The following is a 72,089-nucleotide window of genomic DNA, read 5'->3' on the forward strand; positions in this document are numbered from 1 at the left end:
GGAGGAGTGCCGGACCCCCAAAACTCACCGAAAGATGGCATATGTGATTTAAGATAGCAGCTTATAGGTCACGTGATCCACGCTCATAGAATAAAACGTGGAACGCATATTAACCCGGCGGTCACGTGACAGGCAGCACCATTGTCGCGGGAGTTACCGCGACAGTATGAAGATCATGACCACGTGATACCCCACCAGAAGCCGATCGGCTCTGACATATCTCAGACCTTGTTTTCAAAATGAGGCTTGACCCGCACGCTGTAGAATGCTCCGATCACATGACTATACTATGTGACTACTTCCGTCCCACTCTGATCACTTCCACCCCATGTGATCCTTTTGCCTCAAATGATTGCATACACTTCCTCATGTTTACGTAACCAGGGAAACTAACTTACCCTGGTAATTTATGTCACAGTATTTTGACCAATGGGATTATAGTGACCTCTAACCTCCGAAAATAAAAATGTAAAATACAATTGTTTTTATTATTTTTATTACATATTATTGCTCTTATATTATGTATCTTGCCTCCGTGTTCATTCCTCCTCCGTTTTGTGTGTAATTTCATTTGATACCATGATCAAACAAGCACAGGTGCACTCAGTTACTCATTGAGAGTAAGGTATATAAACCCTGACTACATGTACATCAGCATCCCTTTGATAAAGCTGTACCTTGCTACAGCGAAACGCGTCAGGCATAAGGCATTTTGGCAACATTCTTGCTACTCTTATAACCACTTGGTTCCAGACCAGCCGCCACCGGAGCTCACTATCTTCAAAAATATCCACAATTTCATGGAACTCTATAAAATTCCATCTGAAGACATCTGCATTTACTGCTTTCCTCAATAAGGATTAAAAATCTTCGGTACTTATGTAATATCTGGGCTCCCGTTTTTCTTATGAGACCGCGTCCCCTCGCGGGGCTCGCTGCGCTCCCACGCTTCGGGCACGGTGGCTCGCTGCGCTTGCCACACTATATAAAATCAACTCCATGCGTAGTTGGATAGTAGGGGTATGAAAAAATGGGGTGCATTTAACATGTGAGCCCAGATAATACATAAGTACCAAATCTTCACTTGGACATCCAACTGTGGTAATTATACATCATATCTTGAGCTTTAACAGACTTATTACCGTATCTGGAATTTCTTCAAAAGAACATTGGCGGTACACTAGGAATGGACCCTCACATTTGGTAGCCAATCAATAGGTGCCAGTGCTTTATTGTTTCTCTTATTGTGCTTGTATTTTATATGTCTTATAAAATTGTATTTTTAATTTTATATTGTCTAGCGCTACTATTTTTTCAGCACTTTTTCCTTTGTTGAAGGGACTCTCATCCCTTTTCTTAGTAGCAGCTCCACAAACACATCCCATTACAAGCTCTTAATAGGTTGTTATTACTACCGTTTCCTTCTAATTGTCCTGTTTATGTCCAAAAATGCTGCTTAATGATACCCGTTTTAGACATAAAAAAAAATCCTGGGATTTTTCACGTGCACATGAATAATCCCGGGACTAGCGTATGTCTGAAAGGTTATTCCTGGGATTATAGTTGACTAAATTACTGGGTCCTGTGCACCTGCAATTGACCTGGGATTTTTAAAAACCTGGGATTGTACTGGGTTTAAAATCCCAGGTGGTATGTCTGAAAGGGGTATTACTAAACTGTTTTGCATTTGCTGATGATGAAGTGATTGATATTTGTCTGTCAAGTTTACAGGCAGCCAAACACGCAGACCATGACACATCACACGGATCAGTCAGATTTGTGCAATGCTTCTATGTGAAACCATAAAGAAAGTGGTAAAGCTGCATAGGGTCCCCCTTCTAAGCATAGAAAACCCAGGGCTTTTTGATCAAGTGCTCGTTAATAATACAGAAAAGAAAATTATGTAATGCTTCCCTGTATTTAACGATCCAGCATTGGGCTCTTGGACGAGTCCTGGTTCCAAAATTATGGGGGAAAAAAGATGTAGGGGTCCCCCGTATTTATAAAAAAAAGCACAGGGATCTTCCTGGAAGATGGGACACACGGAGTTGGAGAAATCTAAAGCATTATAATGGTGAGTGAAGACCAGATTAGGGGTGATTCTGTTTGGCTCGGTAAACTGTGATGATCGTAGCTTACCGAGCACCAGAGATACCACTCGTATAAGCGTCAGCCCCCGCCAATGATGACTGCCCTCTTTAACATGCGAGGGGATGTGTAACGAAAAAACATCCCATCGCATGTCTATGCAGCAACAGACATCATTAGATGTTGCAGACCATTGAATGATTTCTCCTGGCTTTGCAAAGAAAACGGAGTCTGAACGGAATTTTATTTGCGGCCACAGGGAGGAAGAGGGGGTGGGTGGCTTTCATCCTGTGACATCGGCCGCCAGCTCTTGGCAGGCATGAGTCCATCCGCTCACCCATTTGAATGCCCAGCATTTCATGGGCACGCCCAGTCTCCACCGCCATCCGCACCAGGGCTGCCCCGTTCCCTGAGAACAGTTTGGCGACTATGCACATGCCCATAATATAACATGCGCGGAGCCCCAAACATCGGAACGGTGCCAAATTGGCCTCATTCTGAGTAAATTAGAATCAGGGCCTAAGTGATCTCTCATTCACATGGGATGATGAGGAGTTCCACTGTGAGAGACCAAGTAAAAGATGTGAGGATAGAGGAGTTTAGAGACAGTGGATGTAGAAATTGCCTAAGATAATTGAAGGAATGTCAATAGAGAGGAAGTGAGGAAGCCAGAATGCAAAGTTGTCAAGGAGATTACAGGGAATGCCAGGGGAGTGGTAAATGACAGCTGCTCAAAGGTGAAAATGTTGAAAGAGGCTTATAGCATGGACCTCAAAAGGGATGGTTCTTGGGATAAGAGTTGGTAGGGGTAGCTAGAGGGTAAATGGACCCCAACACCACCACCATGGCATCCACGGGAGTTATCCATAATTCAGTTATTTACTTTATTATACTATATTAACAAATAATTAGTTTTTTTAATCATTTTTACAAGTAAAATCTACAGTGAATTAGAAAATGGATACATGAAAAATATATTGTATATTGGTGCAGGAAAATGTACAGTAAATGGGAAAGTTTTCCTTGTACGGGGAATGTCACATACCACAGGACATACGGAGATAGCTTTTCTAATCAGGCTATACAGTAGCTATTACTCTGGATGCAAGAAGTTGCTAGAGAACCCTTCTCCAGAGATGTCCTCACACACCTAGCCTCCAAACGCCATGCCGTGTGTGACACCAAGATGTGAGAGTAATGGAAAGTAATTTGACGCAGAGACTAATCTTTTAAAGTTGCATCTCATTTACACAACTGACTCCGTGAAACACCGGGAATACTGGGCTGTGCCCTTCACCGCACCGGGCTTTATTCAAAATATATACAAAGGGCCTTATTTTGGTTGCCTCGTTCCCCCGTGAGTTCACATGGGGGAGAGATGTTTTCCATTTGCGCATGCGCATTTCTGCATAACATAGAGGGGGGGGGGGGACATGGGGTTTAAGGAGAAAAATGTGGTTAGATCTGGGGGCCGACCACAGAGAGGTGTATGCCTGGCACACCATGGGCATGGGGAGCATATTCAGGGCCTTCTTCTGGACAGATTTGGATGAGAACTTTAGATGCAGCCAACTCCTGGGTCTGTGGGAAGAGCTGTCAAGATTAACAAGAGAAGGATAAAGCTCAAGTATTTCTAATGGCACAACCAAACCCGAGCATTGCCAGGTAGATCAGTTAGTTGAAAATAATAAAAATGCAAACACTTTCACCAGTGTTCTTGAAAGTTGGTAACACTGCCGACCCTGTAATAACATAGGTATATACTCATATCAGATATTACATAAATATGTATTATATTTAATATGTTACTTACCCTAAACATATGGCTAGTCTCCTGAATTGTTCTTTATGAACTGAAATCCAGCTATGGCCTGTGAATATTCCACCTATAATGATATTTCCATCTTTTGAATATTTGCTTTGAAATATATATGTATTGCTCAGAGACAGCTGACATCCAGGTGCCGGCTTCTGTGCCGCACATGTGCAGGGTGTGATGCTGAGGACACACAACCAAGTCATGTGGGTGAAGAAACTTTTTAGACCTGACCATCAGTATAGATGGAACAGGCAACATCTGCACTGACTTGTACAGGAAGGAAACAGCTACCAACAGTGTCCTCCATGCCACCAGCGCACACTTACCCAGTACAATCAGAGCCATCCCCAAAGGCGAGATGATTAGGACCAAACGGAACTGCTCCAATTCTACCATCTTTGAAAAAAGAGAGCAGGAATTGTCCGAAAGATTACGCGAAAGAGGGTACAGCCAGACCCTCATTAAAAAATCTCGAAATGCGGTGAAACAAATCCCAAGAGAGACGCTGCTATCCCCCCAAATACGTACGACCAATAAAGAAGAACCAGTACGGTTCAATGGTACTTTCAATAAGAACTGGAGAGATGTCAACAATATTTTACAACGACACTGGCATGTCTTACAAATGGATGAGGACTTGAAAAACATACTTCCAACGAAAGTACAGACCAGCTGGCGGCGAGCCAGAAACATAAAAGACCAACTGGTACATAGCCATCTGGCAGAACCTACCAAATCTATCACCAAAAAGCAAGGGTCTGAGAGGTGTGGTCGGTGCAAAGCTTGCATCTACATGGTACCTACAAAAACCTTTGTAGACAAATTTGGCAAAATTTGGAAAATCCAAAATCTCATTACCTGTACTACTATCGGGGTGATATATCAATTACAGTGCCCATGTGGCAAGATATATGTGGGGAAAACAAAAAGGCCCCTCAAAGTGCGGGTGCTGGAACACATAGGGTCTATAAGAAACGCCAAGAAAGACTCAGACAATTTTAAAAAACTGACCCCAGTGGCCAGACATTTTATGAGGATTCACAACAACGACCCAACAGGCCTCAAGGTATTCGGAATGAGACATATCCAACTCGGAATTAGAGGAGGAGATGTAGACAGAGAACTGTTAAAGATTGAGACAAAAATGATATTTCTAATGGACTGTTTACAACCCAAGGGTCTAAATGAATATAACAGTTACTTACCTTTCCTGTAAAAAAATAAATAAAAAAGAAAGAAAAAAACCTTAAACCCCGGATGCTCTAAAGCAATATTATGAACCGATATGCATACTTACCTCACTCTGTGGGAACATAATGAACCGTCTACCCCAATTCAACTAGGCCTGATATAACCTACAGTAGCATCACAGGCTAAATAGAAAAACAACTAACCATCTATCTATGTGTACACAAAAAATACACAAGAACTTTCCTTAAAACTACAACTTGACTCTTTTTCTGATCCAACCAACGCATATTACTGTAACTGGAATCTATCTGAATCAGAGAAGACGTAAAGAGGACAAACTTACTCTGTTTCAATAAAATCAGCCCCAATATTTCATGAGATATCCAGACATGACCCCAACTCCGGTCCCAACCTATTCAACTGCACAGTAATTCATTCATCCTTTATCACCCATCTACACTGTAGACCATAATGTATCAGATTATCACTGATACCCTATTATTCACCCTACACTCACAAGACGTTTTAATGTCCACCATCACTACTATCCCAGCATAATTATATGAATACCTGTACACGAGATAACTGTCCCTACCCCTTCCTCACTTAATTTATGCACATCTTTTTTCAAGGTTTTTGTGTTTGCAAATTTATTCACTGTAGTGTTCACCACATCCCACACACCATCACTCATCAAACTGACACAGTATGAAATCGAGATATTTTTTATTTTTTATCAATGTTCAACAAACATAAATATCCAACGAATGGAGCACAATCTCACCCTCTCCTCGTTTTTCTCCCCCCTATTGATTGTATGTTAACACCAACCAAAGATATACATAGGAATGTATCAAATTAAAGGGTCTGATAAGCACTACTAATTCAGACTAATCACAACATCCAAGTATGAGACAGATTTCAAAATCATATATTTGTCAACATAGGAATACTAACTATTAGGTAATAAATGCAGCATTAATAATAATCGCATTAGGCTTCCATAATAAAATATACCCTGTATACAGAGTACGGGGCCCCGTTAGGTAATGTGCATATCGTGATAACGTTGCCAAGATAAACAATATAGAACCATCACAGGCACCTATAGAATAGAAACATGTGAGCCCCCCATATTGAAATATTAACACAATAAAGGGCGGGCTCATAAGCATATTCTTTATTACAGTATACTAACTTTGTTAATACAAAGGTATACTGATTACAGATTCCGGGGCTGTATCTCTTCTCAACTCACTTCCGGGTTTGGCGCAAGCAGCCGCATGAATGGGCAGTGTAAATCACATGACCCACCACGTGGTGCGGCGTCCGCATCACGTGATGAATGGAATAACGTCACTAAGACGCAATAGAGCTAATGAGACAGCTCAGGGCGGAAGTATAGACGCCCTGTGATAGGCGGAAGTGTACCACATGATCAGAGCGGATCCAGCTATTGGCTGGGCGTTCCTAATAAGTATTCTGGCCCAAAATCACTCTGGTGGTCAGCTTGAAGAAGCCAATATAGCGAAACACGTGTCCTGTCTGTTGTAGCGCTAGGGAAATGACTGTTTGGTGTTAGTGCAGGAAATTTATTGTCCTCATGTTTTACAATTAGACCATCTGTTCAGTGTCTCCTGACATAGGAAGATTAGTGGCAAGATTACCTCTCCAGACAGAGGGTTCCAAAATAAGCAGGCACTGCTTAAAATACCCCCTATACTATTAAGTATAAGGGTATCATTGTGGTGCTTCAAAATTCAGTTGAAGCAGCACCAGTATTAAAACTGTCCAGCAGATGGCACTGCTGCATTATGTGCCTAGAATCTGAGACATATATATCTATGTGGTGCATGAAAAATCAATTACAGCAGCACCAATACTAATAAATCTCCAGCAGGTGGCACTGCTGCTTTATGTCTTCAGACTACTAATTATAAACACAATATACCCTTTGCTTTAAATATCTGGGCACAAAGCCAAATTATAGTGAAATAGATACAAATTGACCATTTGATCAATGTGGAATATCTAAAAACTATACCTATTCACTACTTTCAAACAATCTTCCTAAACAAATTAAGAAACCACTACACCACAGGGAGCCAATTCAGGCATATATATGTATTCTGTTTAATGAGTGTATGAAAGTGGTAACTATATTGGTTGATTAAAAGGAGTACACTGTAACACCTTGGCGGGGAATAGACCCCAGTATACAACTAAGCACTACAACCTACAGTCATCCCTACCCACATTTTAAATTCTGAAATCACATTTCTTTCTTTCATTGTCACTAAATGTATGTACGTAAATGTAATTTTTAACCTCTTATTTCGCTAACAAGTGGCCATCTCCTTATCCAACCCATGTTAATAAAGATAAGAGGAGCTTCCACTTTTTAAACAGTAGAAAAGGAATATTTCCCAAAAATTCTTCCTATTGCCTTTGAAGGAGTGCATCCAAAACAAATTATTTTTTCTTGTTGTTGTTGCCCCGACCCTATAATAACACAGGTATATACTCATATCAGATATTACATAAATATGTATTATATTTAATATGTTACTTACCCTAAACATACGGCTAGTCTCCTGAATTGTTCTTTATGAACTGAAACCCAGCTATTGCCTGTGAATATTCCACCTATAATGATATTTCCATCTTTTGAATATTTGCTTTGAAATACATATTTATTGCTCAGAGACAGCTGACATCCAGGTGCCGGCTTGTGTGCCGCACATGTGCAGGGTGTGATGCTGAGGACACACAACCAAGTCATGTGGGTGAAGAAAAGGAAATATAATATCGAATGGTAGAAATTAATTTTGCATTTTGTCGTCTTCATTGAATCTCCCCACTGAAAGCTGCATAAATTGTATTAAAAAATTAACACACAGGAAAGTCACAGTGAGACACTAAAAGGTTTATTTACATCCAATTTGTGTAATAAAACATTGAGCCAGTTTATCAGCACTGCACGTGTACCAGCACTGGACCAACCTACAGCCCCATACACACGGGGTGACTTCAGGCCCATGCTGAGCCATATAAATTATCACGGATCGCTCAGCACATATTGCTGACACATATGCTATGCACCAGTGACGCGTGCTGAGTGATCTGTGCGGAGCAGTGTTCTTTGGTGATCTAACTAGATTTATTCTGCATGCAGTGTCAATCTAATCAGATGATAGCGACACGTGAGACCTTGCATCGCTGTTTCTTTGGGGCATACAAATGATGGGGTATACAAATGGAACAACTGCTGCTTAGCAGGAATATCCACTTCAGGGAGACAGGCAGGGTTAAGGGGGTGCGGGGAGCTACGGAGATGCGTCGGGGGGACAACAGGAGGTGGCACAGGCTTAGACGGAAAGGGACGCACAAGTGTCACATTCGCGTGCCCCCTTCCATCTAATGGCAGTCCTTGCAGATGGCGATAGAATAGCCAGGATCAACAACAAAGAGAGGCGCTTCATCGGTATGTGTCCAATCTATCGGACCAAGGACATTACGTATGCCATCTGTGTGATGGAATGCTACCCTGACATCATGCCACTGCAAATCCTGGCTAGAGAAACATATAGAGGCAGCAGCATGTGGCTTTAATGTTGCCAGTGTGGGGGGGGGGGGGGGGGTTCTGAGTACACAGAAACCCCTCCAGGAGTCTAAGGGCCTAAGTCTAAGAGCCTGAAAGCTGAGGGTCCCCTCTTTCCAAAGGTACAATAATTTTAAAAATCGGCCCTTGGGAACCAGAGATATCTGACATCAAAGCAGTGGTCCCCGCCCAAGCCTGTTAATTGTTCTTCCCAGTCAGATATTTCAGGTTCTGTCTGACTTAAAGTTTTTCTGAGGGTATTTTCCAAAACCTGGGACTCTCCCCCTTTTCCCAGAACCAGATATATCAGCCTTCTAGCAGCTGGTTACTGCTCCAGCTCCACACACCTGGTATTTAGCCCCTTCCCGACGGGGCGTTTTTTGTTATTTTTTTTTTTTCCTCCTCGCGTTCAAATAAGCGTAACTTTTTTAATTTTCCGGCTATATAGACACATGAGGGCTTTTTTTTTTTCGGGACAAGTTGTACTTTTTAATGGTACCATTTACTATACCGTATAATAATATTCTGGGGAATCAGGAAATAATTCAATGTGGGGTAAAAAGGAAAAAAAAACGCAATTCCACAATTTTGCGCTGGTTACGGTTATTTTGGAGTTCATAGTTCGTTTAAAATGATGGGTTATCTTTATTCTATGGGTCGTTACGATTCCGGTGATACCAAACTTATATAGTTTTTGTTACGTTTTACCACTAAAAAAAAAATAGAAAATTTTACGGTTTTTCTAATTTGCGTCGCGTCGCCATGTTCTGCGGCTTATAACTTTTTTATTTTTCCACCTACGGACCTGGGTGAGGGCTCATTTTTTGCGGGCTGAAGTGTACTTTTTAATTAATACCATTATGGGATATGTGCGACTTTCTGATCTATTTTAGTAAAATTTTTTTGGTAGGCGATGCGACCAAAAAAACGTAGTTTTGGCGTTGGGATTTTTTTTCCGTTTACGCCTTTAACCGTGCGGGATAACTAATGTTATATTTTAATAGATCGGACTTTTAGGAACGCGGCGATACCAAATATGTTTTTTTTTTTATTTTTTATTTATTTTTATTTGTGAAATGGGGAAAGTGGGGTGATTTGAACTTTTAATATTTTTTTTTTTTTTTAACTTTTTTTTTTACTTTTTCTACAAGGCCCCCTAGTGTACTTGACCACTAGGGGGCGCGATCGCCTGTACTAGGTTCAGCCATAGAGCTCTATGGCTGAACATAGTGATTTTCAGCACTTCCTATTACATCCTGCCTCAGGCAGGATGTAATAGGAATGCTGACATGGCCAGCACAGGGGTCTACATTAGACCCCTGGCTGCCATGGCAACCAATCGGCACCCTCCGATCTCGCCGCGGGGGGCCCCGATCGGCGCCGGAGGGGGGCGCCCCCCCTCCGATCAGCTATTTAAGCACTGCGGGCGCTTTGCCCGCGGTGCTTAAAGGGTTAAACGGCCACGATCGGCGAACTCGCCGCTCGTGGCCGTGAGAGCAGGTACCTGGCTGTAATATACAGCCATTACCTGCTCTCTTTCAAGCCAGCTCACTCCGTGAGCTGGCTTGATTCCCCCGCAACCGTCATATGACGTACATGTACGTCATATGTCGGGAAGGGGTTCGTTTTATATACTCATTGGCAGATTGCTCTGCCTCCTGAAATCTGATCCATCAGTACCATTTGGTAGGTGGGATACTCTAGTTTTTAATTCCATTAAAATCTAAGAAATCTATTTCTGGGAACTGGAGATATCTGCAGTCAAGCAAACTGTCCTCCCACCAGAAAATTATGAATAATAAGCCCACTCCACTATACACCCCTCCTCTTCATATTAAATATCCTCTTCCACCCTGGAAGTTATGTATTAGGGCCTCTTCATTCCGCCCAATGTCCCCTTCTCCCACCCCATCTCCCATCATCTGTGCAGTAAAGGGTTAATTAGTGGAAATTACTGATCCAGTGCAGGGCCGAAACTAGGGTTTCCGGCGCCCGGGGCAAGGCGGTCTTTTGGTGCCCCCCCCTCCTAGCGATATTGCTGCGCGCCGGATGCGCGCCGAAATTTTCGGGGGACGTGGCCTAATTTGGGGGCGTGGCCTACAATCGCTGCTCTCCCGCGAGGCCATGCCCCCATTTTGCCGCTATGGGGGCATGACCCAGAGGCTCTGTGAGCCTCTAGCCATGCCCCCAGCCCCCTGGCTGCGGGAATAGACGCTGTGCGCATGCGCACAGCGTTTATTCCCTGCTGCTTAGTTAGCAGCTGACAGGGGGGACCGACCAAATGATGCCTTGTCCCTGGCGCCGGAGACCCCCCCCTCCCCGCACAGTCCTCTCACCGTTGAAGCCGCAGGTATGTCCGTCCATCTCCTACTAGCGCTGCGGCGGGAAGCGCTGATGACTTCAAAAAGACTTGCCGGACGCTGATTGGCTGAATTCAGCCAATCAGCGTCCGGCAAGTCTTTTCGAAGTCATCAGCGCTTCCTGCAGCCGCGCTAGTAGGAGATGGATGGACATACCTGTCACCGGACCTCACAGCGCCCCTCACCTCCAGCGCCCGGTGCGCGTGACCCCCCCAGCCCCCCCCCTAGTTACGGCCCTGTCCAGTGAACTGAGAATGAGAGAAGTCTGCACCTGAAAACATGTCCGCAAGCAGCAAAAGGTTAAATGAGGCTCATGCAGAAGAGGATTGTGTGGATGTGGGATTAGGTGGGGGGCCTCAAAATATCATTGTACAGGGCCCCAAGATTTCTATTGCTGGCCCTGCTCATGCACCTTGAGTTGATTGTCCCATATTTGTACCTGATCTCTATTCTTTTTCTCTTTCCATATATACTTTTGGAGAGTGTGTATATATCAGGGGTAGTTCGGCACTCCTGCTAATTCTCTTGATGTCCCGCGGTGCCCTCCTTAAATGAATAGTCACTGTACACCCTATATCCCTGGAACCAGGTGTAAATAAGGCAGGCAGCACTCCAACGGCATTAGGTGAAGAAGATATGCTGTTTATTGCATTGCAGTAGTAGCTACATAGGGCGTACAGTGACTATATATATATATATATATATATATATATATATATATATATATATATATATATATATATATATATTATTATTATTATTATTATTATTGTTATTAATATACATTTGGTCTATCTATAATACTTTAACTGACCCGGCATATACTGTGTCACCTAAGTGTCCATCTCCGTGCTTTGCTCCGCCCCTCTGGTACAACACAGCCAGAAGTCTGTGCAGGCCTGAGACAGCTCATGAGTCCGGTCTAAGGGTCTAGCTCCAGTCTTATGAGGTGAGACGGAGATGGAGACTGTTGGTATGAGCTATCCAGAACATCTGTATGACATCATTATCCAGCAATGCATGCAAATACACTCACACATTAAATAAACGAGTCTGGCACAGCCTCCGCTGTACCTGCACAACCTGCTGACCATTTTCTGTTTTCTAAACCCGGCGACTTCTTCTGCGCTGCTGACAGATTATCAGATTATCAGATTATCTCACAGCCCAAACTGAAAACAGCTCATAAGTAGCCATGTTTGAAAAAAAGGAAAGGGTGTGCGCTTAATGGCCTTTTATAAACCATGCCCTTGAGCTGGGGAGTACTCCACTGGTTCTGAGGAAGCCGCTGAGAGCTAACACTGGTGGGAAAATGCGTCATCCAAAATTCTAAACGGCACCATCTTGCTTTGATCACCTTCGTTTTCAAGCAGCAAAGCCAACCATTGTTTGAAGTCCTCCAGAAAAAGCTGGGGAGATGGCTAAGTGAAGGTATTTCATACAAATGTCTAGCCAGACAGCAATTTAATTCATATTATTGCTTTAATCAGTAAAGGACTGTATTATCTATTTAACAACTAAAAGGAGAATTAACCTGTTAATACCTGCGCAGGTATATGTAACCAATATATCTGAATTCTATTATCATGTAGTGTTCAAGATTGGTTACTAATACCATTCAGTGAGCTGGGGAAACTATTTCTTGTTTTACTTACTCAGTATTAACCCCTCCCCTGCATGCACCTAAGTGGTATTACTGAACTAATTAAGCATCTATCACTATACATATGTAAGAATTAATAATCAGGACAAGGAGATTACTAATCACTAACCAAATGGATTAATTACTGTGACAGATTTTAAACAGCAGAATTAATCCATCTATATCTGCAACTAACACTTTATGTGCTTTTGAGTGTTGTTTACAAAAACAAACTAGAAACTACTGCACCAATATCTTTCTCACAAATCTTAAAAATGTCCAAAAATGTATCCCATGATATGAATCCTTGTGGTTTCTTTCTCAGTAACTCCCCAATGTCACTCTCCAAAAGTATACATGTTAAGAGAAAAAGAATAGAGATCAGGTACAAATATGGGACAATCAACTCAAGGTGCATGAGCAGGGCCGGCAACAGAAATCTTGGGGCCTTGTACAATGATATTTTGGGGCCCCCCCACCTAATCCCACATTCACACAACCCTCTTCTGCATGAGCCTCATTTAACCTTTTGCTGCTCCCGGTCATGTTTTCAGGTGCAGACTTCTCTCGTTCTCAGTCCTTCTGGCCTGGCTCCTGCTTCCTGCTGGCTCCCGGCTGCTGCTGGTCTGGCACTTTCACAAAAGAATTCCAAGAACTACAAGCAGACAGGGCAGGTCATTTGCAGAGTGCAGAACTGGTGACCCGTGCATGCACAGTAAAAGTACAGGAGCCAGAGACTGAGGCCACAGCGCCAAGCAGCAGGTACGGCTGTGCGCCTACGGCATCAGGCCGTGCACACACACAGAGTAGATGGCTCTGAGCACCAAGTGGCAGGGTGCACACACAGTAGATGGCAGTGGCACACAGAGAGTCAGTAAGACTCAGCCACACACAGATGGTGCACAGTAGATGGCTGGGCTACAAAGGTCACTGACAGGCCAGCTAGTACAGGCGGCTCTGGGATGGAAGCTAGTACAGGTGGCTCTGGGATGGAAGCTAGTACAGGCGGCTCTGGGATGGAAGCTCCGGGGTCCTTCAGATTGCTGGGGCCCGTCACACTTGTCCCCCTTGACCCACCTTGTCGCCGGCACTGTGTGCAAGGACTCCCAAATAATTCTCACATGGTCACTTACACATGCTTACATAAGCTGGAGTGAGTGGACTCTTATCTAGGTATCTTTTTATGGGGTCACCACGGTGCTCAAGAACTTGTGTATCAATATTGCTTACATGAAAACATTCAGGATTAAACTCATAACAGTTTCTTTATAAATGTGCACACTGGCTTACTTGGGCTGGTGCGGAGATAAGCATACTGTATTAAGGAAAAAAAAATATGGAAAAATAAAGACAACTCCTCATGGTGCAAATTAGATAAAACATGAAGTTTTTAATAAACAAATAAATTAATAAAAACAAGTTGGCCTTGGACCATAAATAAGGGGTCACAATGAGTATGAAACACAAGTAGGTGAATACAACCCTGGTCCATCTACTAGGTGATCACCGGACCACTGGTAACTAATACCCCTTTCACATTGCAGCTGTAAGACGGTATATTGCCGTTTTTTTTAGTGCTTTAAAATGGTTCCAGCTGCAATGTGAAAGCTACATTGTCAATTTACCGGTTACAGAAAACCGTTATTTTGACACGTGTTAAAAGCAGGATCCTACACGTTTCTGAGCCGTTTTCCCTGCAGTCTGAACAGCTCAGAAACGGTATTTGCTACAAATGATAACCGCACTTGATCCCCGCCCACAAGCAGGAAAAAAAAAATTAAAATGACATTGTGTGGCTTTCTATGGGTGAAACGGGTTGAATCTGAAAGGTACAAAACGGTATTTAAACTGCAATATACCTTTACATCATGCAATATGAAAGGGGTTTAACTGGCTTTTGACCAGTTTTAAGACACGTTTAGAAAATCGGGTTGAAAGCAGGTTTTTGCAATGTGAAAGCAGTATAAGGAAGTCTCACCAAGAACACTCCTCCAACATGTTTCGACACACTGGGTGTTTTTTTCAAGGTCGCTCATGGTGGACCATATTTGCTAAAATCACTCCGTGTGAACAGGCCTTTAGAAACACTGTAAATTAGGAATATGTCTCTATCTTCCTGCAGATATTTAGGAATATTACAGATAAAGGGGTCAGGTACAAATGGGAGACAGAGATATTCTGCCTGATATAAGATACAGAGAGATGTGAGCAGTTACTGAGCAATGCACATAATTTATTAGGGATTCTCTGTATAAAATGTCCCTGTAATACTGTTTGCAGCATCTATTGTACTTACATCATGCAGATGACACTGGAGAAAATATTCCATCCATTCCTCTGAGATAATAACCTCGTACATCGGGTGAATATTCCTGCAATAATAGTATCTTCTTCCTGAGAATAATTAGATGTAACTGTATAATCGCTCACTACCAGGTGACAGCCGGGTGTAGAGTTCTGTGTCTCAGATCTGCAGAATGTCACATACAGGACCAGCAGCAAAAGCCAAGTATAATAGGTCAGACCCATTGTTACAGATAATCAGCTGCATGTGAGATGGTTTCTACTCTCCCCAATCCCAGCACTGACAGCTGCACAGGAGTAGTATGGAATATGCAGGGCACAGGGTAACAGGAGCTAGTGGGAGCCTTATATACATTGCAGGTTACGCTTCTGTCATGGACTAATAAAAATACAACAGTGTAAATAGAACAATGCTGCAATGTAAATAACAAAACTTTTTTTTTTTTTAAATGACAACACCAGGGGCCGCTATACATAGAAGCTGGTTTATGTTTTTTTCATAGTGAAATAAAATCATATTTTAAACAAAAGCTCATAAAGAGGAATAAAATAATGCTAAAAAAATGAGTAAGTACAGTAAGCTTTATATTAACACTTTACTTCATAATTGCCTACTCTCCTGTATTCTGCAGGAGACTCCCTGATATAGCAGCAATCTCCCTCTCTCCCTCATTAGTCTAGCAATCTCCCTCATGTCACCTAGCCCACATTACACTGTTACATTTTGGAAGAAAAAGGGAATAAGAGATAGCTACATTTACTTTGAATCATCAGCGCCATTTTCCAGCACTTTACTAAGTGATGCATCTCTTCGACGGTCGGAAGTCCAATCAACAGTTCTTTTGATAACAAATTGTGCCAAAATACATTTTTATTGTGTATTTTATTATTACTCATTGAGCATCTTTTATCATTAAATAAGATTGTTACTTTTAAATGTGTTAATTCATGTCTGGAAGCGCACCCTGATCTTTTTCCCTTTCTTCATCTCTAAAAAAACTGGGTCTCGTCTAACAGGAGACCTTTCAGTGGTGCTGCTTTTACTTTACCCAGGCGCAGATTGGGGTTTTCCATTTATATATATATATATATATATATATATATATATATATATATATATATATATATATATATATATATATATAAAAGCACTTACCCCCTCTTACAGGAAAGGATTGGAACCAGCACACGGATATGAAGTGAAAGAAAAAATGTGGTTTATTGTACAAGCATTATTGCACAACAGACAGCTGAGGTGAACAGCTGTCTGTTGTGCAATAATGCTTGTACAATAAACCACATTTTTTCTTTCACTTCATATCCGTGTGCTGGTTCCAATCCTTTCCTGTAAGAGGGGGTAAGTGCTTTCATGTTTCTCATATGTACCTGGCACCGGACTATTAACAATTACCTGCATTGAGTGCCATCCTGTGACACATCATTCTATATATATATATATATATATATATATATATATATATATAGTTGTTAGTGTAGGACTTGCAGTGAAATGGGGTCCCTTGGCGATGGGCTGCAAGCTTAAATGTATTGATCAATTAATGAACTAAAACCCCATTATTTATTTATTGATTATTTGAATGTTAAGGTGAGTTAGTTTGTTGTGGTGAGTGCTGTGCCCCCTTGTTTGTATTTACTAGAGTGTGTGGTCACAGGCCACCGCACCCCACCCTGGGATGTGGGTGCTGTTTGCACCCCATTCCTAGGAATGGCGAGTGTGTTGGTACTTCTGTATCTATATATATATACTAGAAGCACTACTAGTTCCCATTTGCCGCAGGAACCCTGCTGATGACTTCCCATTTGCCGAACAGACCCCACAGCACACTGCATGATCCCCGCTGCCCGTACCTCTGTGAGTTGACAAGTACCATGGGAGGGGGGCAAGGCATCTGAGAGGTATTTAGGGCCACGGTAAAATTTGGGGGGCGAGGACTAATCACCCCCCAAGTTTAGGCCACCCCCCAAAAAAATGTTTAGTGTGGCTGAAAAAACATACTAAATGTGTCCTTCACAGCCCCCCCCCCCACCTCAGCAGCAGCAGACAGTGTCAGCACAGCACATTCTGTAGGTGTGTGGTGCTGCTGCTACCCGGGAGGGACGGAGTAGGAAGGTATGGGGGGGTCAGACCAGGGCCCCTGCTGGGCCCTCAATCAAGCCTGGGCCCATTCAATTAGTACCCCCCCCCCTCTCGGCGGCCCTGGAGGGGGTAAGCAGGCATACAAGTACCAGGAGAGAGGGGGGAGTGAGCATACAAGTACCCGGGGGGGAGCGGGCATACAAGTACCATGGGAGGGGGGGAGCGGGCTTACAAGTACCAGGGGAGGGGGGCGGGCACACAATCTGGCAAGTACCAGGGGAGGGGGCTATAATACTGGATTACCGTACCTTTCACAAAAGGTTCAATGTAAAAGATACAAAAATGGTAATTAACCAGTAATATACTGTTTACAACATGCAGCATGAAAGGGTCTTTATGGCTCAGACCTGTTTTAAGTCCCACACAAGACAAAAAATGATTCCCGCACCAGTCTTTTTGTTAGTGATGAGACTATCTCAGGTGTTCCCAAACTTTTTTGGAATCATGGCACCCGGAAGCATCAGAATTATTTTGCGGCACCCCTAGGCTACAGGTTTCTCATTGAGAAAGTTAAAAACAAATATTAAGTTAAATATATTGTTTTTACATCTCATCCTTAGGGTCAGTTATGTGGTAATGGACAGGATTCACTTCTGTTTGTGCACAATTTGACTATTATGTTGGACATAAATAACTTGAATTGATCCTGGACCACCAACCCAGGGCACCCCTGCAAGTCCTCCAAGGCACCCCAGGGTGCCACGGCACACAGTTTGGGAACCCCTGGACTATCTTTATCTCCTCTAATATGAGCATTTTTCGGGATGATTTTAGGCAAGGAGGTGCTACCTATTAGTTAGAGACACATTTTTAACAAGAAAATTTAAATTTTAATGATATTCAATAAAATTGGTGAAATATTAAAATATATATGAAAGAAATAAAGATAAGAAAAGTATAAGATTTAAAATACAAATGACCGCTACTCCACCCTGTCTTAGACTTTGCAGGGTTAAATTGTCCCTGTATATTTCAAAAGTGTCTTTTTGTCGCACTCTTTACCTATATTTTATGTCAGGAAGAGTAACTTCTTCGTGCTTTTTAGTGTTTAGTGTTGCAAACATCTGTACTATATTGATACACTTTGTGTCAGGATATTTGTTACAGTGTTGGCATTTGGTTAATCATATTTATTCCAAAATGCCACTGGAGCTGAAGATACTGTTTTAATAAATCAGTCCGTCCTCACTAATCCAGTATTCACACTTCTGACTCTGTTGTGCAACGGGTTCAGAATTCTGATTAATAAGTGTATTTTATTCTACTATTGTCCAGCAGTGATATTTATTTAATTTTAATTTTATTTTATTGTGGCAGACAGACACCTTTTATTTACTGAAGCCCAGCTTAGTCTGATAAGCTCCAGACTATGGTGATTATACAATCACTGGGCTATATCTAGTAACAGTTATTCTTTATAATAGTATACAGATGGGGCAGGTCCCATCCTTGCCGCCAGGCCGCCATGGCGGAGGTTCTGGCGCTCCGATATTTTTCTTGCGCCGGCGTCCGCCAAGGGGCGTGGGTTCACGCCATGCAATACAATCCGCCACCACTGGGTGGCTAATGCTCCATCAAGCTAGAGTCGGAGTGCTATACTGCAATGTGCCAATGGAAACCCGCCATTCACCGTACGGAGCGCGCTTACAGTATGAGACGCTCGTGCGTGATGAGCTGCTCATAGGAAATGAGACGCTCGTGCAAATGAGTCGCTCGTGAACATCAGAGCACGCAAAAGGGCCGTGTACTGTAGTGTCATGATCCTACAGTATACAAGCATTTACCTTCACGTTCACGTCCTGTGCGGAACAAGCGTCACATTCTGCGCGCCTGCCAGTGAGTAGTTTATCACTTGGCAATCAGCTCCTACAGTAACTGTGAATTTACTGTACTGTACATGCTTGTCTTGAAAAAATGACAGGTACTGTACAGCACAGTAATGTACTGTACTACAGTATACAGTAGCAGCTGAATAAAAACTGATAAAAACCAGAGGTACAGGTACTGTACAGTACTTCTGTAGTTTCACGGCGCCACTATGGCGCCGTGCGTCTGAGTCCCCTTGCGGGGCTCGGTGGCTCGCTACGCTCGCCACGCTATTTAAAATCAACTCCATGCCAACATGGATAGTGGGGGTATGAACTATCCATGTTGGCATGGAGTTAAGTTACTTTTTTTGACATATTTCGTGGCGAGTGTAGAACCCCTGAAACTACAGACATTGTATCACTTCAACGAGCTTACTAAATCTACAGTTCCACTGTATACTGTACATGACTGTAACCGTACTGTGTGCAAAAGGAAAATGATCCCTATACGAATCAATAACTTACTGTGAATGTCATAACACAATAACAAAATGTGGCCATTAGCGACCCGTGCAGACGCTCAAGCGCCCATGCAAATTTAGACGCCAAGAAAGCCTTATTGGTAACCGGAATTTTTTATGTGTGTTAAAACTACAATACTGTACTAACCAAAGGCCAGCACCTGTCAAAAAAAAACCAATGAGACGTACAATACAGTACAGTATAATTTAATGTAATGATTCTGTACGCAATGCAATGTAATTTTATTTATTAGTGTGTACACTATCTATAGAACAGTACAGCTTGCTGGACACAGCACAATAGTAGTAAAGTACTTTACTGTAGTACCCTGCCGTAATAACAACTCAGACGCAAAAGCGAGCGTCCGTCAGAGACGCTCCTTCCTGTCAAACAAATGCAGCACCTCTCCGCCCGCGTCAGCATGATCCTCTCCTCCAAAGAGACAGGGTCATGCTCGTGCCGGCGGTGTGAGAGAGGCGCTGACTAGGCTTGCCAGGGATTATTTACTGTAGTTCCTGCGCTTCATGCACGCGCTGCAGCATAAATTTTATACATGCGCAAAGAGGTTTTCAAAAGTGACATCTGGTGGATGATCACTGGTATTGCACTCATCCGGAGACGCCACGGCGAAGCGCCAAGCATTTAAAATGTATTGCGATGGCGGGCGCCGTGGCCAGCCATGGCCAGCTGGTGAAACTCTCGCCATAGGTAGCCAAGATGGGACCTGCCCCATCTGTATGGCCTCTTTTCCCGTCTCATATAGTATATTCGGTACTTGTGTATTATCTGGGCGCCCGATTTTTTCATCGCACATTAAAAAGTCGCATCGCATAAAATCATATTGCATGCGATGCGACGCGATTGGACCCGATTTTTAATCGCACAGGCACCCAGATGCCTGATTCTTATGTTAAATGGCCCCCCAGACCCGATTTTTCATTGTACACCCACCCTGATGGGTGATTACTATGTTAAATGGCCCGCAGCGAGCCCGCGAGGGGCGGCGGTATGAATCCTCCGACCTTTTCATACCCCCACTATCCACATCGGCATGGAGTTGATTGTACATAGTGTGGCGAGCGCAGCGAGCCACCAAGCCCGAAGCGTGGTGAGTGTACGCAGAATACATGTGAAGTAATACGTGTCTGCTTCGGGTTGGTGTTGATACTGGGGTGGCGTTAACAAGGGGGGGGGTATTTCACATAGTAATCACCCCATCAGGGTGGGTGTACAATTAAAAATCGGTTATGGGGGTGCATTTAACATTGTAATCAGGCATCAGGCTGCCTGTACAATGTATTCTCGGGTATAATCGCGTTGCATCGCATCGCATGCCACTAGTTAAGGCATGCGATGCGACGCAATATTAAAATTGTACACTCCTCCCAGGAAAGGCTGAAAATCAGGTACAATCGCATCGCATCACAGTAGTGGCATGCGATGTGTCGGGCGCCCGGATAATACACAAGTACCGTATATTCATATAGCCAAGATTGTTTGCTGAAGCGAAAATACTAGTACATATGGCGCTTTCCAGGATGTAACTTACACTATTAATGTGCAAGTGTCCATAAGAGTTTGTAGTATAAATTCTTTCAAAGATTGGGCCGATCCTACGGTTGTTTCACATAGGTCACCAAATTCTCCACGGACTTTAAAATATGCTCTAAAACGGAAATAGAAGAATAGTGCAACACCTTTTTCAAAAAGGGGGGGAGCAATTTATTTTGCACTCACAATTTCCAGGATAAAAGACAGCATATAATCACCAGCCAGTGATAACAAATGGGAGGTTACACCCAGGGATCCCTCCACCGAAGTAGCCAGGCTCCGGACACCTTTCCTCTTGGGGTGGAAGCTCCAGGGGTTATCCCGTACCAGTACAAACAGTAGATAAGCAGTAATTCTTCCAGCAACGGGAACACCTGCTTAATGCATTTCGGACCATTGGGGTCCTTCTTCAGAAGCATGGTGTTTCCCGTGGCTGGTGGGATATAAATAGTGAAAAAGAGCGCCAAAACAGCATTGTGCTGCTCTGATGCTACACAGGAAACGGAAGTGATTGGGGCCGCGACCGGAAGGGGAACGCCGTCATTTGCGTTCCACCTGGCGCTCCCCATGCGTTCCATAGTGTCGGAACGTCACTTCCGGTACTGAAGAATAACATATTGCACACTGCTCATTCAATGGAGCGCATCTAAATTACATATGCGTTCCAAATGAATGGAACATTACTTCCGGTATTGAAAGTTCACGTATTGCACATTTGCCCATAAATATAATACATTTTGTAAACAAGATTCATTGATAGAAAAAGTCTTCTCCAAGGTTTTTCTTTAGTCCTTGTTTTCATACAAAACGCCACCTCCTTTGTGCTTTAGTATCGGTCCTTATTTTACTTAGTCCATATACAAAAAAACAAGAGGGGAGGGGAGGAAAATAGAGGGCAGTCAATCAAATTTTATACAGAATCTATGCATTATTATAAAAAAATATATACACTGTGCAGTATATGTTAAAAAGATAAATATATATATAAAAAAAGAGAATAAAACAGATAATTTAAAAACAGCTAAAAGGCAATATTTATAAAAACCATTTGATTTCAAAGTCCCTGTTGAGACCATTTGGCACCAGAGTATTGAGCTTAAAGATCCATCTCATTTCGCATTGGGCTAGGCGGGTTTCTATATTTTTATTACGCCATGTGGGTGTAATTATTTCACGACCACCAAAAGATTTAATACAACATTCTTTAGAGTTGTGAACCTTTTTAAAATGAGCAGGAACTGTATGGGTTTCTAAACCCTTTCTTATATTGTACACATGTTCCGCTAGATGTGTTTTTAGGTTCCTGGTGGTTTTGCCCACATAAAATAAGCCACAATCACATTGTAAAAAATAAATAACATTCTTAGAATTACATGTGATAAAATCATTAACTTTAAAACTGGTGCCATTAAAAGTGTATTCTTTGGTTTTACTTATGCCTTTAGCTGTTCTACACATCAAGCACATTCCACAACGGTGGAACCCCTTTGTACGGTCACTTGTTCGGGGCATTACGTCAAGACAACTTTTAACAAGTTTGTCCTTTAGTGATGGTGCTTTCCTGTAAATAAAACCTGGATAGCATGGTAAAGATGCACCTATTACTGGATCACTTTTTAGTAAGTGCCAGTTCTTTTTGAATACAGCCTCAACTTTTTTGTGCTCAGGGTTATAGTCAGAGATGAAAGACCATTCTGTATTCTTTTTAGGTTTCGTTACTTTTTCTCCAAGTAGATCTTTTCTTTTGATTGTATCTGCTTTTTCTTTTGCAACCATTAATTCTTTTTGATCGTATCCTTTTGCACGGAAACGATTCGCCATTTCGGACACCTGATTCTCATATACATCATTTTCTGTGCAGTTACATTTGACCCTCAGAAATTGTCCATAAGGGATGCCCTCAAGCCAATTTCTGTGGTGCTGGCTATTTCTCTCTATATAACTGTTGGAGTCAGTAGCCTTAATATGATTTGATGTGCAAATAGCACTGAAGAAGGACCCCAATGGTCCGAAATGCATTAAGCAGGTGTTCCCGTGGCTGGAAGAATTACTGCTTATCTACTGTTTGTACTGGGACTGGGACGGGATAACCCCTGGAGCTTCCACCCCAAGAGGAAAGGTGTCCGGAGCCTGGCTACTTCGGTGGAGGGATCCCTGGGTGTAACCTCCCATTTGTTATCACCGACTGGTTATTATATGCTGTCTTTTATCCTGGAAATTGTGAGTGCTAAATAAATTGTTCCCCCCTTTTTGAAAAAGGTGTTGCACTATTCTTCTATTTCCGTTTTAGAGCATATTTTAAAGTCCGTGGAGAATTTGGTGACCTATGTGAAACAACCGTAGGATCGGCCCAATCTTTGAAAGAATTTATACTACAAACTCTTATGGACACTTGCACATTAGTAGTGTAAGTTACATCCTGGAAAGCGCCATATGTACTAGTATTTTCGCTTCTGTACTCTATAGTTTGGGAAAGTCTGTGAACTTTCCTCCACTAGTGCTGGCTGCTTCCGGGCATCAGCGCAAATAATTGCACATTCTTTGTCTTTGTAAGATTGTTTGCTGCCATTTTATTTATTGTTTGCTGCATAGTATTCCAGCTTTTTAAATGCAAAAATTGAATCACCACCAGGTGATAAAAGGCGCTAGAGAGATGGGGTGTGTTGTATGGCAGCTCACACGTAGGGGGGTTCAGTCCCCTGAAGGTGGGTACACAGAAAAGACAAAAAGTAGTGTAGAGCGCCAAAGGGATTCCCTCCATCTTGCCCCCCTTGTCCCCCTCCAACTTGGGGACCATCCAATTCCATTGAGAAGGTAGCAGAACCTGGAACAAGCGGGACTCACTTAAGTATCCAACACAACTTTATTCTCTGACAAGTGGTTTACTGTATGCCATATTTCTTACAAGTGCAATAATTTTCAATAATGTGTATTTACATTTAATATGTTCTGATTGAATAAATGTACTTTTATTTTGTGATACCCAATTGATCCAATTTTTATTCAGATCTAATTAATTTCAGGGAAACTCAATCCCTTTGGCGCTCTACACTACTTTTTGTCTTTTCCAGCTTTTTAAATGCGGCTAAGCCATTTATTTCTATTTTCCGTGTCTCGTTTATTTCTGCTGCACTCGTACAGAGTATCACAGTGCCACCGGCTGGAGCTTTAATAACATGTCCGTGTGGACCAGGTTTTGATTGGCTGTTCTGCACCGCTATGATTCTAATGTAAGCGGCTGCTAGATACAGACTGATGGATGCCTTGACGGTGTCCCTGTGTCCCGGGTGCGAGGCAGCTGTGAGTCGGCTATTGATAGCCGGGAAAGACACTCACGCCGCTGAAATCAGTTTTCTCCTATTCTTCCCGGCTGTCTACTGTATCTAATTGCTGGCTTAGTATTATATATGACATTTCATTTATTGTATCACTGTATCACAGTGCCGCCGGCTGGAGCTTTTATAATACATCCGTGTGGACCAGGTTATAAATCGTCTATCTGCGCCGCTATGATTTTAATGTAGGCGGCTGCTAGATACAGGCTGCTGGATGCCTTGTCGGCGTCCGTGTGTCCCGGGCGCGAGGCGGCTGTGAGTCGGCTGTTAGTAGCCGGGAAAGACACTCACGCCGCTGCTCTCTATTCTACCCGGCTGCTTGTCTCACTGCTGGCTAAGTACAATATGACATTTCATTTGCATTTACTATACACATTTTTGAAACATTTGACTGAGATCTGCGGTCATTGCTAGCCAACTATCGTCTCACCAAGGTTTCCTCAGGGCATCATGAGGAGAATGTTGATACTTCATATTCTCTTGCGGGATCAAATGAAGAGAAGTTGCCCAAGGATGCAGACCAGGATTTGATAGGTCACTGGCTGAGATAGAGCATAATATTTCATCTCAGATTTTATCAATCTTGTCCTTGAACTAGAAAGCAAGTTTTTATGCACTGATAGTAGCTAGTGGGGGGGGATAAGCCATTTAAATGTATGAAAGAGTCACTTGGTGTTGGTGGCATGAAAAGATATGAGAGATTGGAAGTAAGTTTTTTTGGCAGTGTTCAGGGCATGATGATAGGAGTGGGAGGTTGTTTTATTTGTGAGAAAGTCACTTGGATTCTTAGATTTGCACTATTCTACTTTACATGACAGTTTTTGAAGGTGTATTATGGATTTTAAGTGTCACGGTTGGCATCTAATCCTATGTGGAGTGTAAGGGGTGGCCGGAGGGCTCTCCATCAAGGTCTCTCTCTAAGGTCTGGTTCAGGTAGGATACAGCAGTCTCAGGAGAGGTAACTATAGCAATTGGTGAGAGCATTTGTTGTAGAAATTTGGAAAGATATAAAAAAAATAACTTTATTAGTATTACTGCGGGTTAAGAGGAGGCTTGCATAATTTCAGTGTCAGAGTTTGGATAAATGGAAGAGACTGCAAAGGTGATCAGGTACTGATCAGATGGAGGGAAATGAGTTTTAATGATTTCAGAAGCTGAGCAGAGCCTAATGAATACAATATCCAGGCAGTGGCCCTCCTGATGAGTAGAGAAGTCAGACCATTGGGTGAGGTCAAGAGAGGAGGTTAAAGCGAGGATTTTTGAGGCATAAGTAGGGCTGTCAAGCGATATTGAAATCATCCATGATGATGGTGGAGATGTCAGAGGATAAGAAATGTCAGAGCCAGGCAGAAAAATCTTCCAGAAATTATTGTTTAGGTTGCCTAAGTGGGTGAACGATAGCTGCAACATGCAGTGAGAAGAAAATTCTGATGGAGTGAACTTCAAACGATGTGAATGTGAGTGAAGGAACTGGTTGTAGAACTGTGTATGGGAAAAATTGGGACAGTAATATACATTACCTACCCCACTTCCTTTACTATTACCAGACCGTGAGGTGTGTGAAGTGGAAACCACTGTGTGACAGTGCTGCAAGTGAGGCTGTGTCTGTTAAAGCCAACAGATTGAAGTTGTCAGAGATGAAGATTTTGTGGATGGAGGTTAATTGCAGAGTGGTGTTGTGCAATGCAGACTAGAGGGGTTTGTGCAGTGTGTAGAGGGGTTTTGTACAGTGCAGAGGGGTTTGTGCTGTGCAGAGGGGTTTGTGGCACTGCAGTGCAGATTCAGCAGAGGGGTTTGTGCAGTGCAGAGGGGTTTGTGGCAGTGCAGTGCAGACTAAGCAGAGGGGTTTGTGCAGTGCAGAGGGGTTTGTGCTGTGCAGACTGCAGAGGGGTTTGTGTGAAGGGTTATATAATACACTTATTGTAGTAATTACTAATTGTACTGGTCGTGTGTTAGGCAGGCTGTCAGTCAGTGTAGTGGGGTACACAGGCAGGTTGTCAGTCAGCTTTTCTTTGTTAATTTTTTTCATTGTGGTATGTGGTCACTGTGGTGTGCTGCACTGCAATCCAATACACAATACATAATATATACTACATTCAGAAGCAGAACAAGTTCCGTGTGTGATAGTTCTGCCTCCACAGTCCACACAGTTTTATCCAAGGCTCGTCCATAAAAACAATACAGTATAAAAATACATTTTGCTGTTCTTTATTTTTTGCTGTATACTGCACACCAATAGTATACAGCACAAGTTCCGTGTGTGATTGTTCTGCATTCATGCAGCATTATACAAGCTGTGCATTAAAAACAAGGTACTTGTTTCCTAGCACGGCCACACCGATTTACATCGGGGTGGTCATGTCGGAAAAATCGGGTCGATCGCATCGCATGCGATTTGGTCGCATGCGATGCGATGGTCGCGACCGACCGATTTTGGACCCGATTTTTTTTTTTTTAATTAAATGTTAATCGGGTCCCTGGGACCCGATTTTACATTGGATTCAATGTAAAATATTCCCAACCCCCCCAAATGTCACCGCGTACACCCCACCCCACGATAAACGCCAACCCGAAGCGTGGCGAGGGGCGGCGGTGCGCGTCCTCCAACCTTTTCATTCCCCTACTATCCACGTCGGCGTGGAGTTGAGAATAGAATAGTGTGGCGAGCGCAGCGAGCCACCGAGCCCGAAGCCCGGCGAGCGCAGCGAGCCCCGCGAGGGGACGCGGATACCTTCACAGGTAAACGCGTCCCTTCGCGGACTTCACAGGTGTCCGCGTCGCCACGGACACCTGTGAAGCCCGCGAGGGGACGCGTATAACTGTGAAGGTATCCGCGTCCGCTCGCCACGCTTCGGGCTCGGTGGCTCGCTGCGCTCGCCACACTATTCTATTCTCAACTCCACGCCGACGTGGATAGTAGGGGAATGAAAAGGTCGGAGGACGTGCACCGCCGCCCCTCGCGGGCTCGCTGCGCTCGCCACGCTTCAGGTTGGCGTCTATCGTGGGGTGACGACGGGGACATCTAAAATGTGAAATGGGTCATATTGGCCCATTTCACATTTTTCACATTTTTTCAGGATTTCAATGTTAAAAAATCTTTTAACATTGAAGCCTATGTAAAAATCGGGGGCATCGCGTCGGGACCTATGTTAATGGTCCCGACCGACGCGATGCCCCCGATATTTTACCTTTCCCGACACGATTTCAATGTTAAAATATTTTTTAACATTGAAGCCTATGGGGAAATCGCGGGCATCGCGTCGGTCGCGTCGGGACCATTGTTAACGGTCCCGACCGACGCGATGCCCCCGATATTTTGTCCTAGCCGGCCAAATGGACCTGATTTCAAAGGAAATCGGGTCCATCTTATGGATCGTGTACCTTAACTAAAGGTACACGATCCATAAGATATGTGGCCGTGCTAGGAAAAAAAGTACCAAAAACAAATTAAATTTAAAAAATCCTAATCATTTTTTCTTGTCTTTATTCATTCTTTGTGTGTACTGCATCCATAGTATACTGTCAGAAGGTGGGTGTGTGATTGTTCGGCCTCCAAGCAGTGTTATACAAGCTGCACATTAAAAACAAATTTAATTAAAAAAATCCTAATCAATTGTTCTCATCTTTATTCATTCTTTGTGTGTAATGCACCCCAATAGTTTATACTGTCAGAAGGTGGGTGTATGATTGTTTGGCCTGCATGCAGAGTTATCCAAGATCTGTCCTCAAAAACAAGAAAAAAATGTTTTGCTCTTATTTAAATGTAATTTACAAATGGAGAACAAACAGTTTGGACCAAATACTCCAGCACCAGCTGCTGCCATCATTCATGGTGACGAATATGGTACTACTTATGCCATTGCTGATGCTCATCCTCAAACTGGGCAAGGAGAGTTACCCCAAAAAAGTTTCTAAAAATAAAAAACCTCCAACAGGAATAAAAAGAATGAAAAATGCCAGAATGCAATTCACATCATGCAGTGGCAAGAAAGACTCCGGGCTTGTCCTCTATTTCTGTGTCAGACTTGGGAATCTGCAGCTGCCAGGGAGTCCAAGTGTGTCATTGAGAGCTGTGCGTGAGCCTAATCTCTCAGAGAAGCCACCTTCCACTCCACTTTCCACTCCTGTTGAGTTATAGCAAGAGGATGAGGGGTTGACTTGTGTAGCAGACAATGGCACTACTGAGGAATTGGATATTGATAATGAGGATGTTGTGTGAATAATTGAGGCACAAGTGGAACCATCTGTTGGGCATGATAATACTGCCATTGTTAAGCCTGGTCATAGGACCAAAAAATGCACGTATTATGTGTGAAATTATTTTCACACTAATTCAGAAAACATTTGGAAAGCCATCTGTAGCCTTTGTGGAAACAAAATAAGTTGAGGTAAGGACATTAAGCATCTCGGAACATCTACCCTATTACGTCATCTGCAGCGAGCTCATGGGAAGCATAGGGATGTTTCCAAAATTGTTGCTGAAAAATTAACATCAACAAGAAGTCCAGCATCAAATGTGTCCCTTCTCTTTAGTGGACCCCACCACTTGCGATCTCCACTACCAACACCCTAAGCTTCAACTTCAGTATCCTCAGTAATGACCAGTGATGGTTCTTCTGATACTACTGTTGTGCTACTAGAATCTTCCCCTTTCCATGATTCTGCTGAAGAATCCTTGAGCGAAAGGCCTTCTGTTACTGCTGCTGCTGCTGCTGCTGCTGGGGGTAGTTCTCCAGCTGAGAAGTGTCACAAGAAAACCCATTCTACTACTTTGAAAAACAACTAACTGTTCAGCAGTGCTTGGCGAGGAAAAAAAAGCATGTCAGTTCTCACCCAGTGGCACAACGGATCACTGAAGCCATGACCGCCATGATAGTATTGGATGTGTATCCAATATCTGCCATCAATTCTGTGGGTTTTCCCAAAATTAATGGAGGCTGCGTGTCCCCAGTACCAGATTCCATCTCAGTTCCATTTCATCCGGAAAGCTGTACCAGGACATCAAGTCTAAAGAAATCCATGGCCTGAAAAGTGGAATTGAAGCCAGTGTCCACTTAACCACGGATATGTGGACAAGCGGCAGTGGACAGACAAAGGATTACATGACTGTGACAGCCCACTGGGTGGTTGAATCCCCTCCAGCAGCATCAACAGCAGCAGAAGTACAATCTAGCAAGCATCACCACCTCATTCATACTAGGCAGGCTACTCTATGTATCACCGGCTTTACTAAGATGCATACCACTGAGAACCTCTTGGAAAAACTGAGAGATGTCATAGCGATATGGCTTTCCCCACTTGGACTCTCCTCAGGATTTATTATTTCAGATAACACTAGTAATATCGCGAAAGCATTACTGCTGGGTGAATTCCAACACATCCCCTGTTTTGCCTACACAATCAACTTAGTGGTTCAGGCATTATTAAGGAACGACTAGGGTGTGAAAGAGATGCTGTGGATTGCACGAAAACTTTCTGGGCATTTCCGGCATTCCGCAACAGCAGATTGCAGTAGCTGCAAGATAATTTAATCTGCCCTTCCATCAGCTGAAGCAGGAGGTGCCAACAATGTGGAATTCCACCCTGTATATGCTTCAGCGGATGGAAGAACAGCAGAAAGCCATTCATAGCTATATAACAAGCCATGACTTTGGGAGAGGAGGGGATGTAACTTAGCCCAGCATATTGGAAACTTATATCTGTGCTGTGCAAGGTGCTGAAACCCTTTGAAGTAGCAACCTGTAAAGTGAGTGCTGAGACTGCTAGTTTGAGCAAGGTGGTTCCCTTAATTAGGCTTGGAGAATCAACTTGAAAAATCAAACAAGGCCTATGCGCAAAATATGCTGGACTTGTAGATCAAGTCCTTTTTTGTCTTCAACAGGATACATGGGATGCCAATATGTTTAGAGCAGAACACTACATTTTGGCAACCATGCTTGATCCAAGGTTCAAGACATATGCTACAGTATGTCTTTCTTTCCAAATGACACAGATCTTACGACATTCAAAGAGCTCCTGTGAGCAAGTTGGCAGCTGAAGTGATGTCTCTTCCTTCAATTTCACACGAATCTGCCCGTAAAAAACTGCATTTTCCAAAAACATCTAGTGGGGGGGGGGGGGGGGTGAAAAGCAGTCCATAAAAACACCTTTTTTTGGACAACTGGTCGGGTCTAAGTGATCTGACCAGTATCAGTGACACCTCTAGCGTGACTACTCCATCAGATACGGTCACCATGCAGAGGTTAATGGAGGACTATTTTCAGGGGTCCCTTGTATTTTGGTAAACAGCACTGGTTCCAAACAGCCAGTAGGGTAATGCCACACCCGGGGGAACTTTTTATGCTAGTAACCCCAGCCAAAGCATTAAACCCCCTGACGGTTCAGCCCAGGCAGGGACCCTGGGTGAATGGGGACCCCCCCAATGATATCCCCTGCCAGGGCTGAAGCCTGGGGCTGTCCCCGTTGACTGTGGTTATTGGGCTGATATTAAAGTGTAAAATTTAGTACAATAATAACAGAGGCTCTTCTAGGAACCTAACCCTTTCCCCCTAAACCCTTTACCCTAACCCTACCTTGTAGCAGGATAACCCTAACATCCTGAACCTAACCATTCCAGCAGCTTAACCCTAGCCCTCCCATGTAAGTGCCTACACCTAACCTCACCCACCCCCCACAACCTACCCATCCCTTAACTGCAGCCTAATCCTAAATCACCCCAATAGTGCCTAAACCTAACCTACCCCTTCCATGGCTGCCCACCTCTCATATTCCAATGTCGGAATCCTGATCTCCTTTAAGGTTTTGGTGCTGGTCTCCTGATTGCAGTAGGGATGCTGGCTTTGGCATATTGAACACCAGAATCCTAACCAATGAGATGCTGACTGCATCCCAGGATGTTCCAAGGGGGATTTAAAATCTATCCTTAATTGTCATTGGTAAGGGCACCTAGTTCAGCCTCCCATGTCAATAGAAGGAGTGCATCTAGTAAAAAATATGGATTAAGAGAAATTAAATCAGTTTCTTTGTGCCTAATAGAGGAAGCACAGCCTTCACAGGAGGTATGATGGAGTAAAAGAAAAAGCATAGTACAGATTTGGGTAAGCGAAATGTGTCAGAGCTGAAGGTACTATAAAAAGCTGTACAGGTTAGGTCAAACGCCTCCTATTACTACTCAAAAGAATCATGTATCATCAAAAAAATACCTGCCCTATCTGCCCAATAGATGAGATCCTGCATGGTATTCAAATATTGTATTGTCTGAGGCGAGCATGCCCTGCTCTTGGCAAGAGACCAAAATAGAACATTAGAGTATAGCCCGTACCCAGATGCAGTTCTTGTGCAAACACCATACTACAGAGTTGTGTCCAGCAAATAAAGTTTTGAAAACTTTAATCTGTAATTACATTTTTGGCTGTGGTGACCCTGTCTGCTCAGTAAGAATGCAGACATTATTAAAGGAGTATCCCCATTGGGAACATCTATTGTAGCTCCACTAAATGAGCAAGTGGAGACACATTATATGTTAGCCAAAGGTTAAAAGGCTGAAACCAGAGGTGTATGAGTGATACTGACACACACAGCACAGGGCTCTGTGTGCAGCGCCGTGCTGGACAATAGTAACTGCATCTGTCTTAAATAAATGTATAAAGGACTGCTTTCTATGACCATGTGTCTTTTATGGTCTAAATATTGTTAAAGTACCCTCACATAAAACACACGGCATGTGTCGGGTGGCGGAGTGGGGAGCGGCAGGAGAATGTTAAAAAAAAACATGTCAAAAAGACTGGCTGGCCATTGATTTTCTGAGAGAAAGTATTTTTTCTTAAATTCTGCCGCTTCCCACCCTGTCACCCGGCACCCACAGGGGCCATTCGCTTCTGTCCACCCTGCCACTCACTTGTGTATGCCCCTGCACTTAAGTGTATGCCAGCAGTGCTTCACCGCTGGTACACACCTACGGATCGAACCCAATACATCGTGGGTGCTACAAAGCACTTGTGATGTGCCGCTGATGGGATCCGATAGATTTTATGTGCAGGCAGTTCAATCATCAGGGTCTCACCTCACCTCACGCATGGGACCACACATTTGATTGGATGGGATGTCACAACCATCCGATTTGGGATGATTTCTCAGCCCAATCCATTGGGATTGGGTGAAATCTACCCAAATCTTACTAGTGTATGGGGGCCTTAAGTGTGACTCTTAAGAAAACAGCTGATAGAATTCTTGAAAAAAAAAATAAGATAATCATTATGAATTGCCCTTTATGAGTAAATATACTGTAATTCCTATTATAGAAAAATTAAATCTGTTTTTAAAAGAACTTGGTATACTGTATCTTAAAGAGAGATCCAGTAATAGGGAAAATAATTTCTGATAGCCATCAATTATATCTAAAAAAGCTTTCTATCAAAAACCTGTAAGAAATAGTTTAGAAAAGAGTAAGTGCAAGATATTTTGGATTCCACAAATGGGGGATGTGACTTGTGTGTCATACAGTAAAAGGGAAATGAAAATAAATTTACAACCTGTGATTCCCAATATTTTATTTTATTTAAAAAAAAATGTTTTTATTAAGGCACTGTATGTTAGACAATATAATTCAGCTTATACAGTAGTTATGCAGGTTGTACAGTGTCATCATTTTCAGTGAAACAGAACTGATGTCAAACTAAGACACATACATAGATATGATTTAGTGTTTAACCTTAATATTGTGGTATATCATCCATAAGCTTAACAATAACAAATTGAGTGTTCGAGATAATGAACAATAAAAAATATGAGTGATGATTAAGATAGGAACCATAGTTGTACAATAACACCCTGCATTCAAGATGAATTATTCCTCTAGCAGCTGATTAATAAAAACTAAGAATGATGACATCATTGACTGTAGATTTATATTAACCCTTTGAGCGTCAACGTTGCTGTCAGAGACCATTAAAAATATCCACTAAAAATGCCAGCTTAACTCACAGTGACTGTTCCTCTAGAATAAATAAATACAGATACAGCCTGGTCAAATAATTGAAAAGTTAGCTAAATATCACACTCAAAAGACGAACAATCGCTGTGAGCGATGCTGGTATTTTTAGCAGATATTTTGAGGATCTCACAGCAACATTGGCACTTAAGGCGCTAAGATTTTAATAATGGGAGGGTTCTGAAATCCATTGCATGTTCTATCATTAATGTGTGGAGAATGGTCATTGCAGGAATGCACCTTGCCTTGGAACATCCCCGCAACTGCAATGAAGAGACTGGAGAGGGCACTTTGAAAGAATAGTGTGCCTTGTATAACATTGCACACAAGTTTCAAATGGTCACTAATGTGTTGGTTTCTACAAGAACACTTCATAAGGAAGCACATGCACTTTGATATTATTGGAAAGCAGCTGCTCCTAAACTGCTAATCACAAACAAGAATGAAGTCCAGGGCTTATGATGGTGTAAAGAGTGCAAATAACTGGACAGTGGAACAATGGTGGGAAGTATTATGGAGTGACAAATTATTATTTTCATTTTTCAAATAGTGATGCCAGAGTATACAATAACTACAGTAAAGCATGGAGGTGCTCATGTTATGTTGTGGGGATGTCCCAGATATTTTGGCATTGGTACAATAGTTGTAATGCATGGTCACATTAACTCTGAGAAGTATAGAGATGTTCTCAATATCTCTGTCCTCCCTACATTGTGTCAGTTCTACAGGAATGACAAATGTTTTTATCAGGACAACAATGCCAGCAGTCATATTTCCAGGGTACCCTGGGCCGGTGTACAAACAATTTGGTAAGCCAGATGAACTGGCTTGATGAACCAGTGGTAGTAGGGTTGAAATGGTTGAAATGAGTTGGTTTATTAATAGAGGGTTTTATTAATAATTAAACAAACAAGATAACGTCTCTTGGGGAAGTCTGGAAAGTGAAAAGAAGGAATACTCAAATACGTCTTTGAGAAGGGGCGAAAACTAAATGGGTTGATCTCAAATAAAGTCTTTGAGGAAAGTCTTTTCAACATAAAAGAAGGCTACGCTCTCTTGCATAGGATTGAAAGAAGAAGTCACTGTAGAATAACAGAAATGATGATTGAAACTTGGCACCGGAGAAGAAAGTTATTTAATGATGGACGGACTAGACGACTGTGAATAAATGAAGATGTGTGAAGTCTGAAGGGTCCAATTTGAAGAAACTGAAAGACATGGAATGTAGCTGGAATGATGAGGCGGAGAAGAGTTGGCAGGGGTGAACCGGAGTCAGGATGGATGTTAAGGGTGGTGGACAACCGGAAGGTACCAGAGGGAAATCTAGTGGGTAGACGGGAAGATCCAGACACATGGATCGCTTAGAGCTGAGAAGACTGCGGCACTAACTGAGGATCCCAAGACCGGAATGGCAACCGAACTGGAGAAGACTGTAATGGGCCAAAGTGAGCCAGGAGTCTACTGAAGCAAATAGCAAAGGAAGACTTTTGCACTGATGCTGGACTGGTCTAGGCAGCTTCACTAAGTACCTAGCGACCAGCTACCATTGGCCAGCCAACTCAGTGGGGCAGGATCTACACTGGCTGGCCCACTGAGCACTTTTGCCCTCATCCAAGATGGTGGCACTGCCGGCGTTTTGGAATCAGGACAGCCGCTGGGACCCTCTGTGCCTGTTGTGCCTCCCAGACCCTGCCCTGCTGCCACCAGTCTGCTACCGGGGACCCGCTACACACACATAGAGCTGCTGGCAGGAGTAGTGAGTAGTGAACCCGCCGTGCCCCGCTGTGGCTGCTCCTGACAAATGACTAATTTTTTTTGGCAATTACTATAGAGAAAAGTTGAGATAAAAATCGAGTCACATTTAACACTAACTTTTACCTTTTTGAGTCGTTTCTCTTGTTAAATGCCCCCCAAAAAACAACCAGGTATAATCTCAGTGGTTTAAGTGGTCCAAAACATTCATATGATAAGGTCGATTTATAGTAAGAACTGTCTCTTATTCCATATTAAAACATTTATACAGTAACAAAATTCCTGCTTATGTTACCGCCTAACATTCTTAATTCTTTCATACATATTTTTACACTCTACTATCTAAGGTCAAGGAATTTTCTTCTGTGTGTTTGTACTTTAAATTCAGGGAATTGTTTCTCTTTCAGTCATCAACTGAAATTACACCTGATTTTGAAATGTGTCCAAAAGCACACTCCATGAAGAATACACTATACACAAACTCCATAAAGGCCAGTCCACATAGCATACACTCACACATCATAGTTGCCTCACTGACATAGCAGAAATCTCCCTATGTCCCTCATTATGTCCCTCATTAGCAATCTCCCTCATTTCACCTAGCCCACATTACACTGTTACATATTGGGGAAAAAAGGAATAAGCGACAGATACATCTACATTGAATCATCAGCGCCATTTCCCAGCACTTTACCAAGTTTAGTATCTCTTACTAACTGCTTTGGGGCTCATCTACATTTGGATATAAGTCATTTTACAAGATTCCTCTCAGATGTAGCAGTACACACCCACGCTTCTAGGTGCCACGTTCACAATCTCTTTTCACAATCTCTCCATATATATGGAACTAGATATTTGAAATAGACGCACTCACTGGTCTTCTATTTATGCTTTGCAGAGTTTAACACATACCACAATGATACAAGAGGCTTTTACATGACAGTAGATAGATGGTCAACTGTTCGGTCTTATACCAAGACCTTTTAAGACCCCCTCTCCTGCCCCCATCAGTGTGCAACCACAATATCTCAATGTGAGCCTTATATGCCCATCATTCTGTCCACCATCACCGAGTATTGTAATATATGTTAAAAGGGAATGTTTTTTATATTTATTAGATTCGCAATATGTTATATAAAGGACTTTTTAGAACATGACTATACCGTTTCCGGAATTAACATAAAGGCATGATGGGAAATGTTACTATTTAAAGGGAGCAGACTGTCACATCAAGCACACACCTTCAGGACCTTGATAAAGACCCCTTGTGTGGGTAGAAACATGTTGGTCGGTGAGGCCATGGACGGGGAGACTGTCAGCATCTTGCAGCAAGTACGGGCACTTTACCATCAGGAGCCAGGAAGAAGTGCATATCACCCGGGGTATCCACCTATCCTAAGCCCAATTTGAACTGTTTTTCATCAGTTCACAAGCAGTCTGGTAATTTGCTGCTATCTACCCTATACCACTGCCATATTGATGTGATGAATTTTAATATATTCATTTTAAGAGTGTTTTATTGGATGTTTAAGAATATATTGGGCCTTATTCTAGTTCACTCTTTCTGACAAAATACTTCTTAGATGGACAAAACCATTTGCACTGCAGGGGGGCAGATGTAAAATGTGCAGAGAGAATTAGATTTGGGTGAGTTATTTTGTTTCTGTGCAGGGTAAATACTGGCTGCTTTATTTTTACACTGCAATATAGATCTCACTTTGAAGTAAAACCCCACCCAAATCTAATTCTCTCTGCACAAGTAACATGGGATGTGAGGGAATGCGGTGCACTGGAAACTGTGTCCATGTTGAGTGTTTCGACATTCGGGTCAAAAAAACAGTGAAAAACCCCATGTTGACCTAGACACTGTTGACCTTATGCTTGTTTCGACCTATTGACCTGTCAACCTAGACCCATGTCGACATTGTCCCATGTCGACCTAGAACCATGTTCACCTAATGGTGTCGATCAAATGCTTGTCGGCCAACTTGCTGTAAACCAAACGATTCCAACCCGCAGGCTTTTTCCAAATACGGCTGGAAAATGAAGCGTATTTTCCAGCTTTATTTTCCTGGCAATTAGCAGTCGTATCCCGCTAATTGCCGATAATTACCGTCCGTATTGAAAATACGTCCGGTTATTAAATTAGGAATCACCATTCTTTTGAATGGTGATTCCTATTCATATTTTCAGATGGCGTATATATTGGTTTTTGTAAATACAAATATGAATGTGCCATGAATACGAATACGAATTGGTGTATTTTTGGCATAGTAAATGCCAAAAATACGAATACGCCTAACAAATTCTTATTTACTCATACAAATAAAAAATAGAACATATATTAGCCCACATAATAGCTTTTAAAACAGCCCTCTTTGTCAGGGTGACAATGATGATTTATATAATTCTTTATATGTATATCCTATGGTTAGAGCCTTCTGGCTTTAGGTCTGAAAATTTGCTCTAAAATACTTGGTAAAGTTTTTTCCTTTACATTTTTCTTACATTACAACAAGGATGTTACAGCAAAGCAGGGTACATGAAATCACATTCTCCCACTATGGCCTTGATTTCAATGGGATCCAGCATGGCGCGTTTTGTTTGCATCATAAACCTGCTACGTTAAGCTGCTATACACAGCAAGATAGATAGATAGATAGATAGATAGATAGATAGATAGATAGATAGATAGATAGATAGATAGATAGATATGGATCTATTAATGCCAATCAGTTTACATTTTTAGAGAAATCTTTTTTTACCCCTATTTAAAAGTTCTCTACTGTTCATTTGATGTATTATCAGTATATTGTAGCATTTAGGGAAAAACATACAGCCTAATATGCCAAGACATGAGGCTAATATAGCAAACACCTCTACAATGACCATATGTTTCCCCTTACTGCTCAGATAGGCAGGGATGGCACAGACCCACACACTGCAGAACACCAGCATGCTGAATGTGATGTACTTGGCCTCATTATAGATGTCTGGTAATGTCCTCACCATGAAAGCCAGAACAAAGCTCACAGCTGCCAGGAATCCCATGTAACCCAACATGAAATAAAAGGCCAGCACAGAACCCTCATTACATTGGATGATGATAGTCCCAGGATATGTTTCCATGTTATACTCTAGATAAGGAGGAGAAACTGACAACCAGATGACACCATTCAGGACCTGGACAGATGAGCAGATCACCACTAAGGAATTTGGTAGTTTGACTCCGATCCATCTTCTCCAGTAACTTCCAGGTCTTGTGGCCTTAAAAGCGATGCAAACTGTGATAGTCTTGGCCAGGACTGAGGACACAGCGATAGTAAATATGATTCCAAAGCAGATCTGCCGCAGCATGCAGGTTATATCCACTGGGCGACCAAGGAAGATGAATATACAGAGTACACTCAGCTTTAGAGAGATGAGGAGAACAAAGCTGAGATTCTGGTTATTGGCTCTGACAATCTGGCTGTTCCGGTAGGAGATAAATATTCCAATTATGAGGACTATTATAACAGAAAATAATACAGCCATGCCAGAGAAACACAAAGTTATAAAGTCCTGTTCATAAGAAAGAAACTCCTGTGACTTGGAAATACAGATGTTTTTAGCATCATTTGGCCATTCAGTGTCGGAGCATTTCACACAATTTTCATTATCTATGGAACACAAGTGGGATGTAAGATACTGTAGTAACAAGTAACTGTAGTAACAAGTTCTCTCTGTATACGCTCACACGTCCCCATCAGCAAAACAGCGGGGAGCTGTGATAGGCCACTTCAGGGAGACAGGCAGGGAGCAGGGGCAGGCTGCTGCGGATGGGCAGTGAGCGGGGGAGAAGGGTGGAGGGCTCCTACAGGGCGGGGCGTGTGAGCATCTTATGCGTGCGTGTCCCCTTCTTCTCTCAAATGAGAGATGCTCCATCTGTATATATGAGATTTTGTGAGATTCCAAATAGCCTGGACGTGCAGTGCTGTGAATCTAGCCGGGCAGCCCCCGGCTCTCTGCCTGGCTGTCAGTGCCTACAGTTCTTCCCGGCGATAGCTTCCCCCCCACCCCCGTGTTACCGCGAGCGTCTCCTGCATGCCCAGGGAAAAAAATGACAGAAATTACAGGAGGTGTGGGAGGGGGGGGGGGGGTGTTGAGGGATTGTCTTTTTATGGTTTCTTTATGGTTTCTTTATTTTTTTGCAGTGATAATGTCGTTAGTGTATTTATATATTTTTTTCAGTCATGCATAGAATTATAGATTTTGGTGGATGTCACCATCTGACCGTTTAATCACTGTAGGGGGAGTGTGGGCCAGATGAGCAGATATATGCCAAGCCCTGTTAACAATAATTGTAGATAATTCCCTGGAAATTGTTGTGGTGGAGGAGTCGTCCGTTCAGTGAAACTATCTATTGGCACTTGTCTTGGGTATAATCCCTATTGCCTTAAGGTAAATAACGCACCGGATCGGTATGATTTACTGACTGGATGTGTGTTTGTCTGCATTGTGCACTTACAGGGAGCTAAGGCATGTGAAAGCAATGGCAGAGTCTATTATGCACCCCCAGACTTGATGTGCGTCCCATTGCCTAAGTTACATGTTCCAGTTGAGCGGAGAGCGCCATCAGACGTACGGGGTGATGTCATTGCAGGTTGATGCGGGATGGAGACCCGGAAGTGACGAGTGTGGTTCACCGCCACACTTCCACGTACCAGGGGATACCGCCGGAGGGCGGAAGTATGATTGGCTTCCAGAAGGTGCGCCCTGGTTGCCATTTTCTATACTCTTGATGCCATGAACAGGTGCAGGCAATATTGGCAAGTCTGGTAGGCACACTCTCCCTATATATAGGTAATTTGATGATTTAATCTGGTTGTAACCTTGACAAAGGAGGTAGCACTCCGAAACAGCTGTGGGGTCACAAGCTATGAGTAACTGCCGGCATGCAGCTCCTTTGGGGACTGATAAGTATTCTTCTGTTTCATATGCAGTGACTTGTTTTCATGTGACTATTTGGTCAATACAAGTTTTTACTGGAACTTTTTTGTGGTGTGCTGGTTTCGTCTTCTAAGGAGGATCATATGGATATAATTATTTTTATGGCTCCATGCACCCGGATTTCGATGAACTCTTAGGGTGACATTTCATGGGATGAGAGTTTTTTGCACGTTTTAAACTCGCACCATATCGCCGCAAATCACATTTTTTTTCGCATTTTTCATGTTTAAATCGCATATTTAATGGGATGCGCATTAGCGACTAAAAAGTGCGATATTGTGCGATTTGTGGCGATTTTAAGTCATGGAAATGTGTGCATTTTCAGTCATGAAAATGTGCACATTTCAAAACTTGTGATTTTTGTTAAAAAAAAACACGAAAAAAAAACAGCGTGAGGTCCCCCCTCCTGAGCATAACCAGCCCCGGGCTCAAAGAGCCGATCCTGGTCTCATAAAATCATGGGGCAAAAAAAATAGGGTTCCCATGGATTTTATAAAACCATCACCAGGCTCAAGGGCCGGTCCTGGTTCCCAAAATACGGGGGACAAAATGAGTAGGGGTCCCCCGTATTTCAAGAACCAGCACCGGGCCCAACAGCCAGCAGGGTAATGCCACAGCCAGGGGGAGACTTTTTATACAAGTCCACCCAGCCAAAGCATTCATCCCCCTGACCGGTCAGCATGGGCAGGGGTCCTGGAGGAGTGGGGGCCACTCCAAAGAAGGGGTCCCCCCCTGCAGAACTTACCTGCCCATGCTGAAGCCCGGGGCTGTCCTCGGAGGGGGGGGGGCTGTGGAAAGAAATCCTACTCACCAGATCCTCTGGCAAAGATCCCGACATCTTCTCCATCTTCTCCATCTCCGCCGTCTCCGCCGCATCAGCTGCCGGTACACAATGGACTTTGAGAGGCGCAGAGATTTTTCATCTTCCGCGCCTCTCATCCGAATGATTGTATTGGCTGCCTAGCGGCCAATCATGAGCCGAGAAAGTCACCTGCTGATTGGCCACTAGAATCATTCGGATGAGAGGCGCGGAAGATGAAACATCTTTGCACCTCTCAAAGTCCATCGTGTACCGGCGGCTGATGCGGCGGAGACGGAGAAGATGGAGAAGATGTCGGGTTCTTCGCCAGAGGACCTGGTGAGTAGGATTTCCTTCCACAGGTCCCCCATGGATTTCTTTGGATCCAGGACCCCAGACTCTTCAGCCCTGGAGCCCCGGACCCTGACCAGCCCCGGAACCAAGCCACCGAACTGGACCTCAGTATGTGTGGGCTTTGTATGTATTAAAGTTTTATTTTAAATGGGTGTCAGTGTGTTTATTTAACTATTTCTTTTACTGTGGAACTACAAGTGCCAGCGGGCCCTTTAATGCCCCGCATGCTGGGACTTGTGGTTCTCCAAGTCCCAGCATGTGGGGGAGGCTTGCTGGGACTCATAGTTCCATGGTATAAGATAATAGTTTATAATCTATTTTTTTACACAAGTATCAGCTCGATGCCCACCACCCAGGGGCATTGAGGACATCCCCGGGCTTCAGCATGGGCAGGTAAGTTCTGGAGGGGGGAAACCCTTCTTTGGGGGGTCGCCACTCCCCCAGGACCCCTGCCCATGCTGACCGGTCAGGGGGATGAATGCTTTGGCCGGGGGGACTTGTAAAAAAAGTCTCCCACCGGCTGTGGCATTACCCTGCTGGCTGGTTGGGCCCGGTGCTGGTTCTTGAAATACGGGGGACCCCGTATTTTGGGAACCAGGACCGGCCCTTGAGCCTGGTGCTGGTTTTATAAAATCCAGGGGAAACCTTTTTGTTTTGCCCCGTGATTTTTTGAAACCAGGACCGGCTCTTTGAGCCCGGGGCTGGTTATGCTCAGGAGGGGGACCTCACGCCGTTTTCTTCATGGTTTTTTTACTCTATTTTTACACCAGAAACATGCACAGATCACAATGATCTGTGCATGTCTCTGACCAATTCGCACATGAGACCCTGGTCTGAAAAAAGTGTGATTTATAATCCACCAAAAAACTGCGATTTACGTTTGCGTATGCCATTAAATAAGCGATTTGTATACTTTTCTGTGCAAAAACATCTGGATGCGAATTAAGTGCGATTTTTTTACGCACTTTTAGAAAGTGCGATTTATCGCCAAATAAATTCGAAAAACGGGCTGTTGCACACCCTATTAAATGTGCGATTTGGCCAAAAAATGCGAAATCACAATTTTTATGCGAAAATATCGCAAAAAAACACAAATCGACTTCTATGAAATGTCACCCTTAGTGTGCAGTTTTTTTTCAAAATAATATATATATCCTGGAAGGCATCACTCTGAGGTTCAAATAAACAATAGGACAGCCAAGAGTGCCACCGTCCCTTGCATTACATGGTCTGTAGTTTATCATGGCCATCTGGAGGGCACCTGACACGGCAGCGTTAAGAAAAACCCTTCTTTGGCGCTATTTGTAGAAAAAGGACTCCCAAAAGTCCTGTACAGTACCTAGGAGTCCAGATAATATTCCTACTATCTTCTAAATCGAGATAACTATCCTCCCCTCTTTAAATCTATGGTACTCTTTACCTAGCACGGCGCCCATCGCGGCCATCGCGGGCATTGAATGCACTAAAAAATCGGTTGCGACGCGACCGACGCGATGCCCGCGATTTCCCATAGGGAACAATGTTAAATGTCTCAATTGACCCGATTTTTCTGTTCAATGCCTCAATTGACCCGATTTTTCCATAGGAAACAATGTTAAATGGCCCACAGAGGCCAAATAGGCACCCTAAAGTGTGAAATGGCCCCCACAATTGTTAACGCCACCCCACGATCAACGTGAACCCGAAGCGTGGCGAGCGCAGCGAGCCCGCGAGGGGGCGACGGTACGCGTCCTACGACCTTTTCATACCCCCACTATCCACGTCGGCGTGGAGTTGAGAATAGAATAGTGTGGCGAGCGCAGCGAGCCACCGAGCCCGAAGCATGGCGATCGCAGCGAGCCCCGCGAGGGGACGCGGATACCTGTGAAGCCCGCGAAGGGACGCGTTTACCTGTGAAGGTATCCGCGTCCCCTCAAGGGGCTCGCTGCGCTCGCCACGCTTCGGGCTTGGTGGCTCGCTGCGCTCGCCACACTATTCTATTCTCAGCTCCACGCCGACGTGGATAGTGGGGGTATGAAAAGGTCATAGAACGCGTACCGCCGCCCCTCGCGGGCTCGCTGCGCTCGCCACGCTTCGGGTTGACGTTGATCGTGGGGTGGCGTTAACAATTGTGGGGGCCATTTCACACTTCAGGGTGGCTATTTGGCCTCTGTGGGCCATTTAACATTGTTTCCTATGGAAAAATCGGGTCAATTGAGGCATTGAACAGTAAAATCGGGTCAATTGAGAAATTTAACATTGTTCCCTATGGGAAATCGCGGGCATCGCGTCGGTCGCGTCACACCCGATTTTTAGTGCATTCAATGCCCGCGATGGCCGCGATTTTTTTACCTGCGATGCCCACGATCAAAATCGTGGGTGCCGTGCTAGGTAAAGAGTACCAAGTCTATAAATAAAGACATTCAGCAATGGCAGTCCTATTACAAATCTGGGATTGGTCGTATTAACGTCATCAAAATAAATACTCTTCCCAAACTATTATATCTTCTTAATCTCTCCCCATTCCTATCCATCCAAACACAATTTATGTGCTTCAATCCACGATAGGCATATTTGTATGGAACCATAGAAAGCCAAGAGTCTGAGGGATCATCCTAGCCAAACGCTCTGAGAATAGTGGTCTCGGACTGCTCATTCTTCAGCATTACTTGAATGCCACAAGATTAAGTCAACTGATAGCCTGGCATTCCATGAAAAACACTAGAAGTTGGGTTCATCTGAAAAGTGACCTATTAGGTATTTCCTCAATCTCACAACTACCTTGGCTTTCTCGTAAGTCCCATCCCCTATTCTCTCATCTTTCACCTGGTGATTTAGCTCTCTGAGTATGGGAAAATCTCAATAGAAAGCTTAAACTATCTACACATCCTTCTCCTCTTATCCCTCTTTGGGAACACACAGCATTCACACCAGTTCTCTCGTCCACGATTGCATCTCCCTGGATATCTTCAGGCATTACTAGAGTTTACTATACTGTATACCAGGTAGCTTTGCTCCAAAAACATTCACTGAATTACAAGAAAAAATTGGTATTCATATTTCTTTACACCATCCATATCTTTAACTACGCCAGTTCGCCTCTTCATTTAGAACTCTCACCCCACCTGAATCCCTTATCAAATAAAGAGATACTGCATGTACCCACCCACCTATTTCTACACTATATATTTCAATTTTGTAGGAGATCTTCCCATCCCTTGAACTCCATGAGCAAGCTTGGGAGAATGATTTGGGCCTACATTTCAAGAAAGAATGGAACGTAATACACAATGCAATATCAAAATGTTCCATAAGCATAGCCATAAGAGAAAATTCTTACAAACTATATACCAGAAGGTATTTTGCTCCACACCACCTGCTTTGTATGTATCCTAGCTCTTTCAACCTGTGATGGAGAAACTGTGGTTCACAAGGCACATTTTACCATATATGGTGGACCTGTCCAACCCTTCAAACTTACATATGGTGCATTCACTTCTTTCAAAAGTAATCATTCTCCCTACCTCTCCCACACCTGCCAACATTTTCTTATGTGCACCCTTAGACCACACTCCTAAGTAAACCAACAAACTACTTCACCTCTTGCTCAACCAAGTACCAAATTGCTCAAAACCGAAAAGTCTCCACTGCCCCTAAACATCAAGAACATTTAAATAGGATCTGGTCAGGAATGGAATACATTTCTAGCCTTCAGAATAACACTATTTGGCTCCCGTAGTACTCTCACCACTATCTCCCTCTCCCTGGTCTTAATTAATATTTATTCACGTATCAAACCATTATGTCCCCACATATATTATGGTCACCCCGACTCACTAGAAGATTGCTTTCATTATATGTCTCTCCCCCACTAATATTCTTTATACTTATGTTCTAGTTATTTATCTAATAAATAGTTTTTGTAGTATTCTCAATTGAATTACTTCCATTTGCTGATATTTTTTGTCTATATTATTTTTAGCAAACACTTCCATGGAGTTTGTTTCACCTGCCCAGAGGCAGTAGGAAATAAATCCACAGTAAGTGCCATGTTTTCATGGCCACGATCATCAAAATGCACAGATTTAGGAACTTACCCCAGATCCTTTGTGTTTTTGTCCAAAAACCAGTCACCCAAAAAAGTGGCATTTAAATTAACCTTAAAAAAAATGTGTTAAAATTCATAAATACTGTATGAATCATAGGTAACTGATTTCCCTCCTTCATGTTAATTCCTACTAATATTGGTTAGAACAGATCTTATTACTTACAAATAGTCACAAGGTGCTTGATATATTTTTACTGTAAATTAATATTTTCTTTGCTATTTTATGTTTAAATAAAACACTAATGAATTGTTCATGAATTTGTGTAAATTATTTTTCTTCCCCTTCTATTGTGTTTGCAAAGCAAAATCTAATTATTTTTACTACATATAATGTACCAGACTTATTGGATATTTCTCCCTCAGAACACGGCACACAGTTATAGCAACACGCATGGAATCCTTCCCGTGGGGCTTTTCTGAATCCATCCTGACACTTTTTAGAACATTGTCCATGCGGCATCTATGGGAATAAGGTTCAAAAACTTATATCAACATTTAATATTTTTCCTCTATTTTACCAATAACAGCATTTAATCATTATAACCAATCTGCATGCACAGTATACTGGCGAGAAGCAAGATATTGGATAGAAAATGCAGAAATATATTATAGTTTAATATAGCTTTTTGCATATGAAACTGAAATTGATACAATAGTTAACCATGAGATTTGGGCAGCGAGGAGAGAGATGACAGGCTGCCACTACAGCACAGTCTCTCTCCCCAGCTCAGCACATCATGCTCAGTGCTGTGTGATGAGTTTTATTTTTTTCCAAACAGTGGCCCATGGGGCCAGGACGATCTATTGTTGCCTCCTCCTCGAATAGCGCTATTGGTCAATCAAGCCAATCAAGAGTCGCTAGGCCACTAGACGGCCAATAGCGCTATTAAGAAGGAGGCACATCAAGATGTAAACAAGCTCATCTTGCGGCTCCTTCCTTAGTCCGTGGGTTTCGTGTGTGTCAGTTTGTTTTTTGGCAAGACCCCTGGATGCCTATATGGACAGAAGAGGACTCGATCTACGCCGTAGGACCCTTGTAAGTTTAATTTCCTTCCACAGGTCCCTCATATTGGATTTCTTCAGGACCAGCTGATGGACGAATGGAGGTAGACTGCCTACAGGGTCAAAATAGGTAAATATATGTATGTATGAAAAAGCTCCATGTGTAATAAAGTTTTATTTTTCAGGTGTTTTTGTGTATTTATTTCACTAATGGTTCTACTGTGGATCTAAGAGTCCCAGCAAGCCCATTAATGGGCCACATGCTGGGACTTTTGGTTCTCCAAGTCCAAGTGGACATACAGTAGGAGCTGTCTCATCTGTCTTCCTTTGGTCATGACTGAATTAAATTCGGTGTCATAGGAGAGACATAGGGAGAACAAAAGGTTTTTGGGGCACACTTGAAATTTTAAGATAGTGAAAAGATGGTGTACACATGGGTGACATAAAATCTAACCTTTATTGATAACACTTTAAAAAGCATACAAGCACACGTCAATTAAGTACAAAGAACATTTTCAAGAGAGAATTGATTAAAGACATATATCAATCTGCATATGAGTATATCTATGGAGTTTATTTTATAATCGTAATATACAATGCAGACAAAAAACGAAATTGTAATGCTATAACCGTCAAGTGGGCGAAAATGGTTTAGCAGGGAATTTACCAGACCGTAATTATTTGAACAAGGCAAATCAACACAAGATAATATAATAATAGCATGCACATGAATGTTGCAGAGATTGGTAATGTGTGGTGGTCTTGCTTCAGACCCTCCTGTGACAACAAATAATGGACCCAAAAGTAATGATATACGTAACAGGTTTATATTACTATTGTTGAAGCGGGATTTAATGGGTAAAAGGAAAAATAAGAATGCCCTTCGTATACATCCGCTGCTTCTGCTGTCTGAGTGTGTGATACAGCACTGGATATTCCCTGATGGTCTCCCAGGAGGTACTGATCCAGCCAGTCGCTGCTTAGCTGCTGAGTTCAGATGGGATCAGGCGGCCCAGCGATGTATGGCTGTATATAGCATCAGATGAGAGAGCCTCAAAATGAAACTAAGAGCCAGTTGTCACTTCTGCTTTTCCCCGATGTGGCTCAGGAGAATGAGAGAGTGAGCGAGTCCAGATGAGAGATAATAATAGATTAGAATGAAAGAGGAAGGATCAGAAGGGTAAGGAGAGGTATGCTCTCAGAGTAATGGTATATGTGCCCACTGCTGGATTCAATGGGTTCGTGGTCACTTGAGCCAGTAATGGGGAATACTGCGCACAATGCCACATGCAGGGGTGAGTAAGGTCTTTATAAATCATAAATCATAGTATGTGCAAGATATATCAATTCATCAGCAACATACATCACAGCATGTGGTTCAAGGTATGTATCAAGACAGTATAACCCAGCGTATTGGTTGAGGACACAAAAGAGATGAAACCAAACCTCAGGAGATACAGATAGTGATTGTCAATTTAATTGCCTATTACTAAACAGCAGTAGTAGAAGGTTTTAAATTGGGGCAGTTGGTAATAATTCAATGGTAACAGCAATGAAGTGGGTAGGGGAATTGAAGAGATAGTATGGGATAGTCAATAAAGCAAAACAACAATAGTGTGCAGTTAGATTTTAACCTGCGGGTCACATTAATAGCCGGAGCTCAATTTCTCATATAGTGGACACCTAATTATAGCGTGCCCCATATGGTATCGCATAGAGGTCCTGCTCAGTAGCGGTATTAGGACCAAAGGTCCCGCTCAGTGGCGGTCTCAGAGTGAATGCGCATCAGACACAGAGTCTGTGCGCCAGCGGTAATCTGTGAAATAGGAAGCAGATTACCTCGTATCAATGCCGGCAGTATCAGCGCGTGGGGAGATGAGCCGTGCGGTGAGAGCCTCCACCGTCTAAATCACACCGGCCGCGCTGCTCTGAGAAGGACTGCGGGAGGGATCTGAGTGGCTGGGCAGTTCCCTGACGTCAGAAGACACGTGTTTCGCCCCGATTGGGCTTGATCACAGTGACGTGCTGGACTGGGGATTCCCAGTCTGTATAAGAGAGGTTTGGCAGGCCAATCCTGCGTTAGGAAAATTGATGGACACAGGGATGTTCCAATAAGAAAAGGGGGTATGTGGAAGCCGCTGGTGTTTGCAATTATGACATTCACCTGAGCTTTTAGTAGCTGAGGAAAATAATTACGTTCGGCTGTCGGCACCCTTAATACTGTGCTGGGATTATGGGTTTGGAACTAAATTATTGTAAGTAAACATTAATTAGGATATTAAAAAATGAGACACCGATGGTGTCTATTGCCATTCAAGACTGTGATATTGATTAGTGATTGGCATAATTTGTGTCGACTATGGTTGACATAATTTGTGTCGACTAATGGCACCCTGATGCGGTATTAAATTAAAAACAAAATATGAATAAGTAAAATAATGAATGATAATGGTAATAATAGTGGGAGGAGTGTGGCGATTATCACTGAGTGACATGTTAGAAGTTATGAGATCTAAAAAATAATGCTGGGAAAGGTATTGATAAATATATATGATATGATATATGACACTGTTGGTGTCTGAAGGGATTAAATTGTAAAGGAAGCTAAGTTTGATCAATTAAGTGACAACCTATTGTGGTCAACATGGTTCGTGTCGACTATTGGTACCAAGTTTGATATTACAAAAATATTATTATTTGGGGTGTGGAAATATTAATGTGGGGAAGTAAAAATGGGGAAGGGGGAGATAAGAGAATTAAACAAGGAAAGTGATTATTCTTGAACTAGAGTGGTCTGAGTGGAGACCAGTATAGTGGCCATGCTGAAAAAATGGGTATAGTAGGTTATTATGACAGCTACAGTGGGTCTAGAATCTAGTAAGAATGGAATAGCATCAGATAGTTTAATAGTGGTTTATCCGTTCTGAAAGAAAAAGATATATAGCATGTAAGTATACATTATATATCGCATATTTGGCATATTTTGGCGATTGACCATCCCCCATTTTAGTGTATCACAAGGTATGATGTTGTAATCTTAGTAGCGTAACTTTAATATTAACTTAATAGTTATATTGATACACAATGAGGATAACAATTTCTTTTATAATGTATTCAAGGTGGATAACCAAATTATATATATATGGGTAAAAAAATGTATTACGCTCATAATAATAAAGGTGTTAGTGGCTTATTGGCTAGGCTAATTGAATCATTAGGTAGCAAGCTGTCCAGATGGCCCGTATGTCCTAGAAGAGAAAACGTAGTGTTTAAACAGGATTTTTACAGGATTTTTACACGCTGTATACCCAGATTGGCACAAGATGGTTCAAAGACAATTTCCCTACTGGTCGGACCAAGGATTTTGCGAGAATTTTTCGATTAAAACTTTTGATGGATAAATGAAAATTTGGATAGGGTCTAATTATTGGGAGTGGATGAGGTATATCAGAGGAAAGAGCTGAAATTGATGTCTTCGTTAAGACCTTTTGGAGAAAGAGTATCAAGCTGAAAGATCCACCAGCTCTCTTTTTGCAACAAAGTTTGGTTTATGTCACCCCCTCTACGTCCGAGATGGATTTGTTCAAGTCCTGAAAATGTCAGTAGAGAGGTATCCGAATTGTGGTATTTAAGGAAATGCCTAGCTACTGAGGTTAGTTGTTTCATCTTCACTTTATCGGTAGCCGCATTCCTTATATTCCCAATGTGTTCGAGCAATCGTTGTTTGAGTGGGCGAGACGTGAGGCCAACATACTTCTTGTCACAGGGGCAGGAAATGCAGTAGATTACATTTGGACTTTTGCAGTTGAAGTAGCCATAGATGGTTATTGGATCTCCATAACGGTTATGTATAGTTAGAGTGTTCCTGATGTGACTGCAGGCTTTGCAGTTGCCACAAGGGTGGCTGCCCTTGATTCTGGGTTCTTTGCGTTGGTTTTTCACAAAGTGACTGTGGACAAGGTTGTCCTTCAAGTTCGGGGCCCTTCTCCAACTCAAATCTACCTGTGGTTTTAATTTCGCTGCCAGGTCTCTGTCTGTCAGTAGTATCGGCCAATGTTTTTGCAGAATGCTCTTGATGTCCCTCCATTCTTGGCAATATGTGCCAACCATTCTGATTGTAGGTGGTTCAGCCTCTTTGATTTTATTTTTAAACAGGATTTCTTCACGAGGGGTGTGTTCCACTGCTTTCTTGGCTCTCTTGATGTTCCGGTTCGAGTATCCTCGTTCTCGTAGTCTGTCTGTCAGCTCTTTACACTTAGCTTGAAACACTTGTTCGTCTGAGCAGTTGCGACGTACCCTAAGGAATTCCCCTTTGGGTAGATTCTTGACTGTTGGGGGAAAGTGCGAGCTGGTGCTGTATAGTAGACTGTTCGTGGATGTAGTTTTTCTGTAAAGTTCTGTACACAGTTTATTATCTTGGCCTCGGTAAAGATGTAAATCCAGGAATGTTATGCTTGATGGGCTGCTCTCATGTGTGAATTTCAAATTGAGTTTATTGGTATTAAGCTTCTGGATGAAGGTGGTAAGTTGCTCTTGAGTGCCCTTCCAGATTATGAAAATATCATCGATGTAGCGCATCCAATTGTGGATACACGCTACATCGTTCTCATCCTGGAAGACCACCTCCCTCTCCCACCATCCAAGGAAGAGGTTGGCATAAGTAGGGGCACAAGCCGCCCCCATAGCGGTCCCTCTTCCTTGGATGTAATAATGATTTTCAAACACAAAATAGTTCTTATGTAGAACAAATTCCAGCAGTTCCAAAAGAAAATCATGAAATGGGGTTTTACCTTCCATATCCAAGAAGTATCGTGCCGCTCGAATGCCCAGGTCGTGCTGTATACAATTGTATAGCGACTCCACGTCCAGTGATACAAGGAGATGATCTTCGTCCAGTTGGATATCATGTACTTTTTTAAGTACTTCCGTGGTGTCCTTGGTATATGACTGTAGGCTGGTCACATGGTGGCGCAAATGGATATCCAAAAATGAGCAGGCATTTTCGATCAATGAGCCATTGCCTGAGACAATTGGTCTTCCGGGAGGTACCTGTAAGCATTTATGTATCTTTGGTAGTAGATAGAATGTGGCAATTCTTGGATTAGGGGTTTGCAGATAGGTGAGTTCTGATTTAGTTATTGTCCCATTAGAGAAGGCCCTGTTGATCATGCGATCATATTCTAATTTGAAGTTAGTAGTTGGATCAAAGAGAGTTTTTCTATAGCATGATTTATCATCTAGTTGTTTGTGTACCTCAGAAAGATAGAGGTTAGTTGGCCAAAGGACAATGTTTCCTCCCTTATCTGCCGGTTTAATTTCAATATCGTCCCATTTCTTGATCTCTCTAAGGGCTACGGCTTCTGCCTTGGTGATGTTGTTGTGTGTTCGGGCCCATTTCTTCTTACGGTGGAGTTGATCGAAGTCTTTGGCTACTAGATTCCGAAAAACTTTTACTTCCGGACATATAGATTCATTCGGGAAAAAGGAAGATTTCTTTTTGCATATAGTCCTCCCTGAACCTTCTTCCTGGTTTTGGAGATCTTCCAGGTCTTGGATGGCTTGGAGTTCTCTGGGGGACCAATCGCTTGAGGGTGGTTGTGATTCTTCTGATTTATGCATCGAGTGAAATTTGGTTAGCAAAAGTTTTCGGGCAAAAAAATGTAAGCTTGTTTCCCATTTGAAACGATCAAATCTATTGGTGGGAGAGAAGGATAGGCCTTTTTTCAGAAGCTGAAGTTGATCCATGGTGAGTGTGTGATCCGATAAATTTATGACTTGTAGTTCCGTTTTGGAGCCAGATGAATTTATAGGGGTCTGTTCCTCTGTGATTGTCTGCTTGGCGGTCGAGGTTCCCAGCGGGACCAGTCTCGTCTTCTGCTTCTTACGGCTTCTTCTGGTCTTCCTCTTCCTCTTCTTGGACCACTGCCCCTGCCGTAATCTAAAAAATCCCCTCCTCTATAGTTTGATTGATTTGAGGTGGGATTATCGTTATATTCGTCTGTACTTGAGTATTCAGACTCTGAGGCAGATGATATCCCTCTTTGATCACGGCTTCGTGGGCCTCTTCGTGGTTGTTGTGATTTGGTCCAGTTGAAAATCCTTCCAGTCGTAAAATCACGTTGGTCTCGGATAAACTTAGTCTTTTTCCGTTCTATAATGGTGGTTTCGTATGTTTCAAGGTCCTTTTTTATTTTTTCAAAGTTAGTCTGGAATTGCACATTCTGTTCCCATTTTTCTAGTTTTTTACCTAGGGCTTCAATACTTTGTGTACATTCATCCAGAACTAAATGATTATGTTTAATCAATATTGCTATCAGTTCTTGAGAGCACTTGAGTAGTGAATCTTCCCACTCCTTCCTAAGGTTGTCAGTATGAAGGTCAAAGGCAGGAAAAGTTTTTGGTCTTAGACCTCTTGGAGTTATCTTCTGTTTGTGGTAATTCTCCAGGCTGGATAGGTCCCAGTTGACTCTAGCCTGTCTTTGTAGGGTTTTCCTTAAGCTCTGTAAATCTTCATCCCAATTGGGGTCAGTGGTGTCCTGTGTCGAATGGGCTGGGAAAATATTCTCAAAATCCTTGGTCCTATGTTTACTAGCTAATTCACTCCTCAAATTGAAAGCAGACATACCAATACACAATAATGCACAGTAAGGGTGTAATTTGGTGATGGTTATGGTAAATATTCCTACCACCACGTATCGAAAAAATTTTTTGAGAAAGGTGAAGGCGGAAGTTTTTAGGTTAGAAAAGACAAGGTATGAGGTGCCTAACAGGCACTAGTTTGCCGTGCTCACTTCAGGAAACCGAGATAGACCTCGGCGGTATAGCTATTAGAAATAACTTGGTGAGGTGTCACAGGCAATTTGTGAAAGAGAAAATTGGAAAAATCAGAATTTAGTTTTAAACCAACATGCGACCTTTTAACAAGAAAATTCTTATGGGGTACTGGGTTGGTGGTGCTCCCAAAAGATTCAGCAGGATGACTGAATTAAATTCGGTGTCATAGGAGAGACATAGGGAGAACAAAAGGTTTTTGGGGCACACTTGAAATTTTAAGATAGTGAAAAGATGGTGTACACATGGGTGACATAAAATCTAACCTTTATTGATAACACTTTAAAAAGCATACAAGCACACGTCAATTAAGTACAAAGAACATTTTCAAGAGAGAATTGATTAAAGACATATATCAATCTGCATATGAGTATATCTATGGAGTTTATTTTATAATCGTAATATACAATGCAGACAAAAAACGAAATTGTAATGCTATAACCGTCAAGTGGGCGAAAATGGTTTAGCAGGGAATTTACCAGACCGTAATTATTTGAACAAGGCAAATCAACACAAGATAATATAATAATAGCATGCACATGAATGTTGCAGAGATTGGTAATGTGTGGTGGTCTTGCTTCAGACCCTCCTGTGACAACAAATAATGGACCCAAAAGTAATGATATACGTAACAGGTTTATATTACTATTGTTGAAGCGGGATTTAATGGGTAAAAGGAAAAATAAGAATGCCCTTCGTATACATCCGCTGCTTCTGCTGTCTGAGTGTGTGATACAGCACTGGATATTCCCTGATGGTCTCCCAGGAGGTACTGATCCAGCCAGTCGCTGCTTAGCTGCTGAGTTCAGATGGGATCAGGCGGCCCAGCGATGTATGGCTGTATATAGCATCAGATGAGAGAGCCTCAAAATGAAACTAAGAGCCAGTTGTCACTTCTGCTTTTCCCCGATGTGGCTCAGGAGAATGAGAGAGTGAGCGAGTCCAGATGAGAGATAATAATAGATTAGAATGAAAGAGGAAGGATCAGAAGGGTAAGGAGAGGTATGCTCTCAGAGTAATGGTATATGTGCCCACTGCTGGATTCAATGGGTTCGTGGTCACTTGAGCCAGTAATGGGGAATACTGCGCACAATGCCACATGCAGGGGTGAGTAAGGTCTTTATAAATCATAAATCATAGTATGTATACGAAGGGCATTCTTATTTTTCCTTTTACCCATTAAATCCCGCTTCAACAATAGTAATATAAACCTGTTACGTATATCATTACTTTTGGGTCCATTATTTGTTGTCACAGGAGGGTCTGAAGCAAGACCACCACACATTACCAATCTCTGCAACATTCATGTGCATGCTATTATTATATTATCTTGTGTTGATTTGCCTTGTTCAAATAATTACGGTCTGGTAAATTCCCTGCTAAACCATTTTCGCCCACTTGACGGTTATAGCATTACAATTTCGTTTTTTGTCTGCATTGTATATTACGATTATAAAATAAACTCCATAGATATACTCATATGCAGATTGATATATGTCTTTAATCAATTCTCTCTTGAAAATGTTCTTTGTACTTAATTGACGTGTGCTTGTATGCTTTTTAAAGTGTTATCAATAAAGGTTAGATTTTATGTCACCCATGTGTACACCATCTTTTCACTATCTTAAAATTTCAAGTGTGCCCCAAAAACCTTTTGTTCTCCCTATGTCTCTCCTATGACACCGAATTTAATTCAGTCATCCTGCTGAATCTTTTGGGAGCACCACCAACCCAGTACCCCATAAGAATTTTCTTGTTAAAAGGTCGCATGTTGGTTTAAAACTAAATTCTGATTTTTCCAATTTTCTCTTTCACAAATTGCCTGTGACACCTCACCAAGTTATTTCTAATAGCTATACCGCCGAGGTCTATCTCGGTTTCCTGAAGTGAGCACGGCAAACTAGTGCCTGTTATGGGGGCGGCTTGTGCCCCTACTTATGCCAACCTCTTCCTTGGATGGTGGGAGAGGGAGGTGGTCTTCCAGGATGAGAACGATGTAGCGTGTATCCACAATTGGATGCGCTACATCGATGATATTTTCATAATCTGGAAGGGCACTCAAGAGCAACTTACCACCTTCATCCAGAAGCTTAATACCAATAAACTCAATTTGAAATTCACACATGAGAGCAGCCCATCAAGCATAACATTCCTGGATTTACATCTTTACCGAGGCCAAGATAATAAACTGTGTACAGAACTTTACAGAAAAACTACATCCACGAACAGTCTACTATACAGCACCAGCTCGCACTTTCCCCCAACAGTCAAGAATCTACCCAAAGGGGAATTCCTTAGGGTACGTCGCAACTGCTCAGACGAACAAGTGTTTCAAGCTAAGTGTAAAGAGCTGACAGACAGACTACGAGAACGAGGATACTCGAACCGGAACATCAAGAGAGCCAAGAAAGCAGTGGAACACACCCCTCGTGAAGAAATCCTGTTTAAAAATAAAATCAAAGAGGCTGAACCACCTACAATCAGAATGGTTGGCACATATTGCCAAGAATGGAGGGACATCAAGAGCATTCTGCAAAAACATTGGCCGATACTACTGACAGACAGAGACCTGGCAGCGAAATTAAAACCACAGGTAGATTTGAGTTGGAGAAGGGCCCCGAACTTGAAGGACAACCTTGTCCACAGTCACTTTGTGAAAAACCAACGCAAAGAACCCAGAATCAAGGGCAGCCACCCTTGTGGCAACTGCAAAGCCTGCAGTCACATCAGGAACACTCTAACTATACATAACCGTTATGGAGATCCAATAACCATCTATGGCTACTTCAACTGCAAAAGTCCAAATGTAATCTACTGCATTTCCTGCCCCTGTGACAAGAAGTATGTTGGCCTCACGTCTCGCCCACTCAAACAACGATTGCTCGAACACATTGGGAATATAAGGAATGCGGCTACCGATAAAGTGAAGATGAAACAACTAACCTCAGTAGCTAGGCATTTCCTTAAATACCACAATTCGGATACCTCTCTACTGACATTTTCAGGACTTGAACAAATCCATCTCGGACGTAGAGGGGGTGACATAAACCAAACTTTGTTGCAAAAAGAGAGCTGGTGGATCTTTCAGCTTGATACTCTTTCTCCAAAAGGTCTTAACGAAGACATCAATTTCAGCTCTTTCCTCTGATATACCTCATCCACTCCTAATAATTAGACCCTATCCAAATTTTCATTTATCCATCAAAAGTTTTAATCGAAAAATTCTCGCAAAATCCTTGGTCCGACCAGTAGGGAAATTGTCTTTGAACCATCTTGTGCCAATCTGGGTATACAGCGTGTAAAAATCCTGTAAAAATCCTGTTTAAACACTACGTTTTCTCTTCTAGGACATACGGGCCATCTGGACAGCTTGCTACCTAATGATTCAATTAGCCTAGCCAATAAGCCACTAACACCTTTATTATTATGAGCGTAATACATTTTTTTACCCATATATATATAATTTGGTTATCCACCTTGAATACATTATAAAAGAAATTGTTATCCTCATTGTGTATCAATATAACTATTAAGTTAATATTAAAGTTACGCTACTAAGATTACAACATCATACCTTGTGATACACTAAAATGGGGGATGGTCAATCGCCAAAATATGCCAAATATGCGATATATAATGTATACTTACATGCTATATATCTTTTTCTTTCAGAACGGATAAACCACTATTAAACTATCTGATGCTATTCCATTCTTACTAGATTCTAGACCCACTGTAGCTGTCATAATAACCTACTATACCCATTTTTTCAGCATGGCCACTATACTGGTCTCCACTCAGACCACTCTAGTTCAAGAATAATCACTTTCCTTGTTTAATTCTCTTATCTCCCCCTTCCCCATTTTTACTTCCCCACATTAATATTTCCACACCCCAAATAATAATATTTTTGTAATATCAAACTTGGTACCAATAGTCGACACGAACCATGTTGACCACAATAGGTTGTCACTTAATTGATCAAACTTAGCTTCCTTTACAATTTAATCCCTTCAGACACCAACAGTGTCATATATCATATCATATATATTTATCAATACCTTTCCCAGCATTATTTTTTAGATCTCATAACTTCTAACATGTCACTCAGTGATAATCGCCACACTCCTCCCACTATTATTACCATTATCATTCATTATTTTACTTATTCATATTTTGTTTTTAATTTAATACCGCATCAGGGTGCCATTAGTCGACACAAATTATGTCAACCATAGTCGACACAAATTATGCCAATCACTAATCAATATCACAGTCTTGAATGGCAATAGACACCATCGGTGTCTCATTTTTTAATATCCTAATTAATGTTTACTTACAATAATTTAGTTCCAAACCCATAATCCCAGCACAGTATTAAGGGTGCCGACAGCCGAACGTAATTATTTTCCTCAGCTACTAAAAGCTCAGGTGAATGTCATAATTGCAAACACCAGCGGCTTCCACATACCCCCTTTTCTTATTGGAACATCCCTGTGTCCATCAATTTTCCTAACGCAGGATTGGCCTGCCAAACCTCTCTTATACAGACTGGGAATCCCCAGTCCAGCACGTCACTGTGATCAAGCCCAATCGGGGCGAAACACGTGTCTTCTGACGTCAGGGAACTGCCCAGCCACTCAGATCCCTCCCGCAGTCCTTCTCAGAGCAGCGCGGCCGGTGTGATTTAGACGGTGGAGGCTCTCACCGCACGGCTCATCTCCCCACGCGCTGATACTGCCGGCATTGATACGAGGTAATCTGCTTCCTATTTCACAGATTACCGCTGGCGCACAGACTCTGTGTCTGATGCGCATTCACTCTGAGACCGCCACTGAGCGGGACCTTTGGTCCTAATACCGCTACTGAGCAGGACCTCTATGCGATACCATATGGGGCACGCTATAATTAGGTGTCCACTATATGAGAAATTGAGCTCCGGCTATTAATGTGACCCGCAGGTTAAAATCTAACTGCACACTATTGTTGTTTTGCTTTATTGACTATCCCATACTATCTCTTCAATTCCCCTACCCACTTCATTGCTGTTACCATTGAATTATTACCAACTGCCCCAATTTAAAACCTTCTACTACTGCTGTTTAGTAATAGGCAATTAAATTGACAATCACTATCTGTATCTCCTGAGGTTTGGTTTCATCTCTTTTGTGTCCTCAACCAATACGCTGGGTTATACTGTCTTGATACATACCTTGAACCACATGCTGTGATGTATGTTGCTGATGAATTGATATATCTTGCACATACTATGATTTATGATTTATAAAGACCTTACTCACCCCTGCATGTGGCATTGTGCGCAGTATTCCCCATTACTGGCTCAAGTGACCACGAACCCATTGAATCCAGCAGTGGGCACATATACCATTACTCTGAGAGCATACCTCTCCTTACCCTTCTGATCCTTCCTCTTTCATTCTAATCTATTATTATCTCTCATCTGGACTCGCTCACTCTCTCATTCTCCTGAGCCACATCGGGGAAAAGCAGAAGTGACAACTGGCTCTTAGTTTCATTTTGAGGCTCTCTCATCTGATGCTATATACAGCCATACATCGCTGGGCCGCCTGATCCCATCTGAACTCAGCAGCTAAGCAGCGACTGGCTGGATCAGTACCTCCTGGGAGACCATCAGGGAATATCCAGTGCTGTATCACACACTCAGACAGCAGAAGCAGCGGATGTATACGAAGGGCATTCTTATTTTTCCTTTTACCCATTAAATCCCGCTTCAACAATAGTAATATAAACCTGTTACGTATATCATTACTTTTGGGTCCATTATTTGTTGTCACAGGAGGGTCTGAAGCAAGACCACCACACATTACCAATCTCTGCAACATTCATGTGCATGCTATTATTATATTATCTTGTGTTGATTTGCCTTGTTCAAATAATTACGGTCTGGTAAATTCCCTGCTAAACCATTTTCGCCCACTTGACGGTTATAGCATTACAATTTCGTTTTTTGTCTGCATTGTATATTACGATTATAAAATAAACTCCATAGATATACTCATATGCAGATTGATATATGTCTTTAATCAATTCTCTCTTGAAAATGTTCTTTGTACTTAATTGACGTGTGCTTGTATGCTTTTTAAAGTGTTATCAATAAAGGTTAGATTTTATGTCACCCATGTGTACACCATCTTTTCACTATCTTAAAATTTCAAGTGTGCCCCAAAAACCTTTTGTTCTCCCTATGTCTCTCCTATGACACCGAATTTAATTCAGTCATCCTGCTGAATCTTTTGGGAGCACCACCAACCCAGTACCCCATAAGAATTTTCTTGTTAAAAGGTCGCATGTTGGTTTAAAACTAAATTCTGATTTTTCCAATTTTCTCTTTCACAAATTGCCTGTGACACCTCACCAAGTTATTTCTAATTCCTTTGGTCATGAGTCAGGATGGCTAGCCATGGCTATCCTATTGTTCTCAGCTGCAATACAATACATAGAACAATAGAGTAGGGGATTAGCATAGTAATCCAATTACTGACTCAATCCTATTATATAGATAGATGGCAGTGGATCCCACTGTATATGTGGGTGAGAACCTAGGATCCAGTGATCATCAAGCAGTATGGTTTAGTATCAAGGCAGGATCCAACTCCAGTCACACAAAAACTAAGGTGTTGGATTTTAGGAAGGCTGACTTTGCAAAAATGGGTAGATGTTTAAGTGATTCATTAGCAGATTGGAGGAATGTGACAGGAGTGCAGGAGAGGTGGATAACATTAAAAAGTGCAATACTAAAGGCAACGGTCCTTTGTATCAAAAGGGTTAAGAAAATTACCAGGAAAAGGAAGCCAGTGTGGTTTACTAAAGAGGTATCAACTAGTGTAAAAGCAAAAAAGATGGCCTTTAGGACATACAAGCAGACTTTTTTAAGTATATAAGTGAAAGGAGAAAATCAAATGGAGGAATAATAAGACTGAGGACAGACACTGAGAATTTGGTGGAGGGAGACAAGGCAATTGTAGATCATCAAAATAATTATTTTTGCTCTGTATTCAATATAGAATGAGAAGGGAAGGGACCACAGTTAAGTTGCAAGGACAGTCATAAAAATAATGTAGATAGATGTACATTTACTAAGGACAAAGTCCTAACAGAACTCTCAAGACTGAACGTGGATAAATCAATGGGGCCAGACGGAATGCTCCCAAGGATACTAAAATAACTAAAAGATGTGCTGGTAGCGCCATTAACAGATTTATTCAACCAGTCACTAGAAAGAGGTGCAGTTCCAGAGGACTGGAAAAGAGCAAATGTAGTTCCACTGCACAAAAGCAGAAGCAAAGAAGAAGCAAGTAACAGACCAGTGAGCCTACATCAGTAGTAGGGAAATTAATGGAAACACTATTAAAAGAAAGAATAGTGGAATATCTTAAATTAAACAACTTACAGATTCCAAAAAAGCATGGTTTTACTGCAGGGAGATCATGCCAAACAAATCTTATTGACTTTTTTGACTCTGTGACCAAAATAATAGATGAAGGGGGTGCTGTAGATGTGGCATATCTAAATTTTAGTAAGGCATTTGACACTGTCCCGTATCGCAGACTGCTAAAGAAACTTGAAAGTGTGGGGTTGGATTATAAAATAATTAAATGGATAAGCACCTGGTTGCACAATAGGAAACAGACAGTTGTAGTAAATGGAGTGCATTCTATGGAGGGACATGTTACCAGTGGAGTACCCCAGGGATCTGTACTTGGTCCAGTGCTCTTTAATATCTTTGTTAGTGACATTGCAAATGGTATTGAAGGGAAAAAATGCCTTTTTGCAGATGACACAAAGATATGCAACAAAGTAGACACACCAGAAGGGGTAAATCAAATGACTGATGATCTAGGTAAACTTGAGAATTGGTCAAGAGCATGGCAACTACAGTTTAATGTAAAAAAAAAATGTTAAATGATGCACTTGGGACGCAAAAAAACAAAAGCTCAATATAGTATCAACGGTACTATAATGGAAACTGCTGAGGAGAAAAGGGATCTAGGAGTCACTATTTCAAGTGAATTAAAGGCAGGAAAGCAATGTAGCAAAGCAATGAGGAAGATTAGTCAGATGCTTGGTTGCATAGGGAGAGGAACCAGTAGCAGAAAAAAAGACGTAATAATGCCACTTTATAGGTCATTGGTACGGCCTCATCTGGAATACTGTGTCCAGTTCTGGAGACCATATCTTCAGAAGGATATAAATACATTAGAGAGTGTACAAAGAAAGGAAACTAAAATGGTGCATGGCCTACATCACAAAACATACCTGGAAAGACTAAAGATCTTAACATGTATAGTTTGGAGCAGAGAAGGGAAAGGGGGGACATGATAGAAATATTCAAATATATTAAGGGTTTTAACATACTGTAGTACAGGAGGGTCATTTTCTTCAAAGGAAAAGAATTAATAGAACACGAGGACATGCACTAAAGCAGGAGGGAGGAAGGTTCAGGGGAAATGTTAGAAAAAATAACTTCACAGAAAGGGTAGTGGATAAGTGGAATAGCCTCCCATCAGAGGTGGTAGAGGCTAAGACAGTAGAACAATTTAAACATGCTTGGGATAGGCATATAAATATCCTTACAAATAAATAAGGATCAAAAAGGGTTGAGATTACCTGAAGGATAAAAAAGGTGCAGACTAAATGGGCCACATGGTTCTTATCTGCTGTCAAATTCTATGTTTCTATGTAAATGTACAGACCAGATATGCTGGGACTCATAGTGCCACAGCAGAAACCAATGGTATTTTTCAAATTTTACACTACAATTAGCCCGGTACCCACAGCCCAGGGGTAGGGGAAAGCCCCAGGTTCCAGCCTGGGCAGGTAAGTTCTGGAGTGGGGACCTCTTCATTGGAGGGTTCCCACTTTCCCAGGACCACTGCCCAGGCTGACCAGTCGGGGGGTTAATGCTTTGGCGGCGGGACCTTATATAATAAGTGTCCCCCGGCTGTGGCATTTCCCTGCTGGCTGGTTGAGCCTGGTGCTGGTTCTTAAAATATGGGGGACCCCTACTCATTTTGTCCCCCATATTTTGGAACCAGGACAGTCCCTTAGGCCTGGTGCTAGTTTTAAAATATATCTTGAACCCCTACTTGTTTGGTTCCCTGACTTTTAAAACCAGGACCAGCTCTTTGAGCCTTGGGCTGGTTATGGCTGTGGGGGGGACCCCACGCCATTTTTTACAATTATTTATTTAACTATGTCTTTTTTTTTACACTGAATCCGTGCAGGCTAGAGCCAAATACGCCTGGAAAATTAAGTGTATTTTCCAGGTGTATTTGGCCAGAAATTACGGCCGTATTTTCAATACGGTCACTTAGTAAATTTGGAATCACCATTCTTTGGAATGGTGATTCCTCTTCATATTCTGTCGATGGCATATACATTCATATTTTTAAATACAAATACGAATGTGCCATGAATACGAAAACGAATGGACGTATTTTCGGGATAGTAAATCCTGATAATACGAAAACGGATAAAATAGCCCTATTTCCGGATATGAATACACCTATTTTATACAATGTTTTGTTAGTAAATTTCCCCCTTAGTCTTTAAACCTCCCATCTCCAAGAAAGGCTGGTGGGAGAAAATTTTCAGTAGTTATGTACCCGTGTCCCACCAAACATCTAGACTCTGGCATTAGAAGAGAAAACACACCAAAACCCACAATGACAAAGTAAGTGTTCTACTCCATTGACATTGCTTCTTAGTCAGATGAGGTCGGTGGAGGCTGGGATCATAATAGCATGACGAGGGAAGAAAATAGGTTATAAAGGCAAAATTGGATGTTAAAAATAAGAGCTAAAAGGTGAATTTCCGCAGTGATATGGAAGTGCAGTAGCCTAAGGATCATAATATAGAGAGATAATAAAGTGGGATGAGTGGTAGAGGTAGACATTGTCTTGGAGTGAAAGATTTCATGTCTAATTTTCTCTATTTTGCATATTTAAATGGAGCGGAAATCAGACTTTGAGATGGAAGTAGACAGAGCAAGGAGATCATTGAGAAGTTGAGTTGAGTTAGTAAGACTGACAACATAGCTTTTAATATTCAGATACTTTGGCATTAACACACAGATTTATACACTTGCAGGATATCATTGTAATCAGCAGAGGCTGCATGTGCGTTTTATTTACATAGCAATGCAAATAAGATATTTTTTGGGGAAGAAAAACATTAGTAAATGTGTTAACACTAGGCTCTACTGGAAGGACTGTGAATGCACCAACGACGAGAGAGGACACATCAGTAATTTTCATTTTAAATATTTATGCTAATTTGTAAACATACCCTGTCATTTCTCCAATGTATTTTCTTTGTCTCAATGTATAACTGTGTATCTCCTGAAATGGATTTATCAAATTTTCCAATGTTTATATCCTCTACTGTATACTCTTTTGTGCGGTCATCCTTTATCCTATTTACCAACTCTAAAGGTGACAATATTTCTCCATTTTCATTATAAGTGAAATTACCATATTTATCTTCATAATAAACCTTTTTTAGAAAGGTGTGAAGCTTACAAATGAAAGAGAGAATAATCATGAACAGAAATATTAATTTTTTAGAACACTAACCCAAAAAAACGTTACAGATGAAGTTAAATAAAATATTACATTAATGTAGATTTAAGACATATGTAGCCATGATGGAGGTTATCACTCATCGTCAGATACATGATAAACGTATTTGCGCATAGAAATTAATATCCAATTTAATTTCAGAAGATCCTTACATTTTTTTATTTTCTAAATACTTTATTGAATTACCGGCACTTGCACACAAGGCACTTATACAGTAATAATGCAATGCTCTCTTGTTTCACTGTATTAAGTCGATACTTATTAATAGTGTTCATAGGCGAATCTAGGGGGTGGTCTGGGGGTGCACAGGACCACCCATTAGCCCATTTTGTAGCTGAGGGATGGGGCTTTCCAACGAGCCCAGCCCCGTGTCTCTAGCCCCCTGGGAACCAGAGATACTACCAGGCAAACCTGGAACTTTTTCCCTATAGGATAACATGGGACCCGCTAATTCCGACCCACACCCAGTTCAACGGCTGCCAGTTCCCCCTTCGGCATCACTGAAGCTCAAGGTTGATCTCAGTCAAACCCAAATCGCCAGGCCTTCAATCTGATACCAGGCTGGATCCATATGGGTTAATTGGTTCCAGGGATATTGAGGTTAAACCGTTTTTTTTTTTTTTTTCATCTCTTAAATGTCATTTCATGACTGTTTATGTTCTTTGAGGGCAGATTTCTCTGGAACCAAACAGCCCAGTTTCACGGGACCAAAAATCATTCGAAGCCAACTCAAAAGTTCTTCAATATGATACTGGTCTCATGTAAATGGGTCAGTTGGTTCCGAAGATATAGCTGGTTGGTTAAAGGGGTGTAGGGAGAGGGGAGTGTTTGTCTCTCCCCCTCACACCAGAAAATGCAGGGACTAGGCTGGTGTATAAGGGGTCAGCCTGGGAATGTCCCTGCATGATCCTGGTACCACATTCCCGGGTAAATCCCTGCATTTTCTGTTGTGAAAGGGGTATTATTTCAAACAGCCGTGACCTGCAGTGCTCTGAATACAGCCGGGCAGCCCCCTGCTCTCTGCCCAGCTGTCAATGACTGTCACCCCTGCAGCTTCCGCTCCAATTCTTCTCCCCGCGTTCACCTTAGCCCTCCCCCTTTAATCATGTGGTGCCGGCGCCCGGTGTGCTCCCCCGACGTCACGCACAACAGCGCGCATAATATTTCAAATGTCCACTCGGCTAGAGGGGAAACCAGGAGGGGAGTGGGAGCGTGCTCTGCGCTTTGCTCCTCTCCCCATAGAAGCAGCTGCACCGCTCTCCATCTCTCCCTGCAGCAGCAGCGAAGGCTCATATAAAAATTTACAGTAGGTGGCACTTTTGGGGGCATTGCTTAAGGGACACTACAAGTGGCATTATGTGGGGGCATTATGCATAATGTGTGGCTTAATGTGTAAGGGGCATTACGGTGTGCAGCATCATGTGTAATGGACATTATGTGTGCAGCATCATGTGTAATGGGTACTATGGTGCGCGGCATCATGTGTAATTGGTTCTATGGTGTGGGGCATCATGTGTAATGGGTACTATGGTGCGCGGCATCATGTGTAATGGGTACTATGGTGTGCGGCATCATGTGTAATGGGTACTATGGTGTGCGGCATCATGTGTAATGGGTACTATGGTGCCATCAAGCAAGAACCCCCTAGCAATGAGCACGTAGGTAAGCAGCACTTATGTGGCAAATGTGTAATGGGCATTACGGTTTGTTATATAGTATGTAATGGGCATCATGATGTGTGGCACAATGTGTAATGGGCACTATGGTGTGTGGCCTAATGTGTAATTGGCATTACGGCGTGTGGCATTATGTGTAATGGGTATTACGGAGTTTGCTAAAATGTGTAATGGGCATTACCGTGTATGGTCTAAAGTGTAATACCACACCCCTTTTTGTGATGCCATGCCTCCTTTCCATGGGGCCACACCCCCTTTTTGCTGCGCAGCTACGCCGCGCAAAGCTCCCCCTGCTATTATGTCTAGTTCTGGGACCACCCATTACCATAATTCTAGATTCGCCTATGATAGTGCTGTATATCAATAAACCATAGCCAAGGCATTGATATTCCTCCCCCACAGTAAAATATGCCACCTGAAGGGACTGCCTATAGAAAACACACCCTGCTTTTCACAGAAAGTCAGTCAGGGTTTTCTACACTGGGGCTGCCAGTCCACGTGCAGCAGCACAGAAAGTGCTTCGCATTGGAAGCTACTCCAGTGCTATTATGTCAGCCTTATCTGGCTTGTATGGGCTGTAGTTAATACAGTCCATAGAAGCCTGCATGATTAGAAGCACCTACCTGAAGTTCTGCACTAGATCCAAGCCCAACCCCCAAATGTATTAAAAGACTGACGTTTATTATCCCTTAGATTCAGAACAACACTAAAAAGTAATTGATCCTTATTTATACAAGGTTTATAGCTACAGCAATTAGTTATATACCATTAATAGTTTGCTTAGTTGAACTTCTAGATCACCCAAATAAGAGACCGAATGACCAGAAAGAATGGTTATTTGACTTAACTAATACTCTATATAGGATCCACCAGTAGCACAGACCCTAAATCACTAAATAGATTTTACACATTTCGTGACCCAACATGTAAGAAAGATATCTCTCTGAACAAACAAACATGTTTCTAACTGGTGGCTCACTCACACAAGACATCTCATGATGCACAGTATATACGTGGGTTTTAGTGCTGCGCTCTGTCACTCAAATTCTACAACTGTTTGTAAAAGTAAAGTATTTTATTTGTAAACATACAGTATAATGATTGCTCTACACATTGATTTTCATGAAGATACGTAATGCGGTAATATACATGGGAGAATTGACCTCTTCAATAAGCTGCCCAGCCCGTTTGGCTGGATCAGTTATTCCCTCAAGGTTAACTCAAATGCATATGAAAAATATTGGTGGGGGAAATTTACTAAAGGAAATTTGTAAAAAATAGGTGTATTTGTAACCAGAAATACACTTATTTTTGACAGTTACTATCCCGAAAATACGGCAATTCGTATTCGTATTGATAGCACATCAATACGACTACGAATTGCCGTATTTTTGGGATAGTAAATGTCAAAAATAAGTGTATTTCTAAATACAAATACACCTATTTTTTTTACAAATTTCCTTTAGTAAATTTCCCCTGTGTCTATATATGATGCTACAACAGTCAAGCAGTATATATTAAAGTACTGGTAATGTTTGTATAGAAGTCCGCTCAATTGTGTGTACAATAAAATGGAAGGTGTGTACACATGGATTGGATGATTTGTACCCTTAATTTGCTCAGTCCCGAATTGTGTACATTGGATAGCAGTACAAAGCGGCCTCCCGCTATTTGTAATCCTTTGGGTGTGAAAATGTAAAAAATAGTCCAGAAAAAATGGTTAATAGGTACCTATTTGCGCAAATGCCTTGGTGGTCTACAGGGTTTTTTTGGGTGGGGTGGCTAGGGTTACCCGGGTCCCGGACTGTGGGCACTGTATCCATCTACCTGTTAACCACCGGTGGCTGTGTATACTACACGGCTGACCATGCTTACAGCGTTGCCGGACACTGCTCCCCGTCTGATTGGGGTTTCACAGCTCAACGCTTAGGGATGCCTCGCCGCCTGTTGAAGTGACTGTTTGCCTCCTGACAGGTCCCTGGGTGACTCGCCCTGCTCCTCCTCACTGCTGTCCTCACCAATGCCTTGTCGATCTTTTTCTGGCTCCGGTTTCTGCGGCGTGTGCACACACCGGTTTCCTTTCTCGCCCATTGACCTCCATATACATTTATGTATGGGACAAATAGCCGTGCAATAATAAAGAGGCTAAAACTTGTCAATCTCTGACAAACAATACACTGGTGTGCAAAGCCGCCAACAATATATCTGTATTCTGTTTGCACCAAGAAACCTCTGAATTCTGACGAAAGCAGAGATTGGAGGATTGGTGCCCTCTATACACACTGTCCAATATAAGGAGTGATAATCACATTATGATGCTGTTTTGAGTGGGGTAATAGCTTATAAACATATAGAGCTACAGTACATGTCCATTAGTTCAACAGCAACAGTGAACTCTGTTAAAACAAAAGCCTATTTGAAGGTGTGATATCATCTTGACACATTCAAACACTGTTGGAGTGGGGTAACAGCTAATAAATAAAAAGTGGCTGATAAACTGATATCCCTTAACTCAGCAGTAGCCCTCGATCTGGAGTTCGAACAGCCCTTTCTGATATCACCTAATATTGGGGAGTTTTCTGAAAGCACTGCCTAAAAACCAGCGACAGACACACACAAGAAGCCCTGTTTGAAGTGGGGTAAAAGCCGAATAGTATAAAGCGGCGGATAAATTTCATATTCCCTCAGCCCAAACAATGTTATTCTTGGTGTAGCTGGAATACTGTGTTCTTAATACACATAAAAAAGCACAGGACGGTGTATAGATTCAAAAACTTTATTAGAACCAAGAATTGGACGATTGGTGGTACGTGTACACATTGTCCAATCACCCTGACAGTACTATACTTACATATAAAGACAGATGTCTTCCCACCGAACTGCCCTGTAAATCTGCTTACAATCACACAATACCAGTGAAATACTGTATCACTGTTAAATAAGCAAGAACACATCCGAATTACAACAAACCCAAATAACACAAAAAAATCTTTTTCTGGGGCTAATCGAGCCCAAGTGACAGTTATTGGAAAATTGTAAATACTGTCACCTGTTTATTAGGAACATACATGGATATTATAACCCTGCAAATATAGGACAGAGTTGAGCAGCGGCCATCTTATTTTAATCTAATTTCTGCTCTTTATTTCTTTCTAATGTTTTAATATTTCACCAAATTTTACTGCAAAATTATTAAAAGTTAAATTTTATGTAACATTAAAAGGTATATTATAGTGCACCTACATTATACTTTCTTTCCCTGTGTATGTTATGTGTAGATATTCAAGTAGTAGGTAGCACCTCCAACTGTTAATACAATAAGGATATTATTCCTACAAGATACCAGTAAACATCAAATCTACCATCATCCTCCAAGTCACTAAAATGTGCCCTATTGAATGCTCGCTCTGTTTGCAAAAAATTAACATCCGACCAAGACTCTTTCATATCTAACCACTTCAACCTGCTGGCTAATACAGAAACATGGCTCACACAATCAGACACGTCATCCCTTGCAGCATTGTCACACAGTGGTCTACACTTCAAACACCCCAGGCTTGGTAACAGTAAAGGTAGGGGGGTTGGATTATTACTTTCCCAATGTTTCGCCTACACAGTTCTACAACAGGTTCCATCACTTACAGTCACATCACTTGAAGTACTTTCTATCAGAATTTTCACTCCTTTCCCTCTGCTTGTTGCAGTTAGCTATCACCCACCTGGGCAACCCAAACTATTTCTAGAAGATTTTTCTGCCTGGCACCCTCACTTTCTATCCTCTGACATTTCCACCATCATCATGTGAGATTTCAATATTGCTATTGATAATCAAAAACCTTCTGCTCATCAATATTGCTATTGATAATCAAAAACCTTCTGCTCATGTCTCCAAACGAATCTCTCTAACCTCATCTCTTGGCATCTCCCAATGGACTGACTCCACTACTCTTCAGGAGGGTCACTGCCTTGATCTCCATTTCTGTTTACTAACATTCCTTTCCTTCTCTCAGATCACAACCTTATCACCTCCATTACTTCTATTCACTGTGTTACTGAAGTCTTCCAGTCCTCCTCAAATCCGCAGAAATACTAATACAAGTAATTTTCAAGAACTTTCCAACTCTCTCCAACAACTCTTTTCACTTATTTCTCCATTCACTTCTCCTGAGTTGGCTTTATCTCACCTAAACCAAACTCTACAGAAAACCCTTGGTGAAGTGGCATCAGCTACACAACACACTCCACGAAGGCATAGATGTCAAACGTGGCACTATAACTTAACAAGACACCTACAAAATCTCTCATGTAAAGTTGAACGCCATAAGCGAACACTATAAGATTGTCTACCACTCTTCTCGTAATGCCCTTGACACTGCAAAACAAACATAATTCCAAACTCTCATCTATGCTTAAGCTTCTAACCCCAAACAACTTTTGAATACATTTAAATCAGGTATGAACCCGCCCTCACCCAACCCATCAGCCACTCTCAAGGCACAAGATCTTGCTTCCTATTTCGAGGACAATATTGAAAAGATCCGAGATGAAACGGTATATGCTCTTTCTCAGCCAGTAACCTGTTCTATTCTCTACCTGAACCCTCTGGCACTCTCACTTCATTTTATCCTATAGATGAAGTGTCAACACTCTTCTCATCCTGCAACTCTACTACCTTTCCTCTTGAACCTATACCCACAAAAGTAAGTACTGTAAATCTCTATTTCCTATGCTCATCCCATCCTTGATTAACCCATGCAATCTCTCTCTCTCTCTCTCTCTCTGCTGGTATACATACTTCAATGTTCAAGAATGCAAAATTCTGACCCTAGCACTCTCTCAAACTACCATTCCTATCCAAGCTACTTGAGAGACTTGCCTACATGCACCTTAACTCACACAACTTACTGGACCCACTTCAGTCCGGCACTTGCTCCCAACACTCCAAAGAGACAGTAATTACAAAAGTAGTGAATGATCTGGTCACTGTGAAAGGCAAAAGGCCATTACTCACTATTTATTCTTCTAGATCTCTCGGCTGCATTTGACACTGTTGATCATTCTCTACTAATTAAAACACTACAATCACTAGGTCTTTAAGACACTGCCCTCTTTTGGCTCCTATCTTAATCACTCCTTCAGTGTCCACTTTTCTGAATCCACCTTCTCTTTGCTACCTCCTTCAGTTGGATTACTGCATGTCTCGGTCTTAGATCCTCTGCTTTTCTCAATCTACACCTCATCTCTTGGTAAACTAATTAGCTCTTTTCAATTTCAGCAACATCTGTGCACAGATCCCCCCTCAGGCTTCACCCATCCAGGGCTGAAGCCTGCGGCTGTCCCTGGCATCCCTGGGCGGTGGACGCTGGGCTGATTATTTTGTGAAAAAATAAGATAAAAACACTGTGGAACTTTAAGTCCCAGCAAGCCTCTACTGCATGCAGGGACTTGGAGAACCACAAGTCCCAGCATGTGGGGCATAAATGGGCCCCTGGGATTTGTAGTTCCACAACATAACCAACATTAAAATAACTACACACATTCACCATGTAAAACATACACACCAGGTAAACGGCGCTAATGGACCACACTAATTAGTATTCAAATGAAGCCGCTGACCAGGAGAAGGCGGGGAAACGCGTCATCGAGCGTCACTGTTACTTCCGCAAACAAGCAAGACCACGTGAGCTGGGGAGAAATTTGCCGGAGCTGGGAGTCCCAGAGAGGAGCTGCAATATTGGGAAGACCAGCAGCTGGGGACCCGCTTCAGGCCAGCGAACTCTCACCCATTAGTGGGCATTAAAGTGCTGCACTCGCTTGGAAGCCTAAGTATCAATATTACTTTTATTCAAATACGCTGCTTTGCTTGAATGAATGAGCACCTGCAGTCTTTTATATATGGAGCAATTCTAAGGGCTGTTTTACACTCAGCCTAATTGTGTGACTGACTAACACGCTTGCAACCACATCTAACATCAACGTATATCAGTGTGTCCTAAAAGATCTCTGGGACTGTTAAACTGCTAAGTGGATTTAAAAAAAGCTACCAAGCCTCAGATCCATTATATGCTTTAGCCTAATTAGGCAATCCTAGATTTAATGATAATGGAACATTGATCCTCTGTCACACGCTGCAGCCTAGTGAAAGAAGCTTTCTTTCTTTTTATAAATTTATTTTTTATGGCCAGAAATTATTGTGCACATTTTTGATAGCTCTACCGGCCGGTGGCATTGTTAAAATTGTATTATTGTGTATTTTTTAATAAATTTATACCTTTTTGAATACTAATTAGTGTGGTCCATTAGCGCCGTTTACCTGGTGTGTATGTTTTTTGTATTTTCTGAGGGCTGAGTATCCCTTATAAACGGAAGCTGGGACCATTACTAGTGCCCTGCGCTTGGTTATACCTATTTGATTCACCATGTAAAACTTTATTCCATACATCCTTACAGGCATTCAGGCACTTAGACATACCCACTCACCTTGCAAGACGGTCCCCCGCAGGTCTGTGCCCTTCTCCGGTAATGTAAATTTCAATTTAATTTTAAAAATAACAAACCAATTAATGCTAACTCCTGAACACAGAGACTGGCCTGTGTGTTTTATCACAG

General features: G+C 42.2%; 1 protein-coding gene and 3 pseudogenes across 1 annotated transcript; 1 reads left to right on the top strand and 3 right to left on the bottom strand.

The window, feature by feature from the left end:
• Nucleotides 1-28,948: 28,948 nt before the first annotated feature.
• On the bottom strand, nt 28,949-40,965 carry LOC146075220 (vomeronasal type-2 receptor 26-like). Its single transcript, XM_083184247.1, has 3 exons — nt 40,921-40,965; nt 37,958-38,681; nt 28,949-29,115 (listed from the first exon to the last, which is right to left on the bottom strand). The coding sequence occupies exons 1-3, from the start codon at nt 40,963-40,965 to the stop codon at nt 28,949-28,951; spliced, it is 936 nt and encodes a 311-aa protein (XP_083040373.1).
• Nucleotides 40,966-47,268: 6,303 nt separating this feature from the next.
• Nucleotides 47,269-47,385, bottom strand: LOC146038905 (5S ribosomal RNA; annotated as a pseudogene).
• Nucleotides 47,386-53,911: 6,526 nt separating this feature from the next.
• Nucleotides 53,912-54,028, bottom strand: LOC146038916 (5S ribosomal RNA; annotated as a pseudogene).
• A 4,715-nt stretch (nt 54,029-58,743) lies between these two features.
• LOC146038938 (5S ribosomal RNA) lies at nt 58,744-58,860 on the top strand (annotated as a pseudogene).
• Nucleotides 58,861-72,089: the final 13,229 nt, after the last annotated feature.

Source organism: Crinia signifera, chromosome 1 (assembly GCF_055691185.1).
Source record: "Crinia signifera chromosome 1, ASM5569118v1, whole genome shotgun sequence".
Lineage (NCBI taxonomy): Eukaryota > Metazoa > Chordata > Amphibia > Anura > Myobatrachidae > Crinia > Crinia signifera.

Coding starts and splice junctions, on each gene's coding strand:
- LOC146075220 (XM_083184247.1), bottom strand. CDS start 40,965: ATGGAGAAGATGGAGAAGATGTCGGGATCTTTGCCAGAGGATCTG. Junction 38,682..40,920: donor GATCTTTGCCAGAGGATCTG/GTGAGTAGGATT, acceptor TCTTATGAACAG/GACTTTATAACTTTGTGTTT. Junction 29,116..37,957: donor ATGTCTTGGCATATTAGGCT/GTATGTTTTTCC, acceptor GACACTTCTCAG/CTGGAGAACTACCCCCAGCA.